The 72,089-nt window shown below is 36.1% G+C and overlaps 3 protein-coding genes, 2 long non-coding RNA genes and 1 pseudogene across 8 annotated transcripts; 1 reads left to right on the top strand and 5 right to left on the bottom strand.

Moving 5' to 3' along the window:
* Positions 1–25,365: 25,365 nt before the first annotated feature.
* Positions 25,366–37,233, bottom strand: LOC110179692 (uncharacterized). The gene is made up of 7 exons (XM_086829325.1): positions 36,804–37,233; positions 36,303–36,711; positions 32,713–32,756; positions 32,599–32,652; positions 32,010–32,170; positions 31,547–31,941; positions 25,366–31,290 (listed from the first exon to the last, which is right to left on the bottom strand). Exons 2-7 carry the CDS (start codon positions 36,390–36,392, stop codon positions 25,504–25,506), a joined length of 6,531 nt encoding a protein of 2,176 aa, XP_086685451.1. The 5' UTR covers positions 36,393–36,711; positions 36,804–37,233; the 3' UTR covers positions 25,366–25,503.
* Positions 36,541–38,028, top strand: LOC110179671 (ADP-ribosylation factor-like protein 3). Its single transcript, XM_020947282.2, has 3 exons — positions 36,541–37,191; positions 37,631–37,717; positions 37,781–38,028. The coding sequence occupies exons 1-3, from the start codon at positions 36,541–36,543 to the stop codon at positions 37,889–37,891; spliced, it is 849 nt and encodes a 282-aa protein (XP_020802941.2). The 3' UTR covers positions 37,892–38,028.
* Positions 38,029–40,381: 2,353 nt separating this feature from the next.
* On the bottom strand, positions 40,382–41,390 carry LOC110179687 (proteasome subunit alpha type-4 pseudogene; annotated as a pseudogene). Its single transcript, XR_015270836.1, has 2 exons — positions 41,292–41,390; positions 40,382–41,211 (listed from the first exon to the last, which is right to left on the bottom strand). The product of XR_015270836.1 is annotated as a proteasome subunit alpha type-4 pseudogene (transcript).
* Positions 41,391–51,288: 9,898 nt separating this feature from the next.
* On the bottom strand, positions 51,289–52,112 carry LOC110179688 (bromodomain-containing protein 2-like). Of its 2 annotated transcripts, none has more exons than XM_020947298.2 (2): positions 52,053–52,112; positions 51,289–51,990 (listed from the first exon to the last, which is right to left on the bottom strand). In XM_020947298.2, the coding sequence occupies exon 2, from the start codon at positions 51,959–51,961 to the stop codon at positions 51,434–51,436; it is 528 nt and encodes a 175-aa protein (XP_020802957.2). In that variant the 5' UTR covers positions 51,962–51,990; positions 52,053–52,112; the 3' UTR covers positions 51,289–51,433. The 2 variants fall into 2 exon arrangements, with proteins under 2 accessions (XP_020802957.2, XP_020802958.2); XM_020947299.2 differs by having other exon boundaries at positions 51,289–51,968; positions 52,053–52,093.
* Positions 52,113–54,559: 2,447 nt separating this feature from the next.
* On the bottom strand, positions 54,560–55,608 carry LOC110179686 (uncharacterized). The gene is made up of 6 exons (XR_002319413.2): positions 55,333–55,608; positions 55,199–55,278; positions 55,034–55,136; positions 54,892–54,977; positions 54,764–54,829; positions 54,560–54,703 (listed from the first exon to the last, which is right to left on the bottom strand). It is a non-coding gene; the product is annotated as an uncharacterized LOC110179686 (long non-coding RNA).
* A 701-nt stretch (positions 55,609–56,309) lies between these two features.
* On the bottom strand, positions 56,310–57,396 carry LOC110179685 (uncharacterized). 2 transcript variants are annotated; one of them, XR_002319411.2, is made up of 6 exons: positions 57,053–57,396; positions 56,935–56,988; positions 56,784–56,877; positions 56,644–56,725; positions 56,524–56,584; positions 56,310–56,460 (listed from the first exon to the last, which is right to left on the bottom strand). It is a non-coding gene; the product is annotated as an uncharacterized LOC110179685 (long non-coding RNA). The 2 variants fall into 2 exon arrangements; XR_002319412.2 differs by having other exon boundaries at positions 56,644–56,728; positions 57,053–57,286.
* Between the last annotated feature and the right edge of the window lie 14,693 nt (positions 57,397–72,089).

Genomic DNA, 72,089 nt, shown 5'->3' with positions numbered 1-72,089 from the left:
GCGAAGGCGACGACGCTGGATTTCGAAATCTCAATCAGACTTATTTCAATTTCAAATTAGTTTTCCTTCTGCGAGGCCTTTGGCCGACGTATTGATTTAAATACGTATATAAATTCCTGGTTTATATGCACACACATTCTTGTTTTGTTTTGTTTTAATTACTGCAAATTTGGTAGCTCTTTTTCGGTGCCAGTTGTGTTTGCTTTAATTATAAATAATATTTAATCTATATATTTCATTTGAATGGCCTGTCCCTCGCCGGGGAATGCATGTAAGCATTATATATTATTACTATTATTATTATTATTATTATTATTACTATTATGGTTATTGGTATTTTTGTTCGCCCCGTTGCGGCTTAAGTGCATAAATAAACAGATTTTAATTTAATTATTATGGAATGCATTTTGCCTTCAGCCCGGTGGAGTGCGTGTGCCCATTATTAACGATTGGATTTGGGCCTGATGATGAAGCTGCTGCCACCGGAGGGTTCTCGTCCTCGTCCTTGTCGTCCTCCTCCACTCCATGTGGTCCATAAATCTGATGTCATGTAAAATGCAAAATATTGCCGGCTACACACACACACTCGCTGGCACACTCTGTGCCGTGCTGACCTTATTAGCTGCAGTTGACCAAATCGAATTAGACCCCTGGGTGAAAGCGTTTGGCAAACAAATTTTCGATTCGATTATGCCGTTCCGTTTTTGTCCATCGAAATCGAAATTGTCCGGCTCGGTTGATCCCGGTTAATGCATCCCCCGGGGATTAAGTGGAGCAAAAATGATGCAGCGGTGGATTTAAATATCCATACAAATGTTGATTAACCAATGCTGATAAATGCTGTCCTTTTATATTTTAATTGAATGAATGGGATATCCCAAAAATAAATATAAACAAAAATCAAAGAAAACCAAAGAGTATCGATGACGATCACAAAACAAATTGATTATTAAAATTTGAATAATACATGATATTCATGTTCTCTAGTCATTTCTTTAATAAAAACAAAGAAAAGATTCCTTTAACCAAATAACTTTATCCCAAAAATAAGCATTCAATAAATACTAGACTATAACGAATCAAGTTTCGATATTTCCGATAACTACACTTATCATCGATATACAACCAAACTTTAGTATGTTTGGCCACACTAATCATTGAAATGCAGCCATCATTTTAGGCCACACTAAAAATTCAAATAACACCCATCGTTTGGCTTTTATCAATTGATCAATTAAATAATTATTGGTAAATACCAATGAACCTGAATCGTTTGATAAAAATTCATTATTATCAATTACATATTGAACGTTTTCCTCAAATGGACTACCTGTCAGTTATATTAATTTTTAATAACTCAATAATCGACATTCGCTAACTCAATATACGTTCATTCCCTCTTTCACAAACAAAAAAAGCGAAAACAGTGGAAATCTGGTAATTTCAGTAATTGGCCGCACACACAGAACACAAAACCCAAAAGAATTCAACAATTTAAATGAAAATGTAAAAGCCATTGAATTGCCATTAGCCTCACAAATATGCGTAACTGAAGCTTAAAAAAATATATACGGAATATTCAGCGAATAACAAGCAATTTGCCTGCAGGCGACACTCTTCACCCTTCTCAAATTACAATTACAAAAAGGTTTTATTTCCGAAAAAAAAAAGAAATTGATCTGAGACAAACAAGGATTTTGAGAGGGAAATTTGAGATCAGAACTGAAAGCCCCTCGGGCCCAACAGATTATAAAAAAACGTTTCCATAATATTAAACAAATTAGCAAAGCAGTAACTTACCCCGAAAACAGTAATGGGTTAAATGAGTTTATCTTGTCTTGAAGCGGTTTTTCGTGGCCCAATTATTTTTCCGGCCTTTCTTCTTATATGCCATCCATCAGTTGGTAACTAATACACGCGCACACACACTAAACACACAATTAAATCACTCACTTTTTTAGAGGGTCTCTATTGGCCTGGCTCTTAAGGCTGCTGCATATCTCTTTTTTATTTGTTGATGATTTCGTTTCGTACATTTTCCAACATCGAACTTTGAGCTTCGAGAACACAACAAAAAAAAGAGGAAGAAAACCAACGTTTCGAATAGAAAAAAAACAAACAAAAAATATAAATGCCGCGAAGAAGACTCACAACAAACAAGAGGAAGACACGCGGCGACGGCGATGAAACTACGAAGTTTGCGGAGCACCGAACACACAGTTGCTCTGTGGGTCAAATACACGCTGATTAAGCATACGCACCGTGTGCCACCAGTACGAAATACGAGTTACGAATACGAGTTACGAGTTACGAGCTACGCGAGTTACGATATACACGAAATATCCGGAAAATGTTGCGCGCGTTACGCATACGCAGCGTTGGACCGACGCTCGACAACTGAAACGTTGGTGTTACGTTACGACCCGGCACGGCACACTTTACGTTGCGTTACGATGCGATGCGATGCGAAAGCCTGCAGATACCGACGTTAACTGCACTCGCCGATATTTGGCTTGGCGAATTTACGCACATCCCACGAATTTTGTGTTGCAACCACGACCCACGACAACGCACGAAGCGAGCGATTCGGTATTCGGGTTGTTTTTCCCCCTGACTTTGGCTTCGTTTTTGCCCCATCGTGTGGCAAGTATCATCTGTGCGCATGTCACTGGGCCAAGACTGGGGGCAGATTGGTGTTAGCTCAAGCTTAGCCACAAAATTGGCGCGCAATTTCAATTAGTTGATGTCCTCCCACAGCAACATTCATCCATCTATCCATCCAAATAGCTTAGCATTTGCCGCACCTTTTGCTTGGGCCGTGCGCCATCGGCTTTTCCGGCTTTTCCTCAAGCCCTGTCTGTTGTTGCTCTTCTCGCCTTCTGCGAAGTTCATGGGCCCTCATCCACTGCCAACTGTTTATCCATCGCTTATTCGGTTTAATTTGGCATTTAAAGTGGACACGTCCAGGCACTCAATAATGAAATCTGATCACAAGTTGCCGCTAACCGACTGACTTCATTTCGTGGGGGAAATGGAGCGGGAAAGTTGCACAGAGGGAAATTACCAAGGCAAAAGCTAAAAAGAAATAAAAGAGTATTAAATATAAAACTTCTTTAAAATAAATAAAAATATATATAAATAAATAATACTTCTTGAAAGAAACATGCTAAAATAATTTAATAAATAATACTTTAATTATTTCGCTACTTGATTAATTCAATAAATACTAAATTATATAGAAATCTTAAACTACTTGGCATGAATTTCTTGTATAATTTAATGTACTTACAATAATATTAAATTAATATAATAAATTAACCACACTGCTTTGTTTGTTGCTAAGTGGTTTCGAGCATGTGTGATTGGAGCATCATCTTCAGAGCAGGATCCTGGTTGTATCCTTGCTCATTTCAGTATTTTTTTTTAAATTTTTTGCTGGTTAATGAAAAGTTGCCACTGACGGCGGCCAAAGAAAATGCAGAAAAGTGGGTGCCCGGAAAATGCGGTGTGTGTGTGTGTGTGTGTGTCTGAGAGTGGGGAAATGCTGAAGGAGCTGCTGCTGGCCCAGCTGACAAAGCCGAGACTAAAACAAAGGACCCACAATGCCTGACAATGGGGTTTCGGGGAGCTCGTGAACTAGCAGCAAAAAATAAAAATCTGCAAAAAAAAAAGGCCAACTCACCAACTCACAATAGACGGAACAACCTCCGCTGCCACCGCCTGACATCCCCGCATTTATCCCCCACATGGCGTGAAATGTGGCATTCAAATAAAGGAACACTCTAATAAGGCTTCCTTTTGTTATCGATGGAAAAAAAAGCCAGCACTCGAGGTGGAGAAGGAGCAACTGCAACGAAAATGGGAGACGGCCCCCTTGTCTGCTGGAAAAGTCGCATCTGCCAAGTGTGAACTATACTGCAACTAGGAGAACTGCTACTAAAGCAACAAAAATGGCAACATACAAGTAGAAACTTTAGTCAAGAAACTACCGACCATGGGAATACCCTACAATAAGTTTGTGACCAATACTTTTTAAGGGGGATCACTAGGTTTGAAAGCTACTATACATTAAAATGAAAAAATTAACAAATAAAATAATACTTATAGAAGTAATTGAAATATTCACACAATATACCCCACGATTAATGGGTGTTAAAAAAAAAAAAAAATGGAAAAGTAATTTCCGGTGGAGCGTGACGAAATCAACGGAGAGAAAAGTCAGGGAGGTAGTTACTAAAAAAAAAATGATAGGAAAAGATAGAACCTGGCAAAAGACACAGTAAATGGTTAATATCTAAAGCAGCAGCAGCTATTTGAGGCCAACAATGCAACTAAAATAAAAGTACAGTCCCGACAACAGGCTAAAAGCAAGTCTAAACATGATCAAAAAGTACAGTTTGTGGGGGAAATCCAAAAATAACAGAATTATAAAGCTTAAAACTCAAAATATATATATTTTATACAATTTATGAATTAAATGTGCCATAACTTTGAATTAAAACTATCTCCCCAGCTGGTAAGGAATGGCATTCTCCAATTTGTGTTATTTTTTGTGTTCAGTTTCCAAAAGGAAGCTGATTACCACTGGTGGCAACCATTCCGGAACTAATTGCGATTCAATGCTGTCCAAGATTCGTTTACCAGTTCCAGGGAAACGGCATATATAGGATTTTAGAACCCGAAAAATGCAGAATCCTCAACTGCAGAATGCTAAATTTAAGACCCGGCAGCAGCCTCTAGAATGCAAACACACACTCGCACACTCGCACACACTCGTATAACCCAGCACATGACAATATTCCCCGGACAACAATGGCTGGCGGTGGCAAATGCCAAATGCCAGCTCAACCCCGATATATGTACCACCTGAAACAGAGACAGCAACAGTGCCACAAGACAGAGAGGGGTATATAAAGGGGGAGCTACTGATGTGATGTGTGCGTGTTCTGTGAATGCTCATAATGCGCTACTAATGCTAATAAGCATTTATGTGTCTGTACCAAAAGGCTACGTCTGCTGCATCGAGGTCCTGCTCCTGCTCCTGCTCCTGCTCCTGCTCCTGCTCCTGGTCCTCCTCCTCCTCATCATCCTAGTTTGTCTTGGTCCATTGTCCCAGACAATTCCAGCGAATAATTACAGTCACTTTTGAATTCTTTTTGGTGCCTTTGCCTTTTGATCAGTGTTTTCTTTTAGAGGAAAATTTAATTAGAATTAAATTTTTAGACAAAACGGACAGAGAAAGCTCAAGACTATTGTTAGGAATTATAATTCCCAAGATCAAAGGGAAAGTTAATACTCTCTAGAGTTAAATATTAATAAATTTTTGATCATTTAATCTGAAAGGAGAAAACGTTTGTGGGAACATCCTTTTGGTTGATTCATAATCTCCTTAGTCGAGACAGAAGCTGTCGGTGACTATGACTTCGACTACGACTATGATTTCTCCGCCTCTGTCTCCGGCGGCGGCTGCTGTTCCTGCGTACGAGGTTCGCCTTAAATACGTTTCAAAATTACATTTTATTAACGCACGCACAGGCACACACACACCCAAACACACACACACAAAAGCAAAAGCAAACAAGTACACACACACAGTGAGTGTGCAGACTAAAGGCAGTACTATAAGGAGCATAATAATAGCAACTAAGGATATTAGTATCTTGAATAAATAACTTTCTAAACGAATTTCATAAAGATCTACAGGCATATAATTTAGGTTTATTTTTACACTTTTAAGTTCCTGAGATGTAGTCAAAATATTTTGTAAGATTTAATTAAATATACTTAATATATTAAATACCTTTTCAGGGTATTATAATTTCAGTCAGAAGCTCGTAACGCTTTAAGGGGCCTTTTCCGACCCTATAAATCATATATATTCTTGATCAGCATAAATAGCCGAATCGATCTAGAAATGTTTAAGAGAATTTTTTTTTTCGAATTTATTTTCAAAATTTTTTGTCATTAATTTTTATATTGTTAAATGGTCAGAAATTGACAAATTTTAAATTTTGTAAAACTTTAAATCTAAATATGCAGATTTGTTATTAAAAACCAGCTCGGAACAGCTAACCAAATTAAAATTGATTTATATATGGCTTAGTTATGAATTTTAAAAATATTCAATTGTTGAAAAAATTGTCAAAAAAAAAAAAAAAACGATAAATATCGGCTCAAAGAATGGTAATATAATTTTTGTCAGAAGCTTGTAAAACTTGAAAGAGCAATTTCCGACCCTATAAACTATATATATTTTTGATCAGCATGAAAAGCCGAATCAATCTAGCCATGTTTGGGAGAAAACAATTTTTTTTAAAAAATTTCGAAATTTTATGACTAAATTGTATATTGTTAAAGTTGCAAAATTTGACAAAATTTGAAATCCTTTAAATTTTAAAACTAAGTGTGCAGATTTGTTAACGCTGTAAAAACTAGCACAGAACAGCTTTTCGAATCAAAATTATATGATTTTTGGATTAGTTATGAATTTTTTAAACTTTGATTTATCATAAAAATTGTCATATAAAAATATCAATAAATATCGGTTCAAAAATGGTATTTCAATTTTAGTCAGAAGCTTGTAACACTCAAAAGAGTCATTTCCGACCCTATAAACTATATATATTCTTGATAAGAATGAAAAGCCGAATCGATCTAGACATGTTTGGGAGAAAATATTTTTTTTTTAATTTTTTTTCGAAATTTTATGACTAAATTTTATATTTTTAAAGTTGCAAAATTTGACAAATTTTGAATTCTTTTAAATTGTAAAAATTAGTATGCATACTTGTTAACCTTATAAAAACTAGCACAGAACAGCTTACCAAATTGAAATTGATGCATTTTTGGCTGAGATATGAATTTTTTAATTTTTTATTTGTCATACAAATTGTTTTCTAAGAAATCAAGTTTACCTTTAACTCAATCTTTGTTTTCTTAAATCATTGAAATTTGTAAAAAATAATTAATAGTTCTTGAAACTCATTCTCTAACTATTTCTCTGAACGCAATTGTAAGTGCAACTATAGATACAGATATTCGGACTTGGGATGCAGACGTTCCCCAAGTTGGCAACACTTTCACTGTCTGCCGATGATGCCCCAGCTTTCTACTCCTGTTTCTGGTCCTACTCCTTATCCTGGTTCTGGTCCTGCTCCTACTCCCATTCCTTCCTGCCGGATACTGTACCAAGTATAACCAGTCTCATTTACCCCTTGGCCGCGCATTTAATCCAATCCCCCCGCGGTGCTCCCTTGCGGAATTCAACTAAACATTTATTTTAGCTTGATACTTTTGCTCCTGCTCCTGATCCCTTCTTTTTGGTTCTTTTCTGTTCGCAGCAGCACTTTATTGCGATTTAAATTCTCATTATCCTTTGGAGTGAGGGATGAACTAGAGGGGGCGAGGTGGCGTTATAGTAATGATAACATATCTAATGTGTGCGTGAGTGTGTGTGTGAGTGTGGGAGAGACAACAACTGTGCACAAATTTGCGCTAAATAATTTAATTATAAGGGCATCAAAAATAACAGCGAAAAGAAAACCGAAAAAGAACAAGAGAGATCTTAATTTAAAAGATCGAAAAGGGAAATACCCTAAGTGATTACGAAAATATAAATTAAATTACTAGAATATTAAATATTTCCAGGTCTAAAATCCTTTTAAATAATAAAGTATTTAAAAGTTTCAATTAGGAAGTAAAAGAATTTTTAAAATAATTATAATCCTAATTATTATAGTTGGAATTTTGAAAAGTGATTTCAAATCTCTACAATTTACAAATCCATTAATATAATCTTCAAATCTATACCAAATATATATTATTTGTAAATTTAAATCAATTAAATTTTAATTTATTGTTTAAAATAGTATATAGCATATTCTTAGTCCCCTTTTAAAGCTCTTTCCCAACGCTATTAATATATAAAAACTATATTTTTAAACCCTTTTCCAAATTAATAATACCCCTTAACAAAAGAAAGGGTATTCATTGTGAGCAGAAAATGAATGTAGACTGCAAAATGCCTTAAACAATGTTCGCTTTGTTTTTTTTTTTTTTGTTTTTTGTTTCTTTTTTATCCTGGCATCATCCTTTTGTTAAGCCAACCCCTACACCCACCAGTGACTATATAACCCCTTACCCGTAACCCCTTTGCGCTTAACGTCATTAAAAATTTCGCACATAATAGTTTATGCTGTCCGCGTTGTTCTTGTTGCTGTGTTTTGCTGGTGTTATCGCATTACGTAATAGTTTCGAGCGCGCTCACTGCCTTCCCGCTAATTAATGACGTAAAATATTTGCCCATCATCGTCATCATTAACATAATCATAATCATAACAATGACGAAGAAGCGGATCCTGGGAAACTTGTCGTCAATTATGAACAACTTTTTCCACCAACTAAAGTGGAGTGTGTGTGTTTGCATGAATATGTCTTGAAAATCTTCAATGTGTGTTAAATTTTGTGAGTTTCTCAACAAGTGACAAGCCAAAAAGGAGAAGAGTTTCATAGATTGTATTAAAAATATGTCTTTCTTTTAGGAATTTTCCTTTTTAAACTAATAATAAGGGACGACTAACATTTAAATTATAAAAAAATGTAAAAATTATAAATTTTTAAGCCTAAATAAAATATAATATTAATGTTGGCAATGCCCCAGGTTAAAATAAAAGGTTTTAAGAGTTTCTAAGGACATCTACATAGTCTTGAAATTTCTCCAAATTTTAAAAACATTTTCTTAAAGTAAGAGAACGGCTCCCATCTATTAAATATCTCTTTTTATTGTTCTTGTTCTTATTTAGTTTATAAATTATGTTACTCCCTTTCAATCTATTAAATTCCAACCAAATTCCCCAACCATTTAGACACAACATTCAAACACTTAGAGGGACTTCATTCAAATCCAGTAGACTAAACAATAATCCCATTAATGTTATTAAGCCATAAAACACACGAGATATCTGCAACTGAGAGAGACTTGTTCACATTGACATTGTTTTTTTATTTTTTTGTTTTTGTTTTCTGCCAGAGATTGTGCTGTGATTTTATTTTCAGCTTTTCTTCCGGACTTTTCTCTGGCTAATCACCAGAGCAAGTGGTTTGGGATCTCAGAGCACTTTGTGGATTCACAGTTCGTTATTCTAGGTGGATTTGTGACGGGATTAGGCTAATGCCCACCCAAAATGCTGCCACTTTGGCCAAGTCAGGAACAGAAACAAAAAAAAACAAGGAAGTCTAAACCTAAATCAGGCCCGATAATGTTACGCAGATTTATTTGCCTTTCGGGCTCGTTTTATCCAGGATTTCCACACACACACTCACGCAAAACAAGAATATTTAGACCCAGGGTATCATAATTTAAGTCAAAACTTTGCAAAGCAGTAAAGCCCTTATTAAGTAGAGATTAATTGATCAGCATCAACAGCTCTCTCTTTCTCTCGCTCCCTCTTACTCTCTCTGTCTCTTTTCATCCGGTAGATGCAACTCCCACTGTGCCTCTCTAGAGCTAACTCTTTCTCTGTATGTTTCTCCGCTCTTTCTCTACTCTCTCGCTCTCACTTTCTCCATTCTCTCGACTCGGGAACTATAAATAGAGGCACTTCGTTTGCCGCGACCTCAGTCTGTGCGGGGGGTACCCAGTGTTAACATCTCGAGTGATAGTGATTAGTGATCAGTGACTTAGCACTTGGATCCGAAAAATATGACGTGGCCAATGGATTTGGATTACCAGGAAGAAGCTTACTTCGAGGATAGCATTGAAAGCCTAATTAAAGTCACCGAGAATATAAATCTACACTAAAAGGAATTAAGCAATGACGACAAAAAATAACCACGTGTCCTTCACTTCGGTAAGTCTTAACCATTTTAATTATATTATGTACATATATAGATGATAAAAGAGTGATCAGGTCCCAGATCTATAATCAGCTAGCTATGTTTTTATATCCCAATTAATTCCCTTTTTGCCATAAATCCCATTACTTAATTATAATTTAAAGTAATACAGCAACTTGTATTGATGATGTCCACAAACGTATACTTAAAGTAAACAGCCTTACTTATTCATAAATTGTTCTCTAGTTTTGATTTTTTACCATTTCGATAGTTTTGAAACTAACCCTGACTTTTGTGCCAACTTTTGATACATTATACCCTTGCAGGGTTTTATATTTTATGAAAATCGGTCTACTACATCATATAGATATAGAGGAAAACATAGAACTGTGAATGTAAAACTATAAATATATGCATATAATTTATATTGTATTAATTCCTAGTGATTGAATTGCAATCTGAAAGGGTATAAAAACATCGGCCGAAGTTATCATTTTTTTCTTCTTGTTTTTAATTAAAATCCGAAAGCGAGTTATTGGTCAAATTGCAATTGACCGACCGGAGGAAATGCATTCAATTGAATGAATTTTGTTGACAGCTCTCTGAGTGCCCGAGGGTCACTTCCGCGTCATATCATGTTAGGCAAACTCATTAAGCTCGCAAAAAGTATGCATAATTTCACCAGCGAGTCACAGTGGATGCTCTCTAAGGCTTATTTTAATAAAAATTTAATGTGTAGAATTTATAGAAATATATAAACTTAGTAAAGAAAGCTAGAATGCAGTGTTATAAACCCAAAGACAACAAGTTAGAGGTTTAAAATAACCACGCATTTTAGTAATTTAAAAAAATGAAAACCTGACTACACTTAAATATTAATTATGTTGCAATTCCAGAAGGTTTAAGTATACATTTTTTTAATATTAATATTATATTATTTTGAAATAGCTTTTTTTTAGTTTCGAATTATTAAGAAGTAATTTGAAACAAAAAGAAACAATCACTAAACACACACCTACACATTTTCCCTTGTTTCAATTTATTTGAAAAGTTTCAAGGTTTCTTTCACAAATTAATTATGTTCATTTAAAATGCAGAGATTGCGGTTTTATTAGATTTACCCAACATGCAGATGATGACACCCGGGGAATTATGTTAAGCTGCCTCGCTTCACTTTAGAGAACTGAATCTGACTTGGATGGCACTATAAGCAAATGGAATTTTGGTTTATTATATGCAAATGTCTCCCAGCTTGTTTGCTCCACATTTTGTGCAAATAAATGTGGGCGTGTGTGTAATAATACATAATTGCATGCCGCACTTCGCAACTGACGCAATGGAGCATGCAATTCCCAAAGCCAAATCATCGTTGGTCCTCCTCCTCATCATCATCGTCATCATCATCATCATCATCATCATCAGATGAAATCATTTTACACTTTTCGTGTTTACTTAAGCGTGCGAGGCAACTTTATGAATGTTTTCAGTTTTCCAGTTTTCCCGTTTTTCAGTACTAAGACAAACACACCAAATCCACTCGCACACACACGAGGGATAGTGTAAAAATGCACGTAGCACAGTCACAAAATTGCAATAATTTTTTGCTATAGGACCAAGGACGAAGAAGGTTCTTGGTCCTCTCGACAAATAAAAAAAGTAACCGCAACGTACGACAATTTTTGGCATTTTCACACTTTATGCGATGAACAGGATGAGGATAAAAAGCAACTGGAGCAGCCAAAAATGTATTGAGCCAAAAAGCCATGCCAAGAGCACAAAAAAAAACCAAAAAAATAAAGGACCTGCCTTCACACACAGCAACAACAGGACCAAGGAGGGCATCAAAGCCACCAAAGATTTAAATAAACTTGTTCGGAAATATTACTAGAAAAATAAAGATAAATATATACAAACTGAAGGTATGTTTTAAAAAAGGGAATTTATAGATTAAGTTATCTATCTTTCCTTTGAACATAAAAAGGACCTGTTGAGCCGTAATCCTTATATTATTATAATTCTTTCTTTTACCTTTTTATATATCCCAAACTTGCTTCTTTTGTTGGTTAATACAGCTTTTGTTATTAGGAATTTTCTACCTTTTTCTACTCAGTCTTCTTGCACCTATCTTCTAGCTTAGCTCACTTCACATCCTTGGCTTACATGTATCTTTCCTTGACGCTGGCTTCCCCCGTTTTATTGTTCAGGACTATTTCCTGGCTAAGTGCTTTTCCCTTTTAGCCATCTTCCAGCCGAGTTGCGGTTTGTGTGTGTGTGTGTGCAACACCAATTTAACCCGTTCCATCAATCCGGCCACAAGATGGTACCACACCAGCAGCCATCGACCACTCTGCGCCACTCTCGGCAAGTCATGTGCAATTCATAAATGCATCTGCAATCGTCCAGCCCATTCACAGGATATGTGGCTCAAGTCAGAGCACTTCAAGGATCAACCAAAATGGGTGAAACACACAAAATACAAAAAAAAAAAAAAAAAAAAAACAAGAAAGGAAGCACGCCGAAGTTTATATACCCTTGCAGATAGAACTTCTATGACTAGGAATCCATAAAATTTAAATTATATATATTTGTGTTAAAAAACAATGAAGTAATACCTGCTTTCATTTCATTCACCTATACATATTATATTAACAGTTTTACATTCACAGATTTGCATTTTTCCTCTACATCAAACGATCGTTTGTATGGCACCTATATGATATAGTAGTACGATTTTCATAAAATTGTACACAAAATTGTAGAATAATATGAAATGGCTATATCTAAATTAAATTGATTAAATTCTGTTGAAAACTGAAAATGATATATTATTTTTTGTAAAAATTTTCTTGATCATTCCTATGGCAGCTATATGATATAGTCGTCCGATCCGGCCCGTTCCGACATATATACGAATGAGAGTATATAGAAGGCTAACTACAAAGTTTCATTCAGATAGCTTCAAAACTGAGAGACTAGTTTGCGTAGAAACGGACAGAAGGACAGACGGACAGACGGACATGGCTAGATCGACTCGGCTCTGTTGATCCTGATCACGAATATATATATATATACTTTATATGGTCGGAGGTGCCTCCTTCACTGCGTTCCAAAGTTCTGACTGAAATTATAATACCCTGCAAGGGTATAAAAAATAGGAAAAACGAAAGACACGACACGAACACATGACAGCATTCTTTTCCATCTGGACGCTCTCCTTCTCCCTGCTATTCCTGCCACTCCTGCTAATCAAATCGGGCGCCAAGTCTTTTGTTGTCCAAAAGGAAGGACGAAGGACGAAGGACGACGACGTTGGGATGTGCAATGGGGCATCTTCTCACTCAGGTGGCTTTCACTCCTTTTCTTACATCTCTCTCTGTTATTTTTTTTGTGGGTCAATCACCAGACAACAAACACACGGCGACATGGAATAGATGTCTAGGCTACATGTTGTCCATGAAATGATTGAATGGAAAAAATACACACACAACACACACATATTGTGAGCAAGCAAAATCTACCAAGCGAAAGAGACCCAGCAGCACCCATCATCACATATGAAATGACAGGAAAAAATTGCTGAAAATATATTTGAATGAATTGAATGCAAACACATGTCCCTCTACATGGCCACCCAATGTCTTTTATGCACTGAAACTAAAATTGGAAGGATTTAGCACCTCAGATTTAGATCTCTAATAGTTCAAAATAATCCATTGGTTTTGTTGAGGTGTTTTTAAAATTATTAAGCTATAGATATTTATATTTCTAGAGATTTGAAATCATTTACTAAAGTATCGAAAAGGATGATATAGAAAATGCTCCAACTTTTTAAAGAAATAAATCCTATCTTCAAAACCATTTAAAATATCTGTGTAAATATAGATTTAACTTAATAAAAAAATCAAATCTTTACACTTTTAAAACCATAGTTTATGCAACCTTAAATAATTTAAAACAAAAAAGGAAACGAACTTAGAAGAGCCAAAGTTTCTATAACCATGCAGTTTGCAATTAAATTATCATATAGTATAGGAAATTAAGCATAGCTAAGCTTTAGTACATGCTTTTAATTAATATTTATCAATATTTTTATATGACAAATAATTTCGACAAATTAAAGTCTAAAAAACACATAACTAAGTCAAAAATGTGTCAATTTCGATTCGGAAAGCTGTTCTGTGCTAGTTTTTATAAGGCTAACAAAATTTTTAAAATTTACAAAAATTAAATTTTTATCAAATTTCGACACATTAAAAATATAAAATTTAGTCATAAAATTTTGATGAAAAAATTAAAAAAAAATTGTTTTCTCCCAAATATGGCTAGATCGATTCGGCTGTTTGTGCTGATCAAGAATATATATGGTTTATAGGGTCGGAAATGACTCTTTCGAGCGGTACATGCTTCTGACTAAAATTATAATGCCATTTGTTTAGCTGATATTTATCGATAATTTTATATGCAAATTTTTATTATAAATCAAATTTTAAAACATGCATAACTAAGCTAAAAATGCATAAATTTCAATTTGGAAAGCTGTTCTGTGCTAGTTTTTATAATGTTAACAAGTCTGCATACTAATATTTACAATTTAAACGAATTCAAAATTTGTCAAATTTTGTCACTTTAAAAATATAAAAATTAGTCATAAAATTTCGAAGAAAAATTAAAAAATTTGGTTTTCTCCCAAACATAGCTAGATCGATTTGGCTTTTTATGCTGATCAAGAATATATATAGTTTATAGGGTCAGAAATAATTCCTTCACTGAATTTCAAGCTTCTGACTGAGATTATAATACAATTTTTTGGGCCGATATTTATCGATATTTTTATATGACAATTTTTTCAATAAATCAAAAATTTAAAAAATTCATAACTAAGCCAAAAATCTATCAATTTCAATTTGGAAATCTGTTCTGAGCTAGTTTTTATAAGGTTAACAATTCTGCATATTAATATTTAAAGTTTTACAAAATTTAAAATTTGTCAATTTTTGACAATTTAACAATACAAAAATTAATGACAAAAAATTTCGAAAATAAATTCGAAAATTTTTGTTTCTCCCAAACATAGCTAGATCGATTCGGCTGTTCATTCTGATCAAGAATATATATGATTTATAGGGTCGGAAATTACTCCTTCACTAAATTTCAAGCTTCTGACTGAAATACCCTTGCAAGGGTATAAATATTATTGCTTCTCCTGCAGGCACTTTTTAAATGCAAATGATTAGATTTATATTTCAAGAGATATGAAATAAATCTTTTAAAAATCCCTAAAAATTATTAATTATTTTTTAAAATATATGTTCAGCCTTGAAATCCCTAAAATTACATTTATATATTATACAACAGTGTATCTTTCAGTTGAAATATTGATATATATGTATATTTTCTCTATATGTAGTCTGTCGGCGCTTTTCAAACACGTGATCGATCTTTGGGGGCGTTGGGCTTTGGGAGGTGTTCTCTTTGGCTTGTTGTTGTTGTTGTTGTTGGTGGAAAATGTGGGCGGGGCTGGTTGGGCGGGGTGACTTTATGGGGGTTGGGTGGCAAAGCCAGCTCAGGTGTCTTTTGGAGCAAGTTTTCGTGCCAAAGTTTGTTCAGCACAAACATCAAATGTTGCGCGTCCCTCTTTTTCTCTCTGTCTCTCTTTCATAGCCCCCCTTCTGCAATTTTCTTTTATTTTCTCCGTTTTTGCGCCGCTTTTCATGTTTTCTGTTGGTTTGTTTGTTTGTTTGCCTGTTTGTTTGCCTGTTTGAGTTGCTGTTAGAATTATTTTTTCCACTAACGCAAAGCCGCGCCGCCGAGGAGATACAATGTGAGATAGGTGCATATGTGGCACTCGTCCTTGTTTGCGAGTACATATGAAAGGCAAACAAGCATAGATTTAATGCAGCCTCTCTCTCTTTCTCACTGTATCCCTATCTCTTTCCTCGTGGGTCCTTTGCCCTGTCTTAAGTCGCATCCCTTTTCTCTCTCTGTGTCCAAGTCTTTGTGTACTGTACTGCTGTTGCTCCTGTGATGCTGCTGCTACACTGTTGTCCTGGTCCAGAACGCTTCGTTAACTTGGCAAATTCCCTTGTCCTGTGCCATTTATTATTACCCCAAGACAGTTCGTTCTCAATGTTTGAGCGCGTCTCCCTATATCAATATATGTACTATACTGACCAAGGACTTGTCCTTTCTGGGGACAATCTTAAAAGAGTTCTTGGAATCATATTAATATAATTAAAACTCTCTCTTTCTCTTATGAAAAATCCCTATCTTTATCAAACTTATTTTCTTTTGGAGCTCTAGCTTTTAGAGACATCCCCCAAAATACTATATCCTTTATCTGCAAATTGCAGTTGTATCTGCAGCACCTGTATCACCTGCATTGCACACACACATGTGTATGTATCCGTGTCCATCACTCGGATAGAACCCTAATGAAGCAATAGTCAAACAGTGAACCCCCAAAAACCGAGGGCAAAGAGAGTCCTGTCTCTTTTGTGTGATTCCCCCTATTTTTGTGAACTGCATATGCTGCAACCATCACCTTCGCCATCATGTTTGAATATCTGATTTGAAATCATGAATGCATCCGGCATTAGGTTTATACGCAGGTCACTGAATTACAAATTTAAGAAAATACTATAAGTTAAATATATATTTAAGTGCAGACATTTTTGTATCAACAAAAAAACAAATTTAAATTATGTAGTGTCCAACAATTTAAAGCTCTTTTACTACCTGCATACCATTTATGAGCGTCGTAATGAGAAGTTCTATCATATTATACCATTTTATAAAGGCAAATCCTTACAAAATATATAAAAATATGATATAAATTATAAGAAATTAACTGTTAATCGTATCTCACAGAAATTTTAAAACTTCTCTTGCTTTTAAAATATTTCTAAACACACTTTTAGATGTTTTAATTAAAGATTTAAATAATTGATGACATATATTTAAACAAAAGCAAGACAAAATGCATTGATGTTATCATATTTTGATATTAAAGAATGACAACATGAATTGCAGTTCTACATTTTGATATGAAAAAAGTGACTACTAATTTTAAGCGTATCTAAGAGATATTTTAGCAATCTAATTCCTATTACTCAGCATAATTTATAGTTATTAGAACTGTATTTAATCATTACCATGCCAAAGCTATCTTAGCTATCCTATCTTGACCCTTAGATTGATCATTTAAATATCTTTTACTGAGACATAATTACAACCTCATTATATTATGCAAATCTTGGGACGCATAAACTCTACATCAGTTGTACTTTGAGCTCACTTGTCACTCATCCTTCGTCCTTGGAGGGTGGGGGCCAAAGGGCGTGTCGCAAAAGGATTCTACTTTTGCTTTCGCTTTGCCTGGCTTTGCTTTTGGACTCTGATTTAGTCAGCTCAGGTGAATGATATAAACTTAATTGCGGAAATTGGGTTAAAAAAAAAAAACAAGAAAAAATAAAGAAAGAAAAGAGAAAAAGAGTAAAAGAAAAACCCAGGGCAGAACTTTGACACATGTGCGGGTTAAATATATTTATGTGCGTCCAAGTGTGAGTATGCGTCGTTCATTGACTTGACTTGACTTCACTTCGCCCCATTGGCAGGAATAAAAATGGGAGCAAGGCGAAAGTTTTTCGCACACGTCGCAAAAGGCGGACTACGGACTACGGACTACGGGCACCGGGCTCCGGGTTTTCCGATTTCCCCGCCAACGTTTGTGTGCCCGTTGTAATGCAATTTTATTTCATTTCATTGAAGGCAAAGTTTTCCCTTCGAATTCTTTTACTTAACTTGTTCCTTCTTCAGCAACACACACTCGCATACATTCGTACAATGCTTTTCCTACGCTTTTCCTCTGGATTTTCACCCCGGACAGGGACAAATTTGCCATTGCCATTGCCTCTAACCCACTAAGACGATGTATGCAAATCTTTGATGTAAGTAATAATTTCCTTCCTTTCCGAATAAAGAAAAGAAGGAAAAAATTCACACTCTCACACACACAGGAGGGAGGAGAAAGCCAACGAAATGGCAGATGAAACTTTGCGATTGTAAATTATGAGCGTGTGAATATTGCTTTTAGCATTTTGGCGAAAGTTCCGGCACTGATTTTCCCAAATTTTCGGCAAAACGTCAACGGGGATAAATCAAGACAGAAATGGAGTTTCGAGTCGGTTTCTGGTCTGTCATGGGTTAAAGGTGGCACTGTCTAAATTATTAATGCAAACTCGGGCATTTTATTTGAGGAAATTAGCCTTTATTTTCGTATTTTCTTTTGCCTCTGGAAATTGGAAGCTAATAGCTTTGTTTATGGTAAATTACCTACTAGGGAAATCATTCTGGTGGAAAAAATAAAATAAGCATCAAATACTTTAAAATGTTTACAAATCTACCTGCACAGATTATGCAAATTGGTATGTAAACTCAATTGAAAAAGCAGGACTCAAGCGGTTTAATCTTCAATTTGGAAAACCAACAAATGCTAACCAATTTTTCAGAGTCATAAACATAAAGTTTTATCACATTTAATTACTCGAATTACCAACAAAATGCGAGGAGAGGAGAGTTGACAAGTTGGTGTGGGATCTCTGCTTCCTTTGTGAAGCATAACTTTTGAGTGAGACTGTATATCAAATATGCCAAGTTTGGCAATGTAAATAAAGTTATTCACAGCTCTGCAGCTGTCCCCTGGGAGCTTTCATTAAGAGAATAGAATGCGTGAAAGTTGGGGACAAGCCAAGCACAATTGCCATAAAATCAAGCACTAACTCGGTTAGTTCAACACTTTAGGCACAAAAGGTAAGGGCAAGAGATTTAATTAGCAAACTATAGAGATGAAAGTATAGTTAGTGATTTCTCCCAAGCTTAAAATATAGAAATAACTCTAGCAAAATACCAATAACATATAAATAAAAGTAATAAAAGCCTTTAAATCGATATTTTTATAACCTTGCAAGGTATTATAATTTTAGTAGAGATTATTATTGATCAGCATCAACAGCTCTCTCTTTCTCTCGCTCTCTCTTACTCTTTCTGTCTCTTTTTATCCGGTAGATGCAACTCCCACTGTGCATCTCTAGAGCTAACTCTTTCTCTGTATGTTTCTCCGCTCTTTCTCTACTCTCTCGCTCTCACTTTCTCTATTCTCTCGACTCGGGAACTATAAATAGAGGCACTTCGTTCGCCGCGACCTCAGTCTGTGCGGGGGGTACCCAGTGTTAACATCTCGAGTGATAGTGATTAGTGATCAGTGACTTAGCACTTGGATCCGAAAAATATGACGTGGCCAATGGATTTGGATTACCAGGAAGAAGCTTACTTCGAAGATAGCATTGAAAGCCTAATTAAAGTTAGCGAGAATATAAATCTACACTAAAAGGAATTAAGCAATGATGACAAAAAATAACCACGTGTCTTCCCCTGTGGTAAGTCTTAACTATCATTATTTTATTATGTATATAGATGATATAAGGGTGGTCAGGCCTCAGATCTATAATCAGCTAGCTATGTTTTTATATCCAAATTAATTCCCTTATTGCCATAAATCCCATTACTTAATTATTATTTAAAGTAATACAGCAACTTGTATTGATGATATCCACAAACGTATAATATATATTCATAAATTGTTCTCGAGTATTGATCTTTTACCATTTCGAGAGTTTTGTAACTAACCCTGATTTTGGTGCCAAATTTTGATACATTATACCCTTGCAGGGTTTTATATTTTATGAAAATCGGTCACTATATCGATCGTTAGATATAGAGGAAAATAGAAAACAGTGAATGTAAAACTGTTGCTGTGTAGCTTAATTTTTTTTATTTAAATATATATATTTTATTTTTTATTAATACCTAGTGTTCGAATCTGCAAAAATTTTTCTGCCGGAGATAGCTAGAAAGATTTCCCTTTTGATACTGATCACGAAGATATATGATTTATGGGGTCGGAAATGATTCTTTTAAGGCTTCTGACTAAAATTATAATACCATTCTTGGAATCGATTATTATCGATATTTTTATATGACAATTTTTATGATAAATCAAAGTTGAAAAAATTCATAACACAGCCAAAAATTCATTAATTTCAATTCGGAAAGCTGTTCTGTGCTAGTTTTTATAAGGTTAAAAAATCTGCATACTAATTTTTAAAATTTTAAGGAATTCAAATTTTGTCAAATTTTTCAACTTTCACAATATAAAATTAAGTCATAAAACTTTCGAAAATAAATTGGAAAAAAATGTTTCCTCCCAAACTTGGCTAGATCGATTCAGTTTTTTATTCTGATCAAGAATATATATTATTTATAGGGTCGGAAATGACTCCTTCGTGAGTTACAAGCTTCTGACTAAAATTGAAATACAATTTTTGAACCGATATTTATAGATATTTTTATATGACAATTTTTATGATAAATCAAAGTTTAAAAAATTCATAACACAGCCAAAAATTCATTAATTTCAATTCGGAAAGCTGTTCTGTGCTAGTTTTTATACAGCTAATAAATCTGCTTACTTAGTTTTAAAATTAAAGTAAATTAAATTTTTGTCAAATTTTGCACTTTTAACAATATAAAATTTAGTCATAAAATTGCAACAAAAATTTTCGAAAAAAAAAGTTTTCCAAAACATGGCTAGATCAATTCAGCTGTTCATTCTGATCAAGAATATATATGATTTGTAGGGTCGGAAATGACCCCTTCACACATTTACAAGCTTTTGACTGAAATTAAAATACCCAGAAATGGTATAATAATGTAGCAAAAGTTGACGCCAAAAGTTAGGATTAATTTAGAAACTATCATAAGGGTAAGAAATAAATTTTGATGAATTATTTATAATTAGGTTAGCCTGTTAACATTGTGGATGCATTGGATTGGTCAGGTGATATTTTTGGGTCGAAAAGCAATCACTAATCACTATTACTAGAGATATAAACAGTGAAGCGGTCTCGGACAGAATGATTTTCCTCAACATTTAACGATCATTTTTAAGACAGCTATATGATAAAGTCATCGGAAATGCGTAGCAAACTTTTGATTGAAATAATAAAACCCTGGCAAGGGTATATAAAATCAGAGCTGACAAACTGTAAACGATTAACGAAACGCAGCTGGTTCCGATTTGTAGCATTTCCGGATTTTTAGCCCCATGACCAATCGATGCCAAAAGGTTTTCCCCAGCTTCGACTGGCTTTAAGCCCAGCCTGCTGACTGGCTTTAAAATGCAATTTTGAAACAAACTGCGATCCACTCGAATGCGGGCTTGGTCGAGTGCCGCTGTCCGGGTGGATAGCCACCCCTGCACCCTGCACCCTGCACTCGGCACCCATAACCCATCAGTTTCCCATTTTCCGGGGCGAAACCAAAAACCACCATCGTCGACGTCATCTACCCCCTTCTCATTGCCCGTGGACATTTTCGCACTCGCATAACTTTGACAGCATTTTTGCAGAATTACAATTAACTGCCTAGCCTCCAATGGGCAATGAGGGGGTAACAGGGGTAACAGCGGGGGAGGCGGTGCAGGACGAAAAACCAGGAGCAGCCGTTGCAGTTGCAGCCTAAAAGTATGCAACCACATTCGCAGGCAAACACTCTCTGTTGGGGCGAAGGCAGAGATGTCCTAGTTGGTTATATAAACATATATTTTTATTGTTTAAAATAATAATAATTATTAAAAAGAAACAATAAAAATAAAAGAGTAGAGAATACAGATAAATTTTTTCTAGATCAAGCTTGAAAAAGGCAAAGAAAAAGAGTTATAGGGGCTACATTGCTTCGTCTTATGTGGCTTAAGAATGATTTCTAAAGAGGGATTTATAAAGTTTAAAATATATCATATATTTTAATTTAAATAATAATTAATCTTTAAAAGAGAACAATAAAAATAAAAGAGTAGAGAATGCAGCTTAACTTTGGTAGATAAAGCTCGCAAAAAGCAAAGAAAAATAGTTAACAGCGATCTAGATTGCTTCGTCTGATGTTGCTTATAAACGATTTCTGCTTCATAAAGTTTAAAATATATCATTTATTTTAATTTAAATAATAATTATTATTTAAAAGGAAACAATAAAAATGAAACAGTACAAAATTCAGCTTAACTTTCGTAGATAAAGCTCGCAAAAAGCAAAGAAAAATAGTTAACAGCGATCTAGATTGCTTCGTCTGAAGTGGCTTATGCAGGATAACTGTTTTATGGAGTTTAATATATATATTTTATTATACTTTTAAACTTTTCTTTAGCCTAGATTGATTTATTTAAAAAATTTAACTTACAGTTGAGAATTTTTTCTGTTTCTCTGACATTTTAATGCAGAAAGTTATATTTTCTCGGAAAAAGTAAGTGAAAAATCGAAGCTAATTAAACTTTAATATATTCTCACACTTTTCCCCATTTAATTACAATAAACCAAAGTTAGTTCATTTAATTTTCACCTTGATCAAGATATGAATTAATTAAATTTTCGGTAAAACTGAGTAAACCCTTTGTTGTCCCTACAGTTCGATATTTTCCTCTTTTTTTCTTTGAAATGGGTCGCCCTGGCATCACTGACGAATGTGAATGTGTATAGGGGGGTAGGGGTTGGATGGAGAGTGAAATGGAAATGGGGAAATTTGTTCCATTTTACGCTTTCTACACAAAAACAATAAATCGCTCACAGCATCAACAGCGTCAACTTTCCTAATGCAGCGGGTCGCTGCGAGCCGTTCGCTGAATGTTTGAATGTTTGAATGTTGAATGTTATATGGAGGATGTAGTAGAATGTTGGCCATGTTGGATGCTGGCTCCTGGCTCCTGGCTCCTGGCTGCTGGCTCCTCCTGGCTACTAGCTGCTGGCTGCCGCGGAATCGTGGCTACAAAAACTGCCACCAGGATGCCAGCAATTGAGGCTGAAGCCATTTTAACTGCCACTTGAATGGTAACTAAAAAAAAAAACACACTCTCAAAAAAATAAAAAATAAACTATATGCATCATGTGCACAAGTCTTCGGGGGCTAAAACTGTAAATTGTAATTTTCAACTTTTAAGTGGCTGCTACGTGTGAGGCTTTGGCTCTCGCTCTAAGCCTCCTCTCCCTCTCTCTAACACACAGCTGATGGCAGAATGGGGAAAATGAAAATGAAAATCAAGATGGAAATAGCGTTGCCGCCATTTTTCACGCTCACTTCAGTGTTGACAAATGGTTTGGCAGTGTTTGAACGGTGAAATCATCACGGAATGGTTACAAAACCACGATTATTCTTTTTAAAAAAGGGTATTAAATAATAATTAAGCAAGATCTATAAGCTTTCTACCAACAAATGTATCCTAAGAGATATAGAAATATAACAAATTGTTTAAATGTGACAAAGTTTAGTAATAAAAGAAAAATGCTTTTCAAAAGTTTTACAAATTAAAGTATTGGAAAACATTTTTAGACAGGCAAAACCTCACACTTAAATACTCAATCGTATATGAATAAGTAACAATGTAAATATTTAAAACAAAAAGCAAGCAAACAATTAGACCCAATATATATTCCCAAAACAGTTCCAGTATTGTTGAAATATACTTGAAAATCAATGTTATTTATAAATTACAAATAAAATCCTAGTGCTTGAATATACCTGAACCTGACCTGCAATTTCTCAGAGAAAAACCCCCAAAAAAACACAACACGAACTCGCACCTGTCGTAATAACGAATTTGCAGTGTTGTTGGCCAACACAGTGAAGCGAGCCTGATTGAGTGGGTCAGTGGGCGAGAAAGGGCCAAGTGAAAGTGAAGTAAACGTGATTGAAATTTTATCTCTGACAAGAAATCGAAAGATATATTTAGCAGCCGCAGCTGTGAGAGCCGGGTCACCCGGGTCACCGCCCCTTGGCCGCAAATCTCAGCAGCAGCCACACACAAATGCGGACAGACCAGAGTGTGTGTGCGTGTGTGTGTTGCCAATTCAATTCTTCAACGGGTTACCCACTTCGGCGTTAACCGTTACGTCGCCATCTTTCTTCCTGGGAACCCCCCGCCCGTGTTATTTGCATTGAAATGTTGAGTAATTGGAAAACCAATCTGAAGCATCTGCAGTTCTTGTTTTGCATACCTCTGGCACCTTCCTAACCACCTCACGCCTCCCTACCTACCTCCCTCCCTCACACACAAACACACACACAGAGACCCACACACATACACGTTAGCTCGATTTTTCAAACCGAAATCAACGTCGCAGTCGCAGTCACAGGAGCGGAATGGAGCAGGGGCGGGTTAAGCCTGGAGAAGGATGCAAATGTGCACGGAGAATAAAAAAGGAAACAAACGAAAATAATACCTATAGAAATACAATTTTAGAAATAGCTTGGTTAACATAATCATAAACAAAGCAAGAGAAGATATTATTTTAAATACACTTTTTAAATGTATTCTTTAAACTATCCAGTGTTGGTCAATGTAATGTGAAGCAAAGATAAAAACAAACCCTTTTAAGAAAATCGATAAAGAAAAATTGCAATATTTTTAAAGTAAGCAAATAACTGGAAGTAATTCTAGTAGAAATACAATTTAATCAAATAAAGCAACTCTAGGCAAGATATTATTTAAAATAAACCTTTTAAATATCTTCTTTAAACTGTACAGTATATGTATGTACTGCAAGGCAAAGAAAAAAACAAACCTCTTTAAAAATATTGCTAAGCAAAAATTTCAATATTTTTAAAGTAAGCACTGCAAGGGGAATAAATAAGCAAATAAACGAAAACTATTCTAGTAGAAATACGATTTAGAAATTAGATAATAAACAAAGCCAATCGATAAAAAATATTATTACAAAAACACATTTTAAATGTATGCCTCAAACTGTTTAGTGTTGGTCAATGTACTGCGATGCAAAGATGAAAACAAACCCTTCTACAAAAATCTATAAAGAACATTTAAAACATTTTTAAAGTAAGGAATGCACGGGAATAAAAAAGCAAATAACCAAAAATAGTTCCTGTAGGAATAAAATAAAGACATTGTACAGTTAAAATAACAAATAAACAAAGCAAAGTCTAGAAAAGATATTATTTAAATATACCTTTTAAATGTCGTCTTTAAATGTACTGCAAGGCAAAGGTGAAAAGCAAACCCTTTAACAATTGAAATATATTTAAGGGTGCAGGCAAGAGGTATGTATTTTTTTGTGTCAGTGTCTGACTTTGATGGCTGATGGGTGGGTTTTGCAGTGGGTCGACAGGTTGTTTCGCTTGTGGCGCTTCACTTGCTAAAAATAAATTGTTTTTAAATAGCTCGCATCGCTCGACACGCTGCTGCTCGTCGGGTGTCTGTGTCTGCTGCAGACACCGATACCGATTCTGATTCCGATATCCCTTATTTACGCCCACCCACATTTTATCGAGACAACAAAGGAAATGAGCCGGGGGAAAACAACAGAGGAGGCCAAAGGGCTGACAAAAGCCAGCAATGAACGCGAGTTTCCGCTGAGAGAGCTACATATACTTGTTTGTTACCAAAATGCTATAATTAAATATATACGTTCTGAGTTACTTTTACTCCTACTTGTGAATTTATTCGAAGTTGAAAAATAATAATGCTGCCGTTGGTAATTTCCCCACTGTAAAAATGGTAAAAAAAAATTTACAAAATTCCTCCAGGCTGAAGAGGGGAACCCCCAAACTCAATTAGCAGCGCTTTCGTTTGCTGCTTTGCGATCTTCCAGAGCAACCATCCTTGCCACGATTGCTCCGATTGCTGCGATCCTTTTGCTTTGCTCCCTTGACCCTTTCGGGGCATGGGGATTGGCTTTCATTGCATATCGAACTCTCGTCCCGCGAACGGATGAGTTCATCGAAGGGAGCATAATTATCCATGGAGCTAAAACCGTGACAGGATGGATCGATCGTTTCAGTTTGTTGCGTTGAATTGAAGGAGGGATTAAAACTGGGCATTGTCATGTCATCGATCATGGTTTGTTCGTAGTTATTGCAGGGATTTTGATAAGTTCTGGTCACCGACGAGGTGGACTTGATCGTGACCTGCGTCATTTTGGGCGATGAATCACTGGAACTGTCCGATATTATCGGTGAACAAGTGTTCTTGTTCCGTCTTTCGGAGGTTGTTACCTTCTTGGAGCAACCTTTCGATTTCGTTCCTGATTTTTCCGCCTTGCGAGTCTTCGCCTTGGGTGTCTCGCATCTAGTTGAGCTCAAAGGCGGCGCCGCCATGGTTTCGAAAAATTCATCCGAATCACTATCATCAAGGATATGGGCGCGGCAAGGATCAGTTATGTCCTCCAGCCTCTCAGTGGGTACCGACATCAGACAGGGATTATAGCATGAGTCGTCGTGGAGAGAGGGCATGGTCACATCCTCTAAGCGCCCACCGCTGCCATCCAGTCCAGGGCACTTGGAGACTTTGCTGCAACCAGTTCGGTTGCGAAACGAGAAAGGAGCACTCTCGTCACCCAAATACTCTGTGGGATAGGAAATGTCTGGCCCACGTCGCGCTACCGATTTGGATACGTTGAAGGACTTCAGGAAGTCCTGCGGCATGGACACATCCTCCAGGCACTCGGCCGTCATCCCGGGGCCACGTCGCGATGTCGCCTCCTGGTGGCAATATCTATTGTTCACAGCAGGTGCCGATAAACGGGGCCGAAGTCGTGCTCCCTCTTCTCTATCTGCCACACATACCATGGACGATGGATTGGAATAGGGTCGCCGCTGCCGGAGGCTCGAATGCATGCCCATTTCCTCCTCGCAGCTAACGCCTCGTCCCGATGACCCAAGGTATCCGCCAAACGAAGGCATTGTCATGTCCTCCAGGCATTCATTCGTCATCGACATTTGCTGTTGCCGGCAGCTACGTCCCCGCGATGGCATCGACCCAGAGAATTCAGCATACGACGGCATGGACATATTCTCCAAGCATTCCTTGGTTGCCTGAACAGAATCATAGCGCCCTGAACTGCCAAAAGATGGCATGCTTTCATCCTCCAGACACTCATCGCTGGCGATTGTTGCCCCACGACCTGAACTAGCAAAAGATGGTGCTGAAATGTCACAGATATTTTGCTGCACCTTTGGCTTCTTCAATATCCCAGCAATCGCAGGTGGCATTGATGCATTCTGTTGGCGTTCGCTGGCCATAGATCTTTGCATTCGGCCAGGACTCTTGCCTCTGGATACTTCATTATAGGACGGCATTGAAATATCCTCCAGATACTCTTTGGTCATCGATCTTTGTTGACGACTAGAACTCTTGCTCCTTGCTGATCTGGAGACTCCTCCGAACGATGGCATTGTCATGTCTTCCAGACATTCATTGGTCATGGTCATCTGCCTACGACAAGGACTATTGCATCTAGAGGCTCGAGAAACTCCTCCGAAGGAAGGCATAGTCATGTCATCTAGACATTCGTTGGCCATGGATGTCTGCGCTCGCTCAGGACACTTGGCTCCTCTTGATGATCCGGTGACATCTCCGCAGGAGGGCATGGTAATTTCATCAAGAAGTTCGTTGATCACTGATCTCTGCAATCGACTAAGAGCTCTGCCTGTAGATGCAACGGAAGCACTTCGGAACGAGGGCATGGTCACATCCTCTAGACATTCGCTGGGCATCGATCTCTGCATTCGACCTGGACTTTTGCCCCTCGACTGAGTAGAATTATTACCGAAAGAGGGCATTGTGATATCTTCCAGACATTCATTGGGCATCGATCTTTGTTGTCTGCAAGGACTCTTGGCTCTAGATTCTTCGCAATAGGAGGGCATCGACATATCTTCCAGACATTCGTTGGTCATAGATCTATGACCAGGACTCTTGCCTCTAGATGCTCCAGCACCTCTGCTCTTGTTGCTCATCGATCTCTGCATTCGACCAGGACCCTTGGCTCTCGACTGAGTAGAATCATCACCGAAAGAGGGCATTGAAATATCTTCCAGGCATTCATTGGGCATCGATCTTTGTTGTTTGCAAGGACTCCTGGCTCTGGGTTCTTCGCAATAGGAAGGCATGGTCATATCCTCCAGACATTCGTTTGTCAAGGATCTTTCCCTTAAACCAGGACTCTTACCCTTAGATGCTCGAGCAACTCTACTTTTGTTGGCCATTGATCTCGATTTTTTATCAGGACTCTTAGCTCGTGACGATCCAGAAACTTCCCCGAACGATGGCATGGTCACATCGTCTAGACATTCGTTGGCTATCGATCTTTGTTGCCTACAAGGAGTCATTGCTCTAGATTCTTCGCAATATGACGGCATTGTCATATCTTCCAGACATTCATTGGTCATAGATCTATGACCAGGACTCTTGCCCCTAGTTGTTCGAGCCCCTCTACTCTTATTAGTCATGGATCTTTGCTTTTGATCAGGACACTTGGCCCTTGATGATTCAGAAACTTCCCTGAACGATGGCATAGTCATATCTTCCAGACATTCGTTGGTCATGGATTTCAGCTTACGGCAAGGACTATTGCATCTAGATGCTCGCGAAACTCCGCCAAAGGAAGGCATAGTCATGTCATCTAGACATTCGTTGGTCATGGATATCTGCTTTTGCTCCGGGCACTTGGCCATTGATGATCCGGTTACATCTTCGAACGAAGGTATTGTCATATCGTCTAAAAGTTCGTCAATCATACATCTCTGCTTTAGGCTAAGACTAGTGTCTTTACACTCCTTGGAAACTTCTCTAAAAGAGGGCATAGTTATGTCATCTAAACATTCGTTGATCATAGATCTCTGAAGTCGACTAAGAGTCCTGTCTTTGGATGCAAGGGAAGCTCTTCCGAAAGAGGGCATGCTCATATCTTCTAGACATTCACTGGGCATCGATCTCTGCATACAACGTGGACTTTTGCCCCTAGAAACTCCTGAAGCATTTCCATAAGACGGCATCGTCATATCTTCCAGACATTCGTTGGTCATGGATTTCTGCTTACGGCAAGGACTATTGCATCTCGATGCTCGCGAAACTCCGCCAAAGGAAGGCATAGTCATGTCATCTAGACATTCGTTGGTCATAGATATCTGCTTTCGCTCACGACACTTGGCCATTGATGATCCGGTTACATCTTCGAACGAAGGTATTGTCATATCGTCTAAAAGTTCGTCTATCATACATCTCTGCTTTTGGCTAAGACTAGTGTCTTTACACTCCTTGGAAACTTCCCTAAACGAGGGCATAGTTATGTCATCTAGACACTCATTAATCATGGATCTTTGGAGTCGACTAAGTGTCCTGTCTTTGGATGCAAGGGAATCTCTTTCAAACGATGGCATGGTCATGTCATCTAAACATTCGCTGGGCATCGATCTATGCCTTCGACCTGGACTTTTGCCCCGAGAAGCTACAGAAACTCCTCCAAAGGAGGGCATAGTTATATCTTCCAGACATTCGTTGGCCGTGGATCTTTGTTGCCTGCATGGACTTTTTACTGTAGATGCTTCGCCATAGGAAGGCATGGTCATATCTTCAAGACATTCGTTTTGATTTGATCTGTGTCTTATACTACGACTTTTTCCTTTTGAAACTCGAGCGCTTCTACTTTTATTGGTCACGCATCTCTGCCTTTGATCAAGACACTTGGCTCTTAATGATCCAGAGACTTCCCCGAACGATGGCATGGTCATGTCATCCAGACATTCGTTGGTCATGGATCTTGGTTGCCTGCATGGACTTTTTGCTGTAGATGGTTCGCAATAGGAAGGCATCGTCATATCTTCGAGACATTCGTTTTGATTTGATCTGTGTCTTATACTACGACTTTTTCCTTTTGAAACTCGAGCGCTTCTACTTTTATTGGTCACGCATCTCTGCCTTTGATCAGGACACTTGGCTCTTGATGATCCAGAAACTTCCCCGAACGATGGCATGGTCATGTCATCTAGACATTCGTTGATCATGGATCTATGCATTGGACCTGGAGTTTTGCGCCTAGAAACTTCACCGAAAGAGGGCATAGTTATGTCTTCCAGACATTCATTAGCCATGGATCTTTGTCTTGAAGTACCCCTGCCAGTAGATGGTTCGCAATAGGAAGGCATCGTCATATCTTCCAGACATTCGTTTTGAATTGATCTCGGCTTTAGACAACTCTTAGCTTTTAATGGTCGAGCAACTCTACTCTTGTTGGTCTTTTGGTCTGGACATTTAGCTCTTGATGATCCTGAAACTTCCCCGAACGATGGCATTGTCATGTCTTCCAGACACTCGTTGGTCATGGATCTAGGTTGGCTACATGGACTCTTGCCTGTTGATGCTTCTCCAAAAGATGGCATCGTCATGTTATCTAGACATTCGTTAGTCATGGATCTCATCTTCCGATCGGGACATGTAGCTCTTGATGATCCAGAAACCTCTTCAAACGAGGGCATGGACATATCCTCCAGACATTCATTGGTCATAGATCTAGGTTGTCTACAAGGACTCTTGGCTGTTGATGCTTCTCCAAAAGATGGCATCGTCATATTATCTAGACATTCGTTAGTCATGGATCTTTGCTGCTGATCAGGACACTTGGCCCCTGAAGTTCCCGAGATATTTTCAAATGAGGGCATAGTTATATCGTCTAGACACTCGTTGATTAACGTTCTTTGTTCTCGGCTTAGACTCCCGTCATCACACTCTGCGGAAACTTCAGTAAATGAAGGCATAGTTAGATCATCAAGACATTCGTTGATCAGACTTCTCTGCTGACGGCTAAGACTAAAGTCCCTAGAGGCTTCAGAATGCTCTTCATACGAGGGCATTGTTATATCTTGCAGACATTCATTCGTCATTGATCTATTTTGTCGACCAGGACAATTTCTCCTTGTTGAATCGGAAAGTCCTTCGAACGAGGGCATTGTTATATCTTCCAGACACTCGTTCGTCATTGGGAATAGCTGCCTTCGAACCGATCGCTGCCTGGCAGATCTCGAACCGCCGCATGATGGCATGGTCACATCATCCAAACATTCATTGGTCATAGGTCGTCTTCCCTGTCGGAGACTTCTGTTCGGTGACGGCACGGTGAAATCTCCCAAGGATTCACTGGTCTTTGGAATGCATCTTGAATGGGCGAAGCTTGAAGTATATCTATCGCTGGGACACCTGCTAGTTGATTTTGACCTCTGCCTTCCCTTGGGAGTTGTTCCGTCAAATGAGGGCATCGATATATCCTCCAAGCATTCCTGTCTGGTGGAGTTGGCCATTGAGGGCGCCGATACATCCCATAGGTTTTGCTGCATTTTCTGTTGCTTTTGCTGCTGCTTCTGCTGCTGCATAATCAATCTATTGGCTTCAATAGACTTCTGGTAATCAACTTTAACAACTTCATTGGGACTCCATGATACATTGCCACATGATTTTGGCATCGACTCGTCTTCCAGGCGAGACTGCTGAAAGGAGGGCATTGACTGATCCTCCAGGTTCTCGCATTGGTCCGCCATGTCGTCGGAAATAGGATTCGTCATATCATTCTAAGGTTTTTGACACAATATTATAATTTGATGTGCAAATATGCATGGTTAAAATGGAAAAAACTAAACAACAAACGACCTCACCTAACTTTCAGCTTGGAAATTTAAAAGTGTAGAAGAATGGTCATAATAATGAAACTGTTCGAAATTCCTAAAACATTTGTCCCTTGAATTAAATCACCAAATATAGTATATAATTTTGTAAATGATCCCATATCCAATAATTGTTTTAAAATGAATATAATTCAGGACTTACCTGTTGGTCACAGGGTGTATTCTCAGCCTCATCTTTTTCTTCCATCTCCTCTTCTTGTTGGGCCTGAGCTGGGCTGCACCATATATGGTTCCTTAGTTGCTTAAAGCGACCCGAGATCTCATTATACACACAGTCCATGTAATTAAGTGTATCCTTCTCGGACCTATCCGCGGAATCATCCTGATTCATACACGGAGGAGACACATCCGCAAGGCATTCTTGCTCCGTACCGGCACCGGACATCTGCGATGGCATGCTGAGATCAAAGCCTGGCGACGACATATCCGCCAAACACTCCTCAGGCAGATCGCTGATATTTAATTCCGCCGGACACGGCCGATGGCGCTGTGGATGAACCTGCCGAAAGGTTTCCATGGCCGCGGCATCCGTTTCATCTTGATATTGAAATAAATATGATTAATAATTGGTAATATTAGAATATAACGATTTGGTTTCCACTTACAAGTCATGTCACGGAACATACGTGGATGTTGCCACTGCTCGTTGCCCGTTAAACCGAAATCTTGGGGATTGTATTGCGGGACCTGACCACGAAATCCCGGTCGTAAATGTTCCGGAGTTCGTGTCAGATCATCGGGCGTATTTGGGGCATTTCTGGGGGTTCTTATAAAAGCGATTTAAATCGAGAAAGGATATTAATTTCAAATTGGATCATTGAAAATAAATACTAAACGTTCTTCCTAATAACTCCTTAGCCTTGAGAGCATAGCTTCTATATAAAGCTATGCTAGACGCTTAAGAAATTTGCATAAGTTGCATAAAAAGCTATAGAAGAATAACGAACACTACACCTCGAATGACCGCAACCTAGATTCAATCTTCTTTTGAATTGCGGACAGATTTTAACAGCAGGAAACGATTCCCTAAAATCACGAATCTATACCTCCATATATATATATATATAGCTTAGATAAGCTTAACAAATGAATTGTAAAAGAAGAGCTGAAGGCTCCAGCTGACATTGCCAAAACTCCCTTGCTTAATCTTAATGTTAATTACTTAATGAATGAATAAACAAAGTACATAAATACCTGTTCAGACGATCCGAGCAGTCACTGGGACAGGGCTGGTTACCATTGCCGGCACTAGCAGAAGATATTGATGAGTGCCTTGAAGTCATAACCCTATTGACCCTATTAACTCACCTCTTCCTCCTTCTCGAATTTTTCAACTGGTTCATCTTTTCAGCCTGGAATGGAAAATTTGGGAAAATTAAAAATTTTGTAGAAAGGTCTGAACGGTTAGGCCTAGTAGAAGTAGAAAAGTAAACTAAAATATTTAGGCTACATAGTCGATGAATGTTCCGATTTCGATGTCATGGCTACCTCGATTTTCATTTTTATTTCCATTTCCAATTGGTTTGCTTCCTGCTTATACTTCTTTTTTCGTTTCTTTCAAAAAAGCAGAGCAGACTGCGGAGGTAAAGTGTGTCAAGCATCCCGTGACTCTATTTCTTATCCAATTAAACAATTATGGAGAGCTCATTAAGGCAGGTTGTTTGAGAAGCGCCGAGAGCGCCGCTTCCGCTTTATCCACTTCCCTTTTTCTTTGCGGAAACGAAACCAAAGCAGATGCAATTAGCGGGCATAGTTTTTCATTCTCCTTCGGCTTCATTGGCCTCTGACTGAATATTGAGGACGGGACACGACGGGACAGGACAGTGTCGTACACTGGAGATAGAATGCGAGAGGTGTGCGCTCGAGCTGGCTAAGCAAAGTCGTCACACGAAACCGCTTTCATTTCCGCCAAACACAATTGCATCATTAGCGATGCAATCTCCGTTACTTAACGTAACCGCAACATGCCGGAAATGAAATCCGAGGCAAGCTGACGCCGCCGACTCCTCTTCCTCCGGTGTGGCTAAAACTTTTTGCCAGCCACGGTGAACGACTCGACAAGTGGCAGAAGCCGCGAAATGCTGGGCAAAATCGGTGGAAAATCAGCGATGCTGCCAGCGAAAAAACCCAAACGCTTGCCTGCCAAGTAAGTAGAAGGAAATACGACGTCGCCATGTGGTTCTGTGGAATAGTCAAAGAGGATAAGGTATGAAGGCGCAAACACACAGGCTGAAGGCTCAAACCGGAAAGTGAATGGAATGATGCGTCCTCGCAGAAATAATCGAATGAAGGACCAAGGGGCCAAAGGCAGCTGTGAGTCGAGGAGCGATTACGCTGGTGGGCCGCTTCATTTAGCCATAGGTTGCATGTTGAACGGATAGGGTCAGGAACTGAAGCTGACTTTCAGACTCTGAGCAGCAGCAGTAGCAGCAGCAGCAGCAAAAGCATGTCCTGGGGCGTCAGCCACCTGCAAATATTTGACTTAAGCTTGGCTAAATACATGCATACAGAGAGGGACATGCGAGGGCAGCTTCATTTGTTAGTTGTATAATCTTTAGAGGTCTAGAAAATTACAAGTACCTTTTGCAAGGACCAACCTACACAGAATTAGAATTTCCCAAATCTTTCTCAAATCTATTCTTAAATCTTTAGGTGATATATTGAGCTTCTCTTGGATCTCACCACTCGAATGACTGATGGACTGGGGGCGTGTGCAGTTCCATGCAACCAGCAGCAATCAACTGCCGCTCCAGCAGCCGCGTATTTGCATATCCTCACCTGGCCGGCTGCAGGACGCAGGACTTTGCTACCGTGTTGTCACTTTTCGCACCGCTTTGTGCCGCATTAATGCGCATATTAAAATGGACGCGAATGCGAAGGCGAAGGCATGCAAAAACTAATGTCAGTCGTTGCCCAGAAACTTGATATTCATATGAGGCAGAGGGTGCACACGAGAAAAAATAATTATGAAGGACAACGTACAAGCTTGGAAAATGCAGGAAAATATAACAAAGTGCAATTCCAATAAAGGAAACTAATAAAAAATTAAGGTAGTCCTAAGAAAACACTAACTTTCCTAGGTTTTTGTTGGCTTCCTTAAGCAAATAATAATCTTATCTTGTTTAGAAAATATTATTCTACTATTTAATACATTTTGTATGTATAAAACTTTTAATTTGCAATTAAAAGAGTAAGAAATATTAAGGATTTTACAAGTATCTGCTATTTTGCAACAAATTAAGCTATTTAGATATTTTTTACTTTATAAATCTGTACAAACTGAATGTTATTTAAATGGAAATCATGCCTAAAAATTACAGATTTCATTACACAATATAAATTAAGTCATTTAACTTTGTTCTGCCTATAATTTCTTTATAAATATAAGAAAATATACAGGTAGCCAAGTACATATTTTGCCTCTGTGCAGAAAACTCTTTCCTCTTTCTTTTTTTTTTGGGTATGGACACAGTAGCAGGAGCTGCACAAAAGGATTGCTGGCGACTGCCTCAAGGCTACAGACGACTTTTCTTCTATTTTGTAACCCCCGCAAAGTTCGGCGAACGTTTAGCTTTTGCTTACTTTTCAATTTGCCGGCGAGAAGAGGGGGCAAAGTGGGGATTCTTAGCAGATGTGCTTAACGGTTTCGGGGCACAACATCACATAATGCAATGGAATAACACAAAGGAGCCACCATTCAGGGCTTAGGCGCGGAGCAAACATGGCCACATGGGTAGCGATTAGCGCGACTGTATCCACCCAGGCTCCTTTCCAGCTCCTGGTCCTTTTCGACGCCGTGTGGAAGCCACAAAAGCCACGGCCACCGCAGCTTCATCAAAGATACATTATGTGTGTGTGCCTGTGTGGTGTGTGGGTGTGTGGGTGTGTGGGTGTGTGCCAGTGTGTGCATAAATTCACAAACAGAAAACATAAAACAGAGGGAGCTGAGGCCAGCCAGCAAGCAATCAGGAAATGAAACCGAATCAATAAGTGCCAAGTCTGGGATTGAATAAACAAAACAATTGCGAGTCCCACTTGAACTGCCTTTCAACTTGGAAGGTAAAGAAAAGGCAGGGAAAACCTGAGATTGGGAAATCTCGAACAGGGAAACAGGGATATACAAAAGTCCCTAAGCATAGAATGTCTGTGTGAAACGAATTTCCCCATGTTAACACTCTTTGGGACAAACATCTATCGGAAAAGTTGAACAACAGAAGGAAAAGCTCTTCGCTTAAACTTTTTCGAACATTCCAAAACAGGAACTTGCATTAAAGCTTATTCAGGACGAGCTCAACATTTGCATTTAAGTTTTAAAATTAAACTATACAAATAAATGTCCGAATCGAACAAGCTAAACCTTACAAATCTTACTTAGAGTTCACCTAGATCTTGAAATATGTTTTGTAACTAAGTTTCTTGTAAAATATATGCGTACACAAAATATTCCCTGGCTTTGGTAGCTTTTCCTAAGTGGTTTCTTCCTTAAAAAACCACAACTAAACTCTTAAAATGTTCCAAAACTAATATTTTTATCAGAAAATCATTAATGAATATTTTCCGCAATAAATGATCCTAAAAAGAGTTGAAAATTAATTATTGTACTGAGAAAATATCTTAGAAAATACAAAACCATATCAATTGCTGTAGAAATATCCTTGGTCAGTCAGAAATCTATCATTTTCGAACCCCGAAATGAATTTCTATACCGAATATCCATGAAGGGCTTTTCCTTGAGTCCTATTTCTGCAGAAAATATTCTTAGAAGTCATAAAAATGAAATATTCCTTGAAAAATTCATAATGATTAATTTCTCAGCGAAATATTTCAGGCAAAACAAATATATAAGCAAAAATGAATCACGTTCTCGTTAAAAAAAGGTATAATTTGGAACCACTTACGTGGTTAAATCCCTCGGCGCTGCTTAACCATCCCTCGTCGGGCCGCCAGTTGCCATGGCATCCTTCCGGCCAAAACACCAGAATTGCCATGACAACGCACCTGTATCGCCGTCAGCTGGTGTGTGTCCACCACCGGCGGCAGGTAAATAAACAAGCCATTTCGATATTCGCATCCAAAACGGCCGGAAGAAGTGTGAAAATTAACCGTACGAAAAGCTGGCTCGAGATGGCGGCCTAGATGGGTTTGCTGTGCGCCACGTTGCGCCACTGCTGCTGCTGCTGCTCCTCCTGTTTCCCTTGCATTTCCTCGCAGGCGCCGCCCGAGGCGGAGGAGTTCCAGGTGCTGATCCTGGGACCGACGGCCAGTGGCAAGACGGAACTGGGCCATCACCTTGGTGGATTGCAGCGCCTGGAAGACGACCATGAGGCCACGAATGGCGTGCGTTGCTACACCGCTAATATTACTTCAGAGGATTGTCCAGCTATTGAGCTGCAGCTTACCGAAGTCGGTGGCAGTCCAGACATGCAGCGGCTCTGGCGTCACTATTACGCCTCCTCACACGCCCTCATCTACTGCTTCGATCTGTCGACGGATCCGGAGAAGCTGCAGGACACCTTCAATCTGCTGGCAGCAAGTCTCGAAGGCACACAGCTAGCTGGGAAGCCGGTGCTCCTTGCGGCATCGCGACACCGCGACGGTGTGCAACTGTACGACGTGGAGTACGCATTCGGGTTGGAGCACCTCGCGAGCTCCTGCAATTGTCCGCTGATCCTCTGCCACATGGACGATGCGGCGGATCTGCAGCGCGGCATCCGGTGGCTGTGTCGCCAATTGGTGGCCAAGAAGACGCAGTTGGAGCGCAAAATTCGCTACGATATCAATATGCAGGTAAAAAGACACAATAAGAAAATTTTTCACACAAAATCAAAATGGCGACGATCGCGAAATTTTCACTAGAGGTGGGGAAACACCAATAGTTCGAAACATCGGTATTCTACGCCGACTATCGATGTCTGGTCACATCACTACGGCGGTCGCTGTAAAATAGTGAGAGCGAGCGAGAAGCAAACAGTTAATTACGGCATTTCGTAAGTGAAGTACGGAAACGTGAGCGATTAAAATACCAAAACGGCGCTGCCAGACGGCGCGAGAGAAGACTCTTTAGTATTTCGACAGAGCATAAAACAAAACAAAATAAAACAGCCTAAATTAGTAAATGTAAAAAAGGTACTTTAACAAAATACCATAAAATACACATACAAATAGCATCTATTTATATTTTCGTAAGGTTAATTTCCCTTGATTTTAATGGCCATTTTTTCAACAGGTTTGGCAGCGCCGTAAACGATCGTTACTTTCGAATGGAAAATTAGCTCAAGTGCATCGACAGCGATTTCGGAGGCAGCACAGAAAGGTAAAGTTTACATAAATAAATAAATATATTTAACAAATTAATAATTTAAGTAAAATCCCTTAGCTTTGGCCTGCAGTCCAGGGATTCGGTGAAACGACAGCTCGTCCAAACACAGCACCGCCAACGATTTTCTTTGTGCGATCCCCCCAGGTGGAAAATCCCAAGGATAATTAATGAAAAACGTGATCCAGGAAGTGCGCATTTAAAGTGCCAAAATAATAATTGCTTTTATCGGAGGCTACTTTAGCAATTTTTTAGAATTTAAAGAACTAATCAAGTTAATTCCCAATTATATTACAAATACTTTTTTGTATGGATTACTTTTTTAAATTGGTGTTTTCAATGGTTGTTTCAAGGAATAAATATAGTACCTTATTAAGTTTTGTACATTTTATGGGAATATAAAACCTGTCACGGTCAGGTATAGTTTTTAAATTATGAATTTTCACAAAATTTTAATTGTACATTTATTAAATAATACAAAATAATGGTAGTTGCTCTTGGTAATTGTGTATATATTTCTGCATGTTTGCATTCCTGTCAATTCGCATTGAACAAAAGTTAATCAATTGGCCTGGTAAGCAGAGAATTATGCATTTCGCACAATTTATGACAGGTCCCTCGAATCCCGACCCTCGACCCTCTCGGTTCTGTACCCGTTGTCAGCTCTAATTAACAATTACAAGTTGGCCCAAGTGGCCAGGATTAAATGTATGTCCATATGTGTACGGCTGACATTGTGTGGCGTTTTAAATTACATTTCTTAAAGGCATCCACACTAGACACCACAGTCAGTGTCAAAATAATAGCACCAAACAATATTTTGGATTTAAAAATTTAATTGGAAATGACTAGAGATTTTGTTTTCAGTCAGGGTTTTATTTGGGTTAATTTGTTTTAAATTATTTAATTGTTCGTTTTTTAAACCCTTTTAGTGAAGTTTCAGGAGTGAAGGAGCCATTTCCGACCCTATAAATCATATATATTCTTGATCAGCATAAAAGTCCGAATCGATCTAGACATGTTTGGTGAGAAATATTTTTTCGATTTTTTTTTCGAAATTTTATGACTAAAATTTATATTGACAGAGTTGCAAAAGTTGACAAAAATTTAATTTTATTAAATCATATAACTTGGTATGCAGATTTGTTAACCTTGTAAAAACTAACTCAAAACAGTTTTCCAAATAGAAATTAGTGCATTTTTGGCTTAGTAATGGATTTTTTAAACTTTGATTTATCATAAAAATTGTCATATAAAAATATCAATAAATATCGGCTAAAAGAATGGTATTATAATTTCAGTCAGAAGCTTAAAATTCAGTGAAGGAATTATTTCCGACCCTATAAATTATATATATTCTTGATCAGCATAAAAAACCAAATCGATCTAGCTATGTTTGGAAGAAAATTAAATATTTCAATTTTTTTTTTCAAAAATTTATCAAAAAATTTTATATTGTTAGAGTTGCAAAATTTGAAAAATTTTGAAATACTTTTAATTTGAATACTAAGTATGCAGATTTGTAAAACCTATAAAAACTAGCACAGAACAGCTTTCCGAATTAAAATTGAATCATTTTTGGCTTAGTTATGCATTTTTTAAGTAGTTAAATTTTTTAAATAGTCATATAAAAATATAGATAAATATCAGCTCAAAAAAAGGCATAATAATTTTAGTTAAAAGCTTGTAACGCTTGAAAGAGCCATTTCCGACCCTATAAATCATATATATTTTTGATCAGCATAAAAATCCGAATCGATCTAGCCACGTTTGGGAAAAAACAAATTTTTTGAATTTTTTTTTTTTTAATTTTATGACTAAATTTCATATTGTAAAGTTGCAAAATTTGACAAAAATTGAATTTTATTAAATCATAAAACCCAGTATGCAGATTTGTTAACCTTGTAAAAACTAGCTCAAAACAGTTTTCCGAATAGAAATTAATGCATTTTTGGCTTAGTTATGGGATTTACAAATTGTTTGATTTGATCAAAATATTAACTTGTAAAAAATATCAGTTTAATATACCTAAAATACAGGTTCCTGTATAATTATCATAATATTTTTGTATTATTACTTTGAAAATCTTATTATTTTTAGAGATAGAAAAGATATTTGTCTAAAAGTATTAATATTTTAGAGAGAGCAATAGGGATTCATGTGGTATTACTACTTTCCCATTATTTAGAAAGAATCAGAATATTCTTTGGAATTATTAGAACTATAAGAGAGACCGCAGTTGTTCGCTTGTAAGTCTGCATGCAAAAGCCATCGTTTTCGTCCAGATTCTGGCCAGACAGCCTGATGGGACATGCCTGAGGATGAGCAGGACGAAAAGGAGCAGGAGGTCCTGGATGCTGGGTGCTGGGTGAGTCGAATGTCAGCCACTCGATGATGTATTGCCGAACACCAATAAGCAAAACCACAAGGAGAGAGAGAGCTGTGCCACAAGCACACCGATAGATATTCCACGAGGCGGTTGAAATCAAACAATTACTAATACACTGACATCGATTCCCACCCAAATCACTGGGAGATCCTGGGAGGGTATCCTGGGTAGGGTAGAAAATGTGCGAGATGGTGACATTGATGATTGCGGCTCGTCGGCGTCTGGAGACGCCGGAACGTGTGCCCATTATAATCCCCCGACGAACAGCCACGTTCATATCAATAGCATTTATTGAATGATACATATTAAACATTAGCACTATGAAGAGTCCCGAGCAGCTTAAGGACCGGCGCAATGGAGATTGTAGAGATCTTGAACAACGCTATCCGCCACAGTGTGAAACTTGGTCACCGTGCGATTGCGCTGCATGGTGGCCATCTGGATAGCGGAACCGGTTAGTTGGATACCCTCCATGGCCACCTTGATGGCTTTAATGGCCAATTCATTGGCCAAACTAAGGGATGGCAATGGTTTTCCCACAAGCATCTGATCGAGATACTCCTGGGCCCGATGTGCATGTCGTCCGATGCAGGAACTCTTCCAGCGACCGTAGTTGCCACTGGGATCGGAATGATAGATCTGCCAGCCACGCTCCGAATCCCAGCCCATGTAGATCACCGCAATGCCAAAGGGACGCTTCCCGGTGTACATGGTGTAGCTTTGCTTCTTGCGGCAAATATTCTCCACCAGACGCTCCGTGGGCATCAGTTCCCCGTAGGCACGGCGATGGCGCTGCGAGTATGTGGACATCACCGACACGAGCTTGAAACCATCCGTCATTATTCCGGTCACGGCACAGGCATTGTCATGGTCCACACGAAAGATATGGCCCAATGCACTCTGCTTGGCCATAAGGGGAAACAAGTCCTCCTGGATGGCGGCCACCGCGATGCCATCTTCGGCCAGAATGGCAACGCTAGGAGCTGCCTTGGCCACCTCCTCCATGGCATGCTCCACCTCATAGAGGCGACCCTCGGGCGAGAACAGGGGTGGACTTGGGTTGTTGGGAAACATGGCCAGGGAGTAATATCTCTTTTCTATTCTATAGCATATTGTAATCGAAAAATAATACATATAGATGGGGAATTCCTATTGGAAATATGTTTATTAATCTCCTCTTACCTCGTTTATTAAGAAACTGACTTATTTTTGGAAATTATGTAGAAATTAGAAACGTACAACTTGTTCAGTCCCCGCACGAAAATGTAATGAAAATGTTCAATAATTTTTGTTTGACAAGTTAATTAGATATGTGAGAAGTTGGGTAATATATCGATAGTTTTAAACAATAGATTATTATTTGAAAAATTTGTGAAGCGATATTTCATCGTTGCGATATTTTTGCAAGCTGTTTTCACATATCTAATTTTAATGTTACCTATTACATATTTTTTAAAAGATTTCATTAAAAACAAGAAAGGCAGCTAACTTCGCCACGCCCAAATTTATTGACCCTTGCAGATAGAACTTCTATGACTAGGAATCCAAACAATATAAATTATATATATTTGTGTTAAAAAACAATAAAGTAATACCTGCTTTCATTTCATTCACCTATAAATATTATTTTGCAGTTTTATATTCACAGATTTGCATTTTTCCTCTACATCAAACGATCGTTTGTATGGCACCTATATGATATAGTCGTCCGATTTTCATAAAATTTTACACAAAATTTAAGACTAATATAAAATGGCTATACCTCAAATTTGATTAAAATCTTCTGAAAACTGAAAAAGTTATAATTTTTTATTGTATTAAAACTGAGAGACTAGTTTGCGTAGAAACGGACAGACGGACAGACGGACATGGCTAGATTGACTCTGCTGTTGATTCTGATCAAGAATATATATACTTTATATGGTCGGAGGTGCCTCCTTCACTGCGTTCCAAAGTTCTGACTGAAATTATAATACCCTGCAAGGGTATAAAAATATTGTTCTGAATTTTTAAAAATGTTTTCATCAATGAGAAAATATTTGTTAAATACTTTTAACTTATATTAATTTATAGAGATTCTTTACTACTATTTACTTGACCCCTGCTGTTACAGTCGCCGCCCGCCGCTGCAGTTTGCAAAAAAAAAATAAAGCAAAAAAAATATATATCACCCAGGATCTCTCGCACACTCACACACACACAGTCACACGCATAAGGACACCCATACTGACAGCCAAATAAACATGTGTCGCCGTGTGTTGTTGCGAAAAGTGTAAAATAAGCATCAATCATCGCTTATTCGAGTTGTCATCAATCACACACACGCTGCACACACACACACGCGCGGGACAGGATACGCTGCGGTGACACCAACAACAACACCAACAACAACTACAACAACAATACCAACAACAACAACTACAACAACAACAATAGCAATAACAATGACAACAAAAGCAACAACTGAAAGTGAAGAGAAAACGCCGTGATGATGTCTCACCGTTATTTTGGGTGGTTAGTTTTTGAGGCAAATTTTTGCCACCCTCCTCCACCACTCTGTCACCCCTTGTCACCCATCAAGCCTCAACAGGGATGTGAATTATCCTGGTTATCCTGTGGGTACAACTTTTGTACCAAGTTCCCTTTGTAGTGGGTAGCATTTTGTTAAATATTTATGCAAGTCAAAAGAGTACTTTTAAAGGCATAAAACTGTATATATACTAGTTTGTTATCCTTTTGATCCTTTTTTTAAGGAAATTGTATTTTAATAAGCTTTTTTATAAGTTTATATTTAATTAAAATGATCTGAAAGTTAACTTTACTAAATAAGTTCTTAAAATTTAATATATCTAATATATCTTTTAAAGAATTTTGTACTACTGATGTTCTTATTTTGAAAGGTCCTATAAATGATTTTTCTTTTAGATTTACCTAAAACAAGTGTATATTTACTTTTAGTTATCCTTTTGTTCCTTTTTTTTAAAGGAAATTGTATTTTAATAAGCCTCCTTTTATGGGTTAATATTAAACTAAACTGAGTTTAAAGTTAACTTAACCAAATAAATTCTTAAAATATAATATATCAAATTAATCTTTTATATAATTTGTTACAACTGCTGTTCTTATTTTAAGAGGTCCTATAAAAAGGTTTTCTTTTAGATTTACCTAAAACAAGTGTTTAAAATATACATTAAGAACTGATTTATATTTATTTTATTTAATTTTTATATATATTTATTTTAGTAAATATTTTTAATGTATACCTTCCTTATTATTTGTAGTATTAAATCCTTCTTTTTGTACCTAATCCTGATTTCTGTACCCAGGCAAAAACTTTCTTACAACACTGTCTGCCTGGCCATTAGCAGCACCCCTTGCCATCGTTATCCTTTCGGTCATTGTCCTGCGAGAAAAATGAAAGGGATGGAGGGAGGGGGTCGCATTCCTAATCCTGAATCCTGGGCGAGTTATTAAATCATCAGGTTGCACGATCGCGCGCCTCACGCCGCTGTCACACGTCTGTCAACAGTCAAACAAACGGGGTTTTTTTCAAAAACCAAATATATATATATCCCTATATTCCTATATACCGAAATAACCAAATAACCGAGCAAACCGAAAAGGACAACCCTCATCAGGGATTTCAAGTTATTCGCGAGCTGCGTGCGTCAAGGCGGAAAATAAAGATTTAATCGGCATTTATGGACATTTTTGCAGACTCTTTTAACGATTATGCCGCGCTCTCGCATGATGACGAACGAGTTGTCAAACAACAGCCGAGGGGTGTTTTTGGCTTGAGTCCCCATCCCCAAGGACCTCAAGGAGCAAATTAATCTCCAGGACTTGTCCCGAAACTTGTTCGTCAACTCGATATCTGTCAGCGAGAGGAGAGTTTCAGGCACTGCAAAAAAATAAATGATTTCTAAAGAAGGAAAATTATAACCTATTCACTGCAAAAAAATAAATGATTTCTAAAAAAGAAAAATGGAAAATTGAAGGAAAATAAAGTTAACTAATTAGATATATATAAAAGTAGACTGATTTTGGGATATTTATTAAATCAAATTAACTTTAATTAACATCCTAATCCCTAAGACTTTCATTTCCTATTCACTGCAAAAAAATACATGATTTCTAAAGAAGAAAAATGGGTAACTAAAGGTAAGTAAACTTAACTAATTAGATATATATAAAACTAGATTGATTTTGGGATATTTATTAAATCAAATTAACTTTAATTAACACCCTAATCCCTTACACTTTCTTCTCCTATTTTATTCTAATTTATTAAACAATTTTCCAAGCTCACCTAAGCTTTCGCTAAGTGCATTATCCTGGAGCTGGTTTTAATTTCATTTCGTGGCAACAATGGTGTTATGCTAAAACGGATCCGTATCCGGATCTAATGTTTTTACGTAACCAACCCCCCCTTCCCACGCCATATAATCGAATAAAGTCACGCCGCTTTAACATTTGCGGTCAACACGTGAGAGGCTGTGGCGATTTGGTCAAGTGGCCCAGGACCAGGACCAGGACCAGGACCAGGACCAGGACCAATATCACTCTGTATCTGTGTGAGAGCGCCAAACAAAGTTTGCCACAAAAAGGCTGCAGGACATGTGCACGAAATTAATTTCCAGGGCAGCCGGATGAAGGACGTGAAGGATACGATGGCCAGGCAGGCAGCAGCATCGCCGTCTTTTTAATCCAACATGATATCGCCCACAAAATGCAAAGCGGCCGAGGTGGCTCACTGTACAGTGGGAACTTGAAAATAATAACTTACATTTCTCAGAAAATATTTCCAAATATATATTTGAGTTTTGTAATTAAAGTTTAGGTTCTAGCTCAGAAAAGGCTAGCCAGAAAAGCCAAACAAAAAATATTTGTTAATTTAGAATATGATTTAAGTGAAGTCTCGTTAATTTAAAATTAAATTTAAACCTGTTTAATATTTAAAGAGCTTTAAAGTCAATACAAAAACTTATTTTTCTGCCTTAAAGTCTTAAGAAAAAATAGTTCTATAATAATATAGTTCAAGATTTAAATTACTTAACTTGGGAAAAATGTAAAACAGATTCTTTAAGATTTTTCCTTTAAATGATATATATTTGTATGTTGCCACTAAAATTCTATTAATTAAAATTAAGCTTTCAGCAAATAATGCAAAGTAAATAATAAATATAAATTAATAAAAGCAACTCTAATTTATTAAACCTATTTATGATTTTTAAATACTTAAAGGCTTACTTACGCCAGGCAAAAAGATATAAAAATACAAAATATATTAAATAAATATAAATAAATATAACAAATAAATATAATAAATATATTACATAAATATAATTTATACAAAAATCATTTGATAATAATAAAATAATAAATAAAAATTCTAATTTATAAACCTATTTATGGTTATTTAAGATTTAAATGCTTACTTAAGCCAGGAAAAAGATACAAAAATAAGAAATACATAAATATAAATAAATATATCAAGTAAATATAAATAAATTTATCAATTAAATATAAATAAATTTATCAAGCAAATATATCACATAAATATAATTTATACAAAAATCATTTGAATTCTAATCTATAAACCTATTAATATATATAATATATATATAATATATAAATAACAAAATATATCAATTATATATCAATAGTTTTTAAATTTAAATGCAGGAAAATGATATATATATATATATATACAAAATAAATCGATGAAAAATAAATAAATATATCAAATATATATAAATCAATATGTTAAAAAAATATAAATAAATTATATATATGTAAAATAAGTAAATAAATTATATATATTTATATTTATATAAACATACAAAATATATCAATTAAATTTAAATAAATATATCACATAAATATAAATAAATTATATATATTTAATTGATATATATTATATTATATTTAATTGAACTATTTTGTATTTTTTTATACTTTTCCTATATACATATTTAATATAAGTTAAACAACAAAAATCTTGGTAACCAATCTTGACTGTATCCTGGCCACCCGAATCCTTGGCACATCAACATAGCCAACGTCAGTGGCCAACTGCAAAAATCCGAAAGCGGATTAAACGTATTCGTGAGAATTCGTCAACGATTTCACACCTGTTCGACGGGCAGAGTAGAGAGACCTGGTCCACGGGACCCATGGAGCCCATGGACCCCAATCAGAGCCTCATCCTGCTCATCCTCCTCGTCCGGCATAAAATGCCAATTAGAATTTCAAGTTCGCAGTCCGTTGGTCCGCCTTAAGCGCTCTGCTCCTGTTTCCCCCCCTCTCGAAAAAGATATATATACATATATATGGACATGTATGTATATATGGAGGATAGGATATATCTCCACCGATGCCAGTGCAAATTGTTTATCGCCCTTCGGGGCTCTTTATTAACTTTACGTTCAGTCAACGGCCCACTGAGAACTGACCTCTGACCCTCTACACCGCCGGGGGCAGTGACTATGACTCCCACCGCATTCCCACTTGGTCAGTTTTCAGTTCCCATTTCCCATTTCCCATTTCCCTGTTCCCAGTTCCAATCCCGTCCAGATTTCGTTTCGTAGCCGACTTTCGATTTCCATCCGCTTCGATTGGATTGGGGGTTTTTTGGGTGGGTCAACCTCCCCCCATATCCTTTTGGCCAGCTTATTTTTTTCCCCAGTTTTTCCTTACTTTTTTTTTTATTTGCAGCATTGAAAACGCGGAAATGCACTCAAAATATTAAATGCTTCAGCAGTTTGCAATTATTGCCTTGTGCTTAATTCATAATACGCATCGAACTGGGAAATGGAGCGGGAGTGGAAAATTGCTCAGTAGCTGGAACAGGCAGTTGGACAGGAGTTTTCACAGGACAGGCCTCTTGGTTCTCAGGGAGGGTGGGTTAAGGATAAAATGGAGGAGGAGGACAGAGAGGAAAGAGAGTTAAGAGAGGACCAAGGAGGAAGGACGAGAAGTGCTTTCCACTGACCACAAAGTGCATTTAAAACGGACAAATCAAGGGTTGCGGTCAGTTCAGGTTAGATTTTTCATTAAAGGTTTTGCCTTTTAAATTAATGTAATTATAAGCTTAAAAAAAGATACCTCAAATGATAATAATAAATTTGTTGATAAATGTAAATAGAAAATACAAAAATATTATAAATATACAATCTAATATTTGGAGAGATTTTTGAAAGAGAAAATGAAGGAGAAAATTAATCTGATAAAGCCATAAATTATTTCATAATTATTTATATATAATTATATACAATAAAGTAATGCCTGCTTTTATTTCATTCACTCTATTTTCCTATATTTTTAACGATCGTATGGCATTGTATGGCAGCTATATGATATAGTACTCTGATTTAAATAATATTTTACACAAAATTCTAAATTAATATATAATGGCTATATGTTAAATTTGGTAAGAATCTGTTGACAACTGAATAAGTTATGATTTTTTTCCCTTAAAATTTTCCGATCGTTCCTATGACAGATATATATACATATGTATATATATAGTCCACCGATTCGCCATGCTCCGACTTATATACTCGTAAAATTATATAGAAGAATAACTCCATAGTTTTATTCAAATAGCTTGAATTTGTTCCAAAACACATCTCGCACATCTGTGTTTATGATTCCCAACTAGTTCTAACGTCCCCGGAACGAAGTGCCTGCTGCCAGCCAAGTCTCAGAAATGTGTTGTATTACAAAAGTTGCAAGTCATTGTTTACAAGTGTTCAAAGTTAGTTACTGCTCATAGATAATTACTGATCATACATGGATACTTACTGATTGATCATAGTTAATTATTGATACTAGTTATGTACTAATCATAGTTACTTAATGTTAATTGATACTTACTGATCATACATATTTACTGGTCATAGATACTTAGTGTTCAGAGTTACTTACTGCTCATAGTTAATTATCGATCATAGATAATAACTGATTATAGTTATTAACTGAACATAGTTAATTCCTGATCATAGTTACTTACTGAATGAAATTCTTGAGACATTTATTATTATTTTTTAGCCCTAATAACAACTTCAACCAATTTTCCTTACTTTCATTTTAGTTTATTAAAGTAGTAGTAGCAGTATAAAAACTTCAAAATATTTCTATCTATTATATTTTGTACATTTAAGTAACTTAAGCTCTTAATATATTCATAAAAATTAATAACCTTAGGTTCAAGGAAACCTTATGGAATTTATTGTCTCAATTTAATGGTTTTAATAGTGAATGATTTGAGCTAAGAACAATTTACTGGCTTAGTGCTACATTTTTGACTTTAATAAATAAATATATTTATAATAGCTAATGCCAACATATAGAAAATCTACTGTTTCATCTTTTTAATATTAAAACTAAAAGATGCATGAAAGAAACCCCATATTTCTGGCTGATTAAGAGTATTGTGTTGCTTAGTTTTCCTTAAATAAATAAAACCCTCTTCCTCAATCAGTTCAAATCAAAATCCAAAGCATAAATTTCCATGTTCCATATGTTAAAAAAAACAAAAAAAAAAAGAAGAAAACCGAAAATGCTACACAAAATTAGCGCATTAAATTGGCCGAAATATTGGGGAGAAGGCGGCATATTTCCAAGAGCAAACCATAAATATAAATTCCCAGGCGCTTTACGAGCAGGCAGCAAACACAACACAAAAAAAAAAACAGGAAAGAAGGCAAAAAGGATTACAAGCCACAAGGAGCACACACAGGACACGCAGGACAGAGGAGCAGAGGCTTCGATAAAGCAAAGTCTATGAGATTTACGAGCAGATTTCAAGAGTTACAAATACATACATGGAATTTGGCCTAGGATCGGGAGGGGGGATGAAAGGAAGGAGGAAGGAGGAAGCCTGGCAGGATGTGTATCACACGCACAGCCGCAGGACACGGATTTTATGTTTCGGACGAACGGCGTCAAGTTGCCAAGAGCAAAACTTTCAATTGCATTTTGGCCAAGTTTCGTTTGGCTTATCTTTATTATCGCCGCTGTTATTATCCTTGGAGAGGCTAGAGTCCTGCAGGGGTGTCCTGGAGCCTGGGAGCCTGGATCCAGCCTGCCGGTCTCATAAAGTATGTCATGTGTCATAAATGACAGATTCTTAGGCATACTTCATTGATCCCTTTTGGCCGCCTTGGTCGTTTTTACGATGCTGCCTGCTAAATTGTTGCAGGATACTCACACAGAGAGAGAGAGAGAGAGAGAGACAGGATACTACACACACAAGGAGAGCAATGTGTGCGTGTTTGAAGTTTGCTTTTGATAAATGAATGGATTTTCAAAGGCGACGTTAATGAAATACGCACACACACACAGACAGGATAACGAAGACGGCGAAGGATGCCATCGCTGCAGGAAGCGTGTACATGTACATCCTTCAATCTATCAAACTCACGTGTCCGTCGTGTCTCAATTTACTTGCTTAGTTGCTACTCCCTGGGCTGGATCCTTAGCTGCTGAAACCGAAACCGAATTCGAAACCAAAGCCCAATATTTTGATGGAGTCCACTTGGGCATATTTATGAAGTCCTGCAAATAAGTGCTATATATACATATTTAATCCTTTTCTAGTCACAGAAAGCCTTTAAAAAGGCTTTGTTAAATATAGTTTTTTCCTTATAGTTCTTGTTCTTCAAGTTCTATCCAATTGACACAATTCCCTAATGATTTTTTTTTGTAGATTTCCTGGGTTAAAGTGTGCCAAAGTAGAGCCTTTGAATCGGTTGCCAAGGCACAAAGTCAAAGCAAAAAAGCAAAAGAAAAGCAAAAGCGAACGCATTAAAAGCAACTTAATAATTCAGATCAAAATCACCAATCAGCGGTGCCGACATGTTGACAAACGATGCCGCCAACACCACCATCTTGGTAGGGAAAAACTGGCAGGGAAAAACCGGCAGGGAAAAACCTCAAGAACAACGACGACAACGACGACAAGAGATTTACATTTTCAAAATCGAATGGCGGCATAAGCCACCGCAAAGCAAGGCCATAATAAAATCCACGATAAACAAGATAAACCAAGACAAAAAAATGGAAAATACGTGGGAAGTATATATAGATAGAATCGGAAAAGTCAAAGACTCTTTATTTTAGTAGATAAAATCAAAGGGTCAAAATAGAATATTAGAGCAGGATACAAAATATATTTCTAATTATATTCCTGTATCTAAAATATCTAAGAATCCTTACAGTTTGAAAGGGTATATACCCAAAGCAACAGCCTTTGCCTTAGCCTGGCTTTTTCCTTGCTGCTTCTCTTCCAAGATGCCTTGACGACGATGGCTAAAATATTTATATCTATTTCAGCTTGGCCGCTTTATACAATTTCCAACACAAGAGACAACCCCTAACCGATACTCAATACCTCGTCCTTCGTCCTTTGTCCTTCGTCCTGCGTTGTTCCGATGTCTTCGTTTGCAATCAATGAAAGATTTATGACAATACATCCAAAATGCAGTCGGAGAAAAGGAGGAGGAACAGGAAGGCAATGCCACATATTGTGTGCCAGGGAATTTGTTTTTTATGTCACATCATTATTTTTATTATAACGCAGCCCTGTTATTCGAGAGTGATTAGTGGCTAAAAATGATAACAATAAGCGTGTCTAGAGTGGACCTAAATGATGCGAAATGCTTTAGTTTAGGTTTTGTTTTAACAATACTTTATACATTTTTTACTATTTCAAGTCTAGATTATCCTTTAATTCAAATTTATAAAGTATTTTTAGACTTAAGATCCGAATTTTGTACGATTTTACTGTAATTTTAAAAGACTTTTTTAAAGAACAAAAATTCTCATAAATAGAGGGAACTTATTCTTTTTATCACTCATACGCAGTGTTGTCCTTAGCTTAAGACTTAATTTTCTTTCAAGGAAAAACTAGGGTTATACCATCTAAATTATTATTTTTTGAATCTATAAACACTTAAAATAAATCACTCATACGTAATGTTGCCTCTTGTTTTATTTTTAGACTTAAGATCCGAATTTTGTACGATTTTACTGTCATTTTAGACAGACTTTTTTAAAGAACAAATATCCTGATAAATAGTTAGAAAGTATTGCTTTTTATGTTATTCTTTTTATCACTCATACGCAGTGTTGTCCTTAGCTTAAGACTTAATTTTCTTTCAAGGAAAAACTAGGGTTATACCATCTAAATTATTATTTTTTGAATCTATAAACACTTAAAATAAATCACTCATACGTATAGGGTTGCCTCTTGTTTTGTGTATGTTCTCTACAATTGTGTTGAAAGTCTTTTAAAAGTATAAAACTACAATGATTATTTCTTATTTGCTTTTCGGAATAACCGGCACAGTTTTAGTCTTCTGAGGAGGTTTGGTTTCTTCACGAGGAGATTTCTTAGGAGGAACTCCTCCCTTTGGCTTCATGACCAGATTCTCCTCATTGTTTAAATCGATCGTGGACAGGAGATAGTAGAAGAAGGTCTTCAACTTCTTACACGCATTGCGAACGACAGTGCCCTTCTCGTGAAAGGTGAAGCAATTGGCGAAAACCAGCTTAAAGTCACGAATGGCCTGGTAACCCTTGCGGTAGTAATTATTATTGAATCGCTTCTTGATGGTGCCCAAGTCCATTGGCTCCTTGATCACATTATAATAGTTGGCCATACCGACTTGCTTCGTGTCCACGGGCTTATAGAAATGGAAAGCCCAACGTCTATTCCAAAGAGCATTCAACACAAACTTGAGCGACCTCAGAACATTTGTCCTGCAACCCCGGCGCTTTCCGGTTAACCTTACCGGTGGCTGAACAATTCCATCCACCGGATCTATCTTCTCCCTAGAATGATCCATTTCCAAACTGCCAAGAAACCCAAATTAATCTAAAAGTAAATTTAACTAAGAGAAAATCTTCACTTTCTCACACTTTTAGTTAATTATTTACTTTATAGAATAGAACCTCACAGCACGGAACTTAAAAGTAAACTAAATTTTCTGTTTTGTTTATGAAGGGTTCTAAGATATTTTTCAGTGAAGCTTTCGTCGAGCTTACTTTGGTTAATACAAATTATTTAATTATTTTTCTATTATTTAATTAAGTAATTATTATTCTACATTTTCAATTAAAACCCTTTTGCTAGCCATGGCTTCTTGTATTCTTCTCAATTATTCAATTGTAATAATTATATTATAAATTCCTTTATATATTTATTTATTTCTCATTTTCAATTTGATTTCAAGGTCCACCTTAGCGAATTTATGGCCATAATGAGCGATGGTGGCTGATAGGGAAACGCAAGGACCAAGACTGCCTGCTCCTGATCCTGATATATATACATTTTCCACATATTGGGTTACCTTTGCTCTTTTTAAAGGCAAAGTACTTGTTTTCTTATCCTCTTCCAATGGATCATATCCATCGATCAATTCAATTATCAATCCGATGTGTATAAAAATGGGATTTCGTGACCTCCCACAACAAACACCAACAAACACCAACACTCACCAACACTCACCAATACACACCAACAAACACACATCCTCAATTGGCGATAACTTTATTCCTTTCCGGAAGCTGTAGTCACTGTAAGTGGAAACTCTCAGTGCGTGTAACACACTCGTGGGTGTACAGGGTGTGCACAACAACAACAACGAAAACAACAACAACAACAACTACAACAACAAGAAACAGGCAGTAGCTGGGAAAACGTGGAAAAGAGTTGGACAACAATGAAATGCTTTTAGCCTTGCGAAACTGCCAACGAAATTAAGTTAACAACAAAGTGAGCGGGAGGCGAAAAGCGAGCAAAAAAAAAAAAGTTTTCTGTGTACGGGGGCACTGTTTTTTATTGAAAATTGAGTTAAAAAACTGAAAGTGTCAGCGGCGGCGGGACGACATTATTGTCGTATGTGTATCGCAATTTGTTATGTCCCCCTCCCCACAAATGCCACCGGAATATATGTATATATGCTATGTCCCCTTATCCTTATACCGCCCCTGAAAAGTAGGCAACACTTTTTAGCCAAACTCATTGCCTTTTAGCGATTACAAGTTTGGTTGAGTTTATGATGCAAAATGGCACAGAAAAGGCTAATAAATGTATATATTATTATGTAAAAGATGATATTATTATTAACTCTTGTTGATTTTGTTTTCTCAACTTAATTTCTTAATCTCTTGAAGGTATAACAACAACTTTAATGGCATTAATTTCTCATGCCTTAAGCCTCATCATCACATCAAATTCCTGATGTCCTGCGATGATCCTGGCGCTACGCAAAAGTTTCGAGACAGCGGAATGCCAATATAAGTTGCGAGACAGACGCACGGCAGGATGCCAGGACGAAGGACATTTCGGTATGAGATGCGGGATGCTGAAATCAGCGCAGATCACACACACACGCACACCTAGCGAATGTGTGTGTGTGTGTATGCGCATACAATTTATAAATTATTGAATCTATGAAAATATGAACATCACGTACACACACAAGTCCTTCAGCCCTCTCGCTCGCTCCCCCTTTGGCAACTATCGGAGAGACAGAGTCAGACGAAAGACAATTGCAGAAAACGAACTTACAGTTATGCATAAAAACCCAAGGCATTGGGTTGTGCGTGTGTAAGTGTGTGTGTGTGTGTGTGTGTGTGTGTGTGCGGATGTGCGTGTGTATGCACAGAATTTCATTAAGCTGCCACCGTTCAACGCTTTCATATATGTATGTTACATACCCTTTTCATCCAGGATATTGTGATCCTTCGAGTCAATTGAAGAAGCCTAAAAAAAATAGAAAGGATTTAATTAGAAATTAATTTATAAGAATTAAATTAAATATAGATACGTATAAGTCCAGCTAAAATATGTTATATATATATTAACAAAATATATTGTTTTAAAAGTAGACTTAAACCTAATTAACTTAGAGACTGGTTTGAGATTTATTTAAAGTTTTCAGTTTGATACATTAATTTTTATACGAATTTTTGTACACATTTTCAGGTGTTTTTTAAGAGATTTCTGTTACATCTTTAATAATACATTAAAAAATTATATGTACAACTGCAAAAGACAGATGACAGACAGATGACTTTTGCTAAAGGCATACATTTTAAAGTGAAATGTAAAAATTCTTTTTACTTTTTATTTAGCTTAACCCTTCACAATATTTATAGTTATATTTCTGTGTATACAGTTCATTAAAGACATGCTCTGTAATACCCTCTTCTACTGCTACATTTCATATATATAAAAATTCATAACTTTCTAGTACAGAGTAGACCTTGATTCGACTTTCATATATATTTAATTTTTTTCTTCTTGGTTATAAATAAGTTTGCGCCATCAGTTCTGTTGTGTTTGCCAAAGTTTGTTCGTGTTTGTCGATGGCTTAGAACACAGAACCTGGAAATCATCCCAAGAAAACCCCTTCCCAGATCAAAAACTTTTCTAATAATACATTTGCAGAAGCTCTATCGAGATCGTTCTCATTTATTTGTTAATGATTGTAACAACTAATAGATGAACGATCGAAAATCCAGATGCCAGGCTGCGCGTCAAATCGAGACGGGTTCCATCGCCAGTTTGTGAAATCAGATGGCTGTTGAAATAATTCATTAAATATATATAAATATATATCAAAACATGTTGTATAACTCACTTAACATGTTGTACGAGGCAACCTTTTTAACATGAAGCGCAAAATCAAATTTGTGTTGAGTAATTGCTAAATGAAAATATAGAAAAATATATGGAATATACTAAAACCATTAAGTACAAGTTACTTACAAATCCAAGCTCTTATTTAGAGTCCAAACATGAATCCATTTTTGTTGTATTTTGTTCATAATGTTTTGTGTATAAATACCACATACCTTAAAAAAATAATAATAGATTAAAATAATAAATTAAAGTACAGCTAATTTCTTACCCCCAACACCCTCCTTTAAGCGCAAAATAAACTGAAAACACCGAAGAACACTTGTGATTTAAGGAACATTATTAAGAATAAAAATGTCCAAACATGTAAATATCTAAGAATAAGAATAAGTTATATTTAATATACATATTTATGCACAAATAAATTGTTTCTTACCTCTTTAAAACGAAAACCAGAAATGCAATAAAACAATTCGCTTGTACTCACTCCGCGATCCAAAGGAATATAATTGTAAACTAAGAATAAGAAAATAATAAATAAATGTAAACTAAAAAATAATGTTTACTTACCATTTGTGTTTCTTGTTTTTTTGTTGTTGTTGTGTAATTGTTTGAGAACTTAGGAAGCAAGTATTACGTCCAGTAGAGAAGTTACTAAGGAATACCGAAAAATTGTTTGTATAATTTGTACAAAATTATTTATTGTTTCTTATTTTGGTCACTTAAAAATTTGGATATTTTTTTTGAATATTTAAAGCCGAATAAAAGTAGATCTGCTCCAGACGAGCTCTGGCTGCAAACTGAATATTTTCGGGCTGAGCCTATAGACCTGCTAGTGACAGGACCATAGTTTCGGATTCCATGGATCACTAGATCGGATTTTTAAGAAATTCGAGTCTTATTTCCAAAACCGATTGCAGTAGGCTGATTTTAGGTTTAAGAATATTTATACTTATATTTGAATTTGATCCAAGCAAGCCAGATAAACTGAGAAGGCTTTGAATTTTGTATTGAAGTTATTTTTTAAATATTTAATATATATGTTTATGGGTAATTACAAGAAAATCAAATTGATAAAGGAGACGCATGTGTTTGAATGGTTTAAGGATTATGATTCTGGTGAAAGGACAAGGAAGACGCCCACAAATTTCCACAGGATCTCTCACTAACATATATAACTAGGTTGAAGTCTTTTGATGTTGTTAAGGATGTAGAGTTATCACCGATTCAAATATGTTGATTGATTCTCCCTTAATAAATCTACTAACTTTTACTAATGAAGACAAAGAAATTCAATTTTATATTGAATAAAGCAAGCGATAAAATAAATATATAAATGGATTGAAGTTTAAGTTCTATTGAGTTAAAAATAAATCCAACATTTTTCCCCCATAAATTATGATTATCTAACTAATGTAGAATATGTTCTTAAAAGGGATTTTCTATATTTGATAGCTATAGAAAGTTATATCGCTAAAAAGGAATGCTCTACAGAGCATTATGAACCTGGAAACCATCCCACGAAAAACCCTTCCCAGATAAACAACTTTTCTTATACATTCCAGAAGCTCTATCGAGATCGTTCTCATTTATTTGTTAATGATTGTAACAACTAATGAAAGAACGATCGTAAATCCAGATGCCAGGCTGCGCGTCAAATCGAGACGGGTTCCATCGCCAGTTTGTGAAATCAGATGGCTGTTAAAAAATATGATTTATTAATATATATAAAAAGGCATGAAAATATATTGTATAACTCACTTAACATTTTGTAATTGTCAACATTTTAACATGCAGCGAAAGATCGAAATAGTGTTAATTGCTAAAAAATATAGAAAAATATATTGAATATATTTAAACAATTAAGTGCAAGTTACTTACAAATCCAAACTCTTAATTAGAAGCCAAACATGAACCCATTTAGTGTTCCATTGTGCATAATGTGTGAAAAATTGTGGACAATCTACTAAATTAAGATATTAAATTATACTTCATAAATTAAAGTGCTAATCATTTCCTACCCCCATACACCCTCCTCAGGCGCTATTAAACTAAAACTCCAGAGAACTTGTGGGAACATTATTTAAGACTAAAAATGTCCAAACATGGAAAAGTCTAAGGATGAGAAAAAATAATCAATTTAAAAATAAATTTAAATTATTTCTTTCTTACCTGTATGATGCGAAAACCAGAAACGAAATAAAACATCTCGCTTTACATTACAAACTGTCAGTGGAAAAAAAGCAATTGGTTAAATCTTAATTTAAATTAAAACTTATTATTTACTTACCTTTTTTTTTGGTTTTCTGAAGCGAGTGTTTTATTTAGTAGTAAAGCTACTAACGAAAAATTTGCTTGTATAATTTATACAAATTGAAAAAGAAATTTTATTTCACATTTTGTTCACTTAAAATTTTGATTTTTTTTTTTTTGAATGTTTAAAGCCGAATAAAAGTAGCTCTGCTCCGTACGAGCTCTGGCTGCAAACTGAATATTTTCGGGCTGAGCCTATAGACCTGCTAGTGACAGGACCATAGTTTCGAATTCCATAGATTACTAGATCGGATTTTCAAGAATTTCAAGTCTTTTTTTTAGTTCTAATTGCAGTAGGCTAATGTTAATTTAAAGAATAGCAAGGAGAAGTAATTACATTCACACATATAAATTAATATTTAAAAAATCGTGATAAGGATCAATTATTGTGAAATACTATTGTCAGTATTAAAACTAATAGTCCTTGAAAGTAATACCCACATAGGACTTACTTAGTCATTAGGTTCTCTACCTTGAAATAATGCTATATTAAACCATAATCTAATCTTAATTTATTTTCATTACTTTAAAACTATATAGAAAAATACTTTAATGATATTAACTTTAATATATATGTATTTATTGATCAAATCATTAGATTGTTTTGGCTTATTTTGGCAGAAAGGACTCGAGGGCACACGTGGCATGTCCTTCACCCGATTATCCACTAATGCGAACTGCAAACGGATAACTACGAGTATGAATTATGCACATTTACTTGCGCTGCTCGTGAGCATCCGTTCCACTTTGAGATGCACAAGCTAACCAGGACCAGCTCCTGCCTCCTGCTCCCCTCACATCCTTCCTTGCTACCATCTTGTCCCGCTGTGCGTGTTTGCATTTTGTGCGTGGCGCTTCCTTTCGCCTCGTCCTTTGCACAGTCACGGTCACATTAATATAGCCAAGACTAGCTGGGACTTAAATATTAGTGATTTTTATGCATATATCCTTGCAGGGTATTATAATATTATTTAGAAGCCTGTAACGCTCGAAGGAGTCATTTCCGACCTTTCTTGATCAGCATGAAAATACGAATCGATCTAGCCATGTTTGGGAGATTTAAAATTTTTGCGATTTTTTTTTTCGAAATTTTATCAGTATATTTTATATTGTTAAAGTTGCAAAATTTAACAAATTTTAAAATTTTTAAAATTTGAAAACTAAGTATGCAGATTTGTAAACGCTTTAAAAACTAGCAAAGAACAGCATTCCGAATTAAAATTAATGCAATTTTGGCATAGTTATGAGTTTTTAAAATTTAGTTTTGTTAAAAAAAATTGCATATAAAAATATAGTCAATATCGATTAAAAAATGGTAATATAGTTTTAGTCAGAAGCCTCAAACGCTGTGAAAGAGTCATTTCCGACCCTTTAAATCATATATATTATTGATCAGCATTATCAGCCGAATCAATCTAGCCATCTTTGCCAGAAAATATTTTTTTTTTATTTTTTTCTAAATTCCAAAAAGGAATTCCATCTTTAAAATTGTCAAAAATGTATGAAAATTTATTTTTTATATGGAGTATGCAGATTTATTAACGTTATAGAAACTAACATTGGATAACTTTCCGAATTAAAATTAATGTATTTTTGGCTCAGTTATGAGTGTTTGAATCTTTGATTTGTTGCAAAAATTCTCGATAAAAATAACGATAATTATCGATTAATAGAAACGAATATTTTTAGCTTAGTAATGATCGATTTTTGTTTCGATTATATAATATATTCTAATTGTAAAATGTGAAATTAAAATTTAAAAAATGTAGATTAGAAAATATATTATAAATTAATTTAACAATAATAATAAAATAATACAATTACGACAAATAATCAACATTTCCATATACCGATAGTATGCAATAGAAATATAATGTAAATTTAGAAAATTAAATATTATAATAATAATAATTACTCACTCTTAATATTATTTATTTCATATTTAGCTATATATTTTCAGCCCAGATTGTGTTTATTCGTAATCCATTTAATTCAACCAAGCGACCATGCCATTTGTGAGTGTGGTGAGGGGTATACATATGTGTGTGTGTGTGCCTTCGGTATTATCAACTCATAAATATTTATTGAATTTTAAGAAATTTTCAAAAATGGCTACACATATACACACACACACAGAGAGAGACGAGAAGCGCCAAGGAACCGCAGGACCAAGAGTGACTTGTAGTCCTTCCCCGGCGTATCCGTCATCGATTTCGATTGCCTTGGCAATCCTTGGCGCTCCTTATGTGTGTGTGTGTGTGTGCCAGGATATGGCTGGATTTGCCCCCAATATACCCTTTTGCATTCTCTTATTTGGATTATAATTTTTTCCATTTCACATGTGAGTGCACTCCTCCTTGGCCCTTGGTGTGGTGGTCATCACATCCACCGCCGCCAACTTGGTCACTTGTCAATTTCCATTTTCATTTCGTCAGCGAAAGAGACCACCAGTGGAGTCTGGCCAGGAGACGGAGGCAGATGGACCCAATCCAAGTCCGAGGGGTAATCTCAGTTGAAACAGAAACAGAAACAGCTGAAAATCAACGGGGGAGGAGAGGCCAATAGACAAGGTCATCGATTTCAGGAGTTTTGTTTTGCTTTTTGTTTCAATTTAAATTGAATTTGTGTATAAAATCATCAATAATTGCCAATCAAATAGACTCTGGGAACTTTTATTTGGAACTCTTACTAAAAAAATTAAAACAATTGTACATCAACAAAAATATTTGCTATAAAATCAAGGCACCTTGGAGTATATATATATTATATTTAATTAATTAATAAGTATTTAAATATATGCTCTAGAGATCAAAGTTTTCTCTTTGTATAGCTCTTATCAAAGTCACAAGTTCACAGCAAAACCTGTTGCTTCCCAGGACTCCGGGCAGGACCTTCTATTAATTGGATTTTTTCTCAACTTAAGCCTTCAATTGAGATCGAAGTCCAGGATATGCAGGACATAATTCAGTTTCGTTATTCTTTGACTTGATTTCCTTCAACTCAATCATTTCCATTTACCAGAGAGAGAGAGAGACGAGGTCACTGGGAAATGCAATTTGAGAGCGGTGCATCTGGACACGATGCTGACCCCTCACCTGTGACCCTTTTCCCCAGGAAAAGCCCCACTGAAATCGACAGAGAGTGTCCTGGTCAAGCGGAGCTTTTCCGATTTTAATCGCATTAAATAGTCACTTAAGCGCCAGCTTGCCTCACTCCCAAAAAACCCCGCTACTCGCAAATGCAAAATTAACTTGTTGATGTGGCAACGGAAAGGGTGAAGGGTGTGGAAAATCGCTGGATGGGTTTTCCCGATTTCCCACCCCAAAAGCGGGAGATGCCTACACGGTGCCACGTTCAATGGCTGTTGGAAAATCGCTTCGTGTTCGAATCTTATTAGTGGTTTATAATTACAATTGTATACAGACCAATTACGTTACGAGATGAACTAAAGCGAAGCGACCCAGGGGGGGGGCGGGGGAGGGATGGAGGGGGGTCTTCAGGTGTGTGCGAGTGTGTATAGCTAATTAACCACCATCAGGACTGTCCGTTAAGTGCTTCTCGTGTGTGTGTGTGTGTGTGTGCACTTTGGAAAATGTAAATGTTACAACAATTACCTGAGCATATAATTCTGTAGAGCACATATCGAAATTTATCGAATTAAAATATCGATATTATTGAAAAGTAACTGGTGTCTTGTTTCGATTGCATGGTTACGATATATCAAGTAGTATATCGATTTGTTATAACTTTAAAATATCGATTATTTATCGAATTTTCTTATAGCAACCGATAAATAACTTTTTTCTTTAAGAGGTGTAAAATTTAATTAAAAACCAAAAGGAAGAGCTTTTACTGGATCCCTTTTATTTATTATTTTTCCCTAAGTGTATCGATAATGATGTTCATTTCGTAAGCAAATGTCATAACACACACCCACTCACACACACACCACGGCTAGCATTTATGTAAATAGCAGTTGGAATTTATGCATATGTATTTGTGGAGCTCCAAAGACAAAGACAACCCCCCAGCTTAACCCCCATTAACCCACTCTGGCCAAGATGAGACCCGCCGAGTGTCCGAGTGTGCTTTGTAATTGAATCCACGTCTGAAATCTGTCTGTGGTCGATAATTTCGTTTGGGGGCTCCATTTTGAATACAAATTTATCGCCACGAAGCCCCGTGACACGTCCCAGGCAACCGCAACACGATATTCCGGATGCTGATGTTCGATGCCACGCCTCCGAGTGCTCTTATGGTCCTCCTAGAGTCCTCAGAGTCCTCCGATAGCTTGGAATCCATCCAATTCCCATGCCCCCATTCCCCCTCGATAATCTCCCTTAAGGAGATTGAAATATTTTCCGGACTCCCCGTCAATTGCCAACAAGCACTATCCTCCGGACTGGGAACTACTAATTGGAATAGTTGGCTGTGGCAAATATGGAACTTAATGGATGATAATGGGCCATTGAACTGACTCTGAGGATGGCAACAATACCGGAAACTACTTGAAAAAAAAGGTAAAAGGATCGGGAGATATTTGACACAAGAAGATCATAATATTATACTTTATACAGACTATAAATAAATGTAAGACAAGCAAATGTTTATAAAAAGTATATAAACTAGCTTTAAGTTAGTAGAAATAAAATTAAAAATATGAAGAAGCAAATTCCTAAGTTTGTATATTTAATTCCAGGAATTAAAGGTTCAAAATAATACTTAAATTGGCTTAAATATAAATATTTCACTTATTAAATACAATAAGATCTTGTATTAAAGACAAATCCAGGGAGCTATTTACTTTGGCATTTATTTTAAAATATATTCAAAATCCATTAGTTTTTGTAATTAATTAACTGTTATTAATAAAAATTAAGTAAATTAATTGTACTGAATTTACTTAAATAAAATAGTAAGAAATAAATTCGTAAGGCGACATTTATAGTCTGACAAAAATTGTTATTTATTAAAAATATTTAGAAGCAAATGCAGTAATGCAAACCATAATTGACAATTGTTTTTTAATTTTAAAAGTTTCAGGAACTATAGTTTTTTTCCTCTTCCCTTTATTATTATTTTTTTAATAAAGAAATATAAAAAACAGTTTTTAATTTATTTTGTTTTATATTATCTACTTATATAGCGATAATTAATGTTAATGCCATTTACCTATTACTAAAAATGAATTTTCAGGTTCACAAACTCAGTTTAAAAAAAACGGATTTCCTATTAAATTAGTTTTAATACTCCTTTTATTTATTTAATAAATATATTTAGCTCTATAACTTTATAATATATATCTCTCCGATTTCTTTGAAATAATAACTCCTAATTCCTGAACCCAACTCCATGCACTATAAACTTAACCATACTTAAATTCATTTTAGCTGCGCCTGCGCTTTTTTATCAACAAAAGAGTAAAATTGAGGCTCAGAAAGAGAGAAACTTTTAAGAGAATTTGAGAAATTCCACAATTGATTGTCGAGTAACACGATTCGGACACTAATAAAGTGACGATGTGATTTATGGCACATGTGACTCTTATATTCATGGGTTTGAGTTTTAGATAGCTTTTTATTTAAGAAAAATATTTATATTTATTGTTTTAAATAATTAACTACGCTATAAATGGGCAAAAAAATGCAATCATTGTAATTTTGAGATCTTTTTTGTGTTCTTTTACAGTTCCATTTTCTTATTCCATTTATTTTTGCTTTAGACTTTGATTGAAAATTGAAATATATCTGACATTTGAAAATCATTGGCTCTTTGGCCAAGATAACTTAAAATATGTTTATTCTATGTATATTAAGTGGATATTTTTATATGCTAATTTATTGAAAAATCAAAGTATTCCAAATATCATAACTAAGCCAACAAAGCATTTATTTCCATTCAGAAAACTGTTTTGTGCTAGTTTTTATACCATTAAAAATTCTGCATACTTGGTTTTAAAATTATAGGGATTTGAAATTTTGTCAAATTTTTCAATTTTAACTATGTAAAATTTAATGATAAAATTGTGAAAAAAAATTAAAAAATTTTATTTTCTCCCAAACATAGCTAAATCGATTTAGTTTTTTACGCTGATCAAGAATATATATGATTTATAGGGTCGGAAATGACTCCTTCATAAAGTTAGAAGCTCCTGACTAAAATTGAAATTCCATTTTTAACCGATATTTATTGATATTTTTATATGACAATTTTTTCAACAAATCAATGTTTAAAAAATTCATAACTATGCCAAAAATGCATTAATTTCAATTTGGAAAGCTGTTCTGTGCTAGTTTTTATACAGTTAACAAATCTGCATATTTAGTTTTAAAGTTTAAAGGATTTCAAAATTTGTAAAATTTTGCATCTTTAATAATATAAAATTTAATGATAAAATTCTGAAAAAAAATTTAAAAATTATATTTTTTCCCAAAAATAGCTAGATCGGTTCGGTTTTTCATGCTGATCAAGAATATATATGATTTATAAGGTCGGAAATGACTCCTTCACTTAGTTTTAGGCTTCTGACTGAAATTATAATACATAGCAAGGGGAAAAATATATATTTTTAATAAATTTTTATTTATACTTTTTTCATTTAATTTTCCTAGTTTCCTAAAATGCTTATATTTTATGGCAAAAAACCTCAACAGTTTATGGGAAAACTGTTTGAGCAAACTGTTATATTTAAGGGAAGGTCCTGGCGCTCTTACTTTGTAAGTTCCTTGCTCTTACTTACTAGCTCTCACTCTTTGTAACTCTCTTTCTCCCTCTCTTTAGTATCCTTACTCTCAGTTTATGTTAAGCCAGGACTTCTGTTAGAGAGTCCAGTAGAGTCCTGCGTTACATAACTGTTGTTGTTTTGTTCGAAACTTTGCTAACAGCTAGAGAGAGGGATAAAGAGAGAGAGAGAGAGAGTGGGAGCGCTGAAAGGATAACCAATTATTGCCAAGGAGTCAAGTTTTTGGATCCACTCGACAACAAGGAATTGTTTCCCCAACCGGCAGCAACTTCACTTTGATTGAAACAACGACAACAACAGCAACATAAGAACAAGGATATAAAAATGTTAAAAAATCGATTTACGCACACACACACACACACGCACTGGGACACCCCTCAATTAGCGCTGCGTTGTATGCTACGAAAAAAAAAGAAGAAACGAAGCAGGATATCAGTCTCAGTCAGCTGAAAAACTTGTTGAATCTCCTGCTGCTGCTGGCAAGCAAATTTCACTGGGAAATTCAATATCTTTACTTAAGGCGGGCAGGGGGGTGTGGCAGGGGATGGGATGGGTATGATGTGTGTGTGTGTGTGTGTGTGTCGTCCGCCTGCCTGAGCGCCTAAAAAGCAGACATAATTAGTTTATGCCGAGATTTTTGCGTCTCTCATGGCGCGACGACACTTGGCAACGCCATCCGGTAAAAGGGAGCCAGGAGCAGGCACACACACACACACACACACTAATACACATATTGAAACAGGAGCAGGATCCAGGACTTGGGCCATCTCATTTGCTCAAGCTAAATGCATTAAAGTACGGACGAGGGACCGGAGTGCATTACACATGGCCCAGCCCAAGGACCTTTGACCCACTCGCATTTTTAAGACCAAGAGCGAATATGTTGCTTAAAGTTGTTAAATTTCTATGGTTAAGATGTTAAGGAAATATTTTTAAAGAGAGAAGGGATAAATAAAGGAATATATTGGAGAATAATAAATACTAATTAAATAGCTTCTGCTACTAAATAAATTTATAAGAAGAATAATAAATGTAATAATTCAAACTAAAATAATATAATATAATATGTTGCTTAAAGTTCTTAAATTTCTAATATTCAGATGTCGATAAAGTTAAGGAAATAAATGTAAAGAGAGAAGGGATAAATAGAGGAATATATTGGAAAATAATAAATAGTAATTTAAGACCTTTACTACAAAATGAATGAAAATGTAATCGTAATAAAAATCGTGAGATTAAAAGGTATATACTAAATCATTTTATCCCTTTAAGTTCTCTAAAATCCATACGCATTAAGATTTAGAATTGTTTGGTTATAATATTAATGCTAGAGTACAATTTCCTAGTATTTTAACTTAAAAACAACTGAAATTAAAGTTTAAAATATATTTATCTTCATAACCTATTAGAAATCAATAAGTTTTTGAATCAAATTTAAACTTTAAAGCTTTTAATCCATATAAAATTAACCCAAAAGCATCCCTAACTTATACATAGTTTATTTTAATATTTACAATTACAACGTTAATAAATGTAAGAATTTGTTAAAGTCTTAGATTTGTATAATTTTTTATTGTTTATTAATAAGAATCTTTTGTAAGTACGAGTTAATTTTTTTTTCCTTCATATATGTTATTAAATCCAAGGCAATATTAGTAAATTTAAGACACCTTCACTTTCACAATAAAATATATAGCAATATGGTTAATTTATATATGTTTTTATATATTTTATTTAAGGCCCTGTTGTTGTAATTCTTTCCATGTTTATTTCTTTTGGGGATTGGTTATGTTGTTTATTTATTTACCGATTTTCGCCTATATCAAATGGTTGAAACTCTCTGTTGCTTCTCGCTAAGCCCCCATTTGGAAAACCCCCTCTCCGTTACCCCTGCCTTTATCGTCCTTTGTACCCCTCCCCCCACCCCTTGAAGTCCTTGTCCTTTGTTTGTGTAGGTTGAAAAATCAAAATTTTACACTCGGCTACACATTTCCAAAGGCTACCGAAAGTTATGACTAGAAGATGGTACAGGGGGACAGGGACTACTTAGGCCATACATGCAGAAGTATCTAAACACGGAGAGAAAATGGGTACTAACTTTTGGATTTTTTTTTAAATTTATAAAAATAAAAACGCATAGATAATTGTAAAAGAGAGAGTATATGTTTTTTCTAGGAGATTGTAGAAAGAAATAAGGAGTGTTTCTTGATAGTTTTGGTTTTACTTCTAATAAAATCTGTTTTGTTTGAAATATTTATGCATTTTGCTTAAGGATTTCTACAACTTTTTGTTTATAAATTTTATTTGGTACATATTTATTTATTATTATGAAATATTATTAATATTTTCCTTTGTGCATATTCTTTGGTATTTGGTTATGTTTTTGTGTGTGTGCTTAAGTGCGTGTTTATGGCGCAATAAAACAGACCCTAACAGGCTCACACACACACAAAGCGAAAGGGGGTTGAGTTTCAAAAGGGGGGGGCTTATTTCGGGGCATGGGTGGGGGTGGAAAGGGGGGATGCTACGGCATAGACATAAAGCAATCGCGCTGCTGCTGCTGCTGTTGCATGTTGCCAGAGCCAAATGAAGCAGCCAAAAACGAGACCCAAAAAACCAAAACTCCAACCCAGACGGAGGCCAAGCAAGGCGAACACTTGACAAAAATAAGTGATATATTTAAATATATATAGAATTTTTATAATAATTTCTATTCATATTGGTTTAAGAAATATCTACAAAGCTATGCTTATTATTAAAGTAATAAAATAATCAAATACTTGCAACAGAAACTTACCAATACTTTGGGTTTTACAGAGTTAGACTTCAGGCAACGTAATTCTATAAAGAAAATAGATTTTAATTTATTAGAAATATTACCAAATTGTTTTAAAACCTAAAGAATATCATCAGGAAAAATCATCAAGCATCAAAGAACGAGATATTAATGGAATATCCTTTAAATTAACCCCCATATTTTCTCTGTGCATTTGCCGCCAGACGAATTGCTGGCCAAAAAGAGCAAAGAGAGTAGGAGAAAATGAGAAAGAGGTAGAAGAAAAGAAGGAGAGAGAGGGAGAAGAACCCAAAGAGAGAGAAGGAGACAGTCAGCCAGCATCTTTCCGCTTGTCTGCGGCGCATTTATGACTTTCCCACTGGAGGCGCTCCTTCTCGGCTTGCATAGCCTGCATTTAGGCGCACAGACATATGTCTTATCACACACACACACACACTGGCACACAGACACACCCCCTTACCCCTTGCCACACTCACATGGCTGGCTGCTGTCAAATGCCATACTAAACCGATAATCCAATCATAAGTTATAGTCAAATGAGTTTGCTCTTCAATAAATTTTCGCCTTCTTTTTTTTCTTTTACTTGTGCCCCTTGATGTCTTCTTTGGAAAATGAGTTTTAAGAAAAAGGGGGGAAAAACAGATTCAAAGAAGGCAGCAAGAGTGTCTAGAATCTGGCCAAAAATACTTTGTCTCGAGAGGAGCGTCATTCGAGATGCTGCTCCCACACGTAAAAAGGGAGCCGAAACCAATTAGAGCCGAGGCAGGACTCTGGGAATCCTTGGCGGTAGACAGGCATTGCAGGTGAGTGTCCTGCCAAAAAAGGATAGAGCCTTGGAAGTCAGAGCAAGTGTTAAACGATGCAAAAGTGGCCAAAGAAAAGGTCTACGATTCTTGATTACTTTGATATTTACAAGTATTTACCCTAATTTATTCGGGAAAATCATTGAAAAGAGTAGAATTTCGAATATCCTTGCGAATGGTAATTAGATGAAGCTTTTAAATCGTTTATAAGTAATAAAAAAAAACTATAATTATAATTCGAAAAGAATTGTTAGAATGTTAGAATTTGAAATAAATTAATATGAAAAAAAAAAATTTTGAATATAAAAAATAACTAACTCAAAGTTAAAATTCCAATTTCGTTGACATATATTGCAGCAATTTTATTTAATTTCTTTACTTTTTCCGATATATAAAACAGAATATCAATGTCTTGGATATATTTGTGTTTTTCAATTTTAAATTACTATTTTTAAATCAAAGTTTGCGGAAATATCGATCAATTTGCGACAAATTTATTTTTATACCGTTGCAGGGTATTAAAAGTTTATTCGGAAGGCTTAAACTAAGTGAAGGAATCGTTGCCGACCCTATAAATTATATATATTCTTGATCAGCATGAAAAGCCAAATCGATCTAGGTATGTTTGGGGGAAAATAAAATTTTTCTATTTTTTCCCCAAATTTTATCATTAAATTTTATATTGTTAAAGTTGCAAAACTTGACAAAATTTGAAATCCTTTACATTTTAAAACTAAGTATGCAGTTTTTTTAACTGTATAAAAACTAGCAAAGAACAGCTTTCCGAATGGAAATTAATGCATTTTTGGCATAGTTATGAATTTTTTAAACTTTGATTTTTCATAAAAATTGACATATAAATATATCAATAAATATTTAAAGTAAGTAAGTATTTTAACTTCTATCAAAAGCTTGTAACTTATGAAGGAGTAATTTCCGACCCTATAAATCATATATATTCTTGATCAGCGAGAAAAATCGAATCAATCTAGCTATATTTAGGAAAAAATAAAATTTTTCGATTATTTTTTTAATTTTATCACTAAATTTTATATTGTTCAAGTTGAAAAATTTGAAAAATTTTAAAATCCTTTACATTCTAAAACTAAGTATGCAGATTTGTAAAATCTATTAAAACTAGCACAAAACAGCCTTCTGAATTGATATAAATGCATTTTTGACTTAGTTATACATTTTTTACCTTTGATTTGTCATATAAAATTATCGATAAATATCTTCTAAGAAAATGGTATTATAATTTTAGGCAGAAGCTTGTAACGATGTGAAGGAATGATTTCCGACCCTATAAATCATATATATTCTTGTTCAGCATGAAAAACCGATTCAATCTAGCCATGTCCAGTAGAAATTTTTTTCAACATGTTTTTTCAACTTTTTTTTGTTGGATTTTTTACATAATTCAAAGTATAAAAAAATGGAAAATTTAGTAATTTGTAAAAATTTGAAATGTAATATGCAGATTTTTTAACCTAATAAAAACTAGCAGAGAACAGTTTTCCGATTGAATATTAATGCATTTTTGACTGAATTATGATGGATTTTCACTCCTAGGGTATAGAAACTTCAGCTACCCGAAATTAGCTTCTTTACTTGTTTTCTTTTATTCCAAAATAGAGTTCTATTATCTAAAGTATCTTCCTTGCTTTTGAATTCTTCAGTTGAACTTTGAGTTTTGTGCTACAGGAAATAACATTTAATAAATATATAATAAAATCTTTTCTTTATGGGCCAATAGCATTATATTTATAAATATAACAAAAGCTATGATAGTAAAACTATAATCTTACTCAAGAAGGACAGGCCAATCTTGGCCCAGGCAGTGGCTTTAGTACCTGCTCCTGTGTCGCCTTTATGATTCCCCATTCAAAAGGACTAATAAGGACTCTCTGGTCAGACAAATATTCTGAAATGCAGAAACGTGCATATGCCGCGGATTTTTCCCTTTGTCATTGCCATTCACAACGATGTCCTGGCCTCCTTGCTAGCCTTGGTAGCCTTCTTCTTTCATTCTTTTTTCTTGGCATTCAATGGCTGCTGCTGCTGCTCGTTGGCTTTTATGCGTGTGTGTAACAACTATTAGAAAGGAGTAGCAAACAGAATAGTACAGAAGAAGGACCTGACCAGGACCAGAGAGGAGCAACAGGAGAGGATGCCTTTGCCATGTGGAACAATCCCAACAACTGCCCACTTTGTTCCTTTCGTTAGTTGGCTTGGCCACATTTTTGGCCTCGAATCCTCTAAATGCACAAAGGGAAATATTTGTTACAATTTCTATATAAATCAGATCAAAAATATAATATATAATAAATTAAATATATAGTCTCTCATATCTATATTATTATATATTATCTTGTTTTTCATTTCGCTTTAAATAAATTCACTTTGATTTTTGTACCGTGTGGCAAACGTTTATGATGTCCTGGAATTGTCCATTTTCACAGCATGTCTGTGTAAGTGAATGCGTGTCCTGTTCTTTTGTTACAACGATTTTTGCGCAATTTCTTTTGTGCTTTGTACAGCCGCCGCCAACGCCTCCACTTTCCACAAACCCAAAAAGCCCACATTCACTGCCATTTTCCATTGCCGCTGTCATAACTGTCGCTCCGCCAACACACAACAGCAGCAGCAGCAGCAACAGGAGCAACATTGCTGCTGAGCACATGCAATTAGTGCCAAATGTTTCCATATTTTTGCGAAGCGGGGTCATGGAAAAAGCCGGACACTGGACAACGGACACTGGACTCTATATGGGAGAAGGCAGCAGGAGCAGAAGCAGCAATGCTGACCACAGCATTCAACAGCAGCAGCAGCAGCAGCAGCAGCAGCAACAGCAACAGCAGCAGCAACAGCAGCAGCAGCAGCAGCAGCAGCATTGCCCAGAAAGGAGCAGCCAGTGGACCAAACCATCATCAGGACGACTGCGGGGTGGGTCTAAGGCGAGAGAGGAATGTGTGGAAAAATTGTAGAGAAGAGACGGAATGGTGGTGGCCACTGCCACTGCGAAGACCGACAAAAAATGAGCAACATTTTCCCAGTTTCATTGTTGCCACTGCCAACTTCACATGCAGCCCGAAAAATAGGATGAGGCGGCAGCAAAAGGCCAGAGCAATTATGACAGAAATTCATATGCCATATGGAATGCTCTACAAAATTGATAGAAAGCTATAGGGAATATATTAAAGAAATGTTTGGAAAAATATGGGGTTTTTTGACTATACCTAATTATATTTTTTTTAATATTCTTTGCTAACTTGTAAAATTGGTTTAAATTGAGCTTAAAAATTGCTTTAAGTGATGTTAATTCATGCGTTCTATTTGTTTATATATTTAGTTTAAATATTTAATAAATATTTATCAGCATTTTAAGGAATGGAAATAATACCTAAGACTAGCATTTGCCTATAACGCATTCCTTATCTTATTAATATATATTCTTTCTCTCTCTTGCATTATTATCCCTGCTTTTCCTGCAATTTACCAGCAATAGGGAATCTTTTTAATAATATTATTTCTTTCTCTCTTGCATTATTATCCCAGCTTTTCCTGCAATTTACCAGCAATAGGTCATTTTATTATTATATATTCTCTCTCTCTCTCTCTTTCGCTTTCTGTTCCCTGCTTTTCCTGCAATTTACCAGCAATAGGGAAAGAGTGAGTATCTTTTTAGCTGAACTCTTAATCTTATTCTCCCTCTTGAAAGCAGAACCAATTATTTATAGATGTTGAGTGTAATTTGAAAGCTCGCTTCAAAGGCCTTTCAAGTCATTAATTGTCACAAAATGATTAAGAATTCGCATAAGCCCCTCTTTGTGCCATGTTAGGGTATTCGGGGAAAGTCAAAATATTCAATGCCTGGCCGGCCATGTCCGGCCGTTGAGGATGGTGTGACGGCGGAAGGAGGACTCCTTTTCCCCCAAAAGAGAGCAGCAGCGGCGAATCGAAGTGCCCGCCTGGCTGTGTAAACGGCCGTAACATTTTGCCACACATACACATACTCCCCCACCTACTCCAACCTCCTGCTTTATCCTTCTCCAACACCCTCCTATATCCTTCTCCAACCCCCAACCTCCTTCCTCCTCCTCCACCGCCTTATTTCCCTTCTTGTACTTCTTTTGTAGCCAAGCCCGCCTCCCAAGCCCCATCAAAAATGCTCCTGTGTGTGTATGGTTAATTATACATTCTGCATGTGTGTGCGAGTGTGTGTGTATTGTTGTGCACATATCCGATTTCCATCCGCCACGCCCACCAGCAGCAGCAGCAGCCCCCAATTTCCCCAAACCCTTTTCCCCCGGCGCCTGACCTTTGTTAACAATATGCGTTCGAACATTTTTTGGACTCCCTTCGCGCGTCCATTGTCATCTGCATACAGTATATATAGCCACAGTTATGGCCAAAATAATAGGGCCAACAATTTAATAAAATTTAAGATAAATTATTAATTTTTTAATTAATTTAATTTTTTAAAAGTAAGATAGGAGACATAAATTAATTATATTTATATTACTACAGCAGAAGAAGGTAACAAAGATCTGCAGAAATCTTTTTGTTTTTGGTTTAAAAAATAATTGCTAAATTTATTCTGTCGTAATTTGTATATCTTTGTAATATTTATTATACACTTTTAGAGTTTTAAGAATATTTTATACCATTT

This window comes from Drosophila serrata, unplaced genomic scaffold, assembly GCF_035046125.1.
Source record: "Drosophila serrata isolate PLE 108 unplaced genomic scaffold, ASM3504612v1 contig_190, whole genome shotgun sequence".
NCBI lineage: Eukaryota > Metazoa > Arthropoda > Insecta > Diptera > Drosophilidae > Drosophila > Drosophila serrata.
This window is presented reverse-complemented; position numbering and strand designations above follow the sequence as displayed.

What these genes read in the sequence shown, in the direction of transcription:
- LOC110179692 (XM_086829325.1), bottom strand. Translation starts at nt 36,392, where the DNA reads ATGGCAATTCTGGTGTTTTGGCCGGAAGGATGCCATGGCAACTGGCGG. An exon ending in AATTCGAGAAGGAGGAAGAG is followed by an intron (nt 32,653 to 32,712) that starts GTGAGTTAATAG and finishes ATCTTCTGCTAG; the next exon opens with TGCCGGCAATGGTAACCAGC. An exon ending in TGCTCGGATCGTCTGAACAG is followed by an intron (nt 32,171 to 32,598) that starts GTATTTATGTAC and finishes CGCTTTTATAAG; the next exon opens with AACCCCCAGAAATGCCCCAA.
- LOC110179671 (XM_020947282.2), top strand. Translation starts at nt 36,541, where the DNA reads ATGGGTTTGCTGTGCGCCACGTTGCGCCACTGCTGCTGCTGCTGCTCC. An exon ending in GCTACGATATCAATATGCAG is followed by an intron (nt 37,192 to 37,630) that starts GTAAAAAGACAC and finishes TTTTTTCAACAG; the next exon opens with GTTTGGCAGCGCCGTAAACG. An exon ending in TTCGGAGGCAGCACAGAAAG is followed by an intron (nt 37,718 to 37,780) that starts GTAAAGTTTACA and finishes AAAATCCCTTAG; the next exon opens with CTTTGGCCTGCAGTCCAGGG.
- LOC110179688 (XM_020947298.2), bottom strand. Translation starts at nt 51,961, where the DNA reads ATGGATCATTCTAGGGAGAAGATAGATCCGGTGGATGGAATTGTTCAG.